Source organism: Hibiscus syriacus, unplaced genomic scaffold (assembly GCF_006381635.1).
Source record: "Hibiscus syriacus cultivar Baekdansim isolate YM2019G1 unplaced genomic scaffold, ASM638163v2 tig00112259_pilon, whole genome shotgun sequence".
In the NCBI taxonomy this organism is placed as follows: Eukaryota; Viridiplantae; Streptophyta; class Magnoliopsida; order Malvales; family Malvaceae; genus Hibiscus; species Hibiscus syriacus.
In genome coordinates, this window is record NW_024063287.1 from 67648 (window position 1) to 139736 (window position 72089).

A 72089-nucleotide genomic window follows, 5' to 3' on the forward strand; every position below is an offset into this window, starting at 1 on the left:
TAAAACATATAATATACCCCATCCGTCACGAACAAAATGTGTAGGTTCCCCAGAACCATACAACCCCGTCACTAACAGTAAGGCCCTGAGCACACAGCCGAGGAACCGGTAAGTAAGGCCCTGAGCACACAGCCGAGGAACCTCCAAGTAATCTTCCTCCAACAATACCCCCCAATAAAACATGTTCCGTCCGTAAACGGATATATCAAAAATCAAAACATAATTCAAGTCAAGCATCATATCAGAATCCAGGTCATGTATCAGATCAGAATCCATGTCAATATCAGATCATAATCCAGGTCAGGTATCATAACAGAATTCAAGTCGGAAATCAGATAAATATTTATATGATTAGGGAACACACCAGAGTTTACAGATATTATTCATAGGTATGGATAATCTTAACAGGTAGAGAAACATGAATATTCAGTATTCCGATAGGATATCGGAATTTAGAATCACTATTGGAAGAGTTCATTAACTGACAAAATCATCAGTTATTCAGAATGTGAATTATCAGGATATTATCTTATTCTGACAATTTTCAGAAGCTGTACGTAATCAGAAGAGTATTCAGAATCCTTTACATCCATGTCGATTGATCAGATATCGAACAACTCGAGAACGAAGATTCAGAACCTTAACAATCTATGTCGACTGGTCAATTCATTTCCTTCTAGGGTATTTACTCTTTAATACCACAAATTCTTGTCCGTAGACCATTTTCGGAATTATCGCTGAATAAATCTTCCAATGTCTTATTTCATTTCCACGCTTCCACAATATCATGAAATGCTGACGTACTTGATTAATTTGTTCATAACCCATTTTAATTGTACACTACGTAAACTCATCAGAGTTTCCAAACTTATCCAAATCACTTATTAAATCCTCAGTCATTGAGGTTACCTAGTTCATTTAGCAGTCATGTCCATTCCAGCTACTTCAGGATTTTCCAGAGTAATTCAAACGTTCCTGAATTTCAGATACATGTTGTACTTCCATTCCATTCAATTTGGTCTTCATGGTTGATTTGTCGAACAAACGTCCAATTCTTAGTACTGAATACGATCTAGAGCTGAGCTGAATACTTCCAAAATTTATCATCGAGCCAAACTTGAGAAGATGAACCATGTTCCAGTAATATCTATGTTATTCAGGTATTGACATAGCTTTAGGGTTGATCTATTCACTTAAATTGTTTTCCATTACCTTTAAAGGTAGTCCAATACTTATCTTACTTGGATTCCTTAATTAATCCAAGACATTTACTTAATTTAGGCCATAAGAGTATTTTGGTAATTTTGATGTTCAGTTTTATTCCATTCATTTCAGAGCTCGAGGATATCCAATCATTCCTGAGCTTGGTGACATTCTTGAGTCATTTCCATTACAGGGGTATTTTTGTCATTTTACAGATCCACGGTATTTCAATATTTTTCCTCCATTCGGTCTTATTATTTAATTCCAATTTATATCTTTTTCCTCCATCCGATCTTATTATTTAATTCAATATCATTATTTGTTTCAGTCCTTTCGAATAATTCTGACAGCAGAATACCCCCGATAAATTATTCTTCAGGTATTTACTCATTTCTCGGATATTTTCGGGTCAAGTACCTTCTCAGATTTTACAAACGGAATATCATGAATTTTCCTGCACTAAGTCGGGATCTTAACAATTAAATCCGTACTTAATCGAGTTAAGTATGAATCCTCTAAGTATTTTCTCATTCAGAGTCATCTCAGACTATTCTACCTCTTAAGGCATTTCCGTAATTTCTTAACCAGATAAGTTCGATATTAGCTCTTAACGAAAATAATATAATTTAGAGATCCTATGATTAATTGCTTTCTTGAACAATCTCTGATCTTGAAATAATTCCCTTAACACACTTCTAGTATCTTGCATAAACCTTCTTGGGGTTAAAAACCGGTTCTCCATAATTTCCAAGTAAAACTAACATTTCTTATGCACATCAATAGTTTTAGCAGATCAATAATTCTTCTCAGATTTATTAATCCACTTCCAGAGACAATTCTTATCATTTTCCAACATAAGGGTAATTTCGTAATTTCCCCTAATCGAAATATTATCTTAATTTATCATCTAAGTACCTTTAATGAGATAAATTATAATCTACAATCCATGGTTAATTCTTTTATTACTTAATTCCGGAACTTGTAATTTAATCCAAACCATCCTCCAATTTCTTATAATAGTCATCTGAGCCATATTCAGTTATCTACTTTCTACCGTATTCGTACCTAGTGTAGATCTTCATTAATTACACATATGAGACAAAACATTTCCATTCATGCATTTATCAATACCAACATGTTCCATAAAGCATAAAGAGGTAGTAAAGTATTACCTCGATTTCCGTGCAATACTGATCGACCATAAAAATTCCATTCGAACGCCTTTGATCTTCAATTCAACTTCCAATAATTCCTCAGATACATATCAACATAAATTATATCAGAAACGAAGCTTAATTACGATAAACGGATCGAATCGGGTGATAAATCAGTGAAAGACAGCTTACCGGGTACGAATTTGGCGAAACGGACTTCGGATTCAGATTCAGGACGTCGAAAGCATAAAATATGACTTTTCGAAAATTCAGAATTTTCGATCAAAATCAAAGTCAACGGGTTTGACCGGCAATTTCGAGACCTTCGGGTTCGAATTTCGAAAAACGGACAGCGGAATCGGATTTGGAACGTCGAAAAATGTCAGGATAGGTATACTCGGTCGAAGTCAAAGGTCGTTTAATGCCCGATCAAAGCCGGTCAAAGTTTTGGTCAACAGTGGTCAACTCCGGTCAACGGTCAACGGGTCAACGGTCAACGGGTCGGGTCAACGGGTCGGGTCGGGTCAACTGGTCGGGTAAACGGGTCGGGTAAACGGGTCAGGTCGGGTCGGGTTATGACCGGTCAAACCGGTCAACTATCCACTAAAACCGGTCAAACCGGTCACTTTTGTCTTCCCCACGCGCAGTGGCGGCGCGTGGGGGCGCGTGAACAGTGATAAAATCCTGGAAAAATTTCTAAAAATTATTTTGAGCGATTTCAAGATACTTACAAAGCTCGGTTCACAATTTTGAACGGCGGAGAGCTCGATTTCAACAAATCGGGAAGTTTGACCGGTTCACCTCCCAACGCGCCGCCGCCGCCGGAGAAAAGGGAGAACATCGGCGGACTCGGAACGGCACAAGGAACACGATGGTGCGGGAGGTGTCGTAAACGGATGACCCGATCGTTGTGAATCGATGAAAAACTAACTAAAACCGAGTTATTACCGACGATACTTCCGACTGAAATTAATGATGAACGGAGATGATTCACGACAAAAGGTTTGAGGGGTTTTGTTCCTCGATTGACAACGAACACGATGGTGGTTTCGGCTCGTCGTTTGGAGGTCGGACGGCGAGTAGATCGGAGTTCGAAGTAGGGAGAACGGGAGAGGAAAACTGGAAAATTTTCTGCTTAACCTGCGCACGGGGGAACTTATAATTCAACATATATAAAAATTGGTTAAATCATGACTTTAGCCACTAAACTTCATGCATTTCTTAAAACGGTCTGCCATCTTTGAAATCTGACAATTTAATCCCCAAATTTCTTCCAAATACCAATTAAATCCACCACTTTATAATTTCTTAATTTTAGCCCCTAAATTGGGGTGTTACAATTCTCCCCTCCTTAAAAGAATTTCGTCCTCGAAATTCATTAATGTCACATAATTGCAGAAATGAAACTTCCATCAGTTCTTTCATATCTTTCATGTAGCTTTTATAGAAACACAGATCCTTCACTAATCCTTAATCAGTTGAGTATACATTCTTATCAGAACTTTTCCTCATTTCAATAAAAGAATCTGAACGAAAATTTTCTCGAGTAATCAATCTCTTCAGAATTCTCCCTCAGTCCAAGTAAATAATTAAAACAACTTTATCCTTGTGAAATCAATTCAACCTTGGTTACGTGAATAGGCTCGTAGAGCAGCAACATATCTAAATTTTATTTCTGGAGTCGAGTCAGAATTTCTCAGATGAATAACTCTCACATAGCTAAGGTACTTTACTGCGTTAAGACAGATGTTACTGGAATTCCTTTTTGTACAAGTATAGCCTTAACAGATAGAAACTTCAGTTTGTTCATTACAGATAGGGGCTCAGCCCTGGAGTTCCAGCTCAGAGAGGTACGATTGCAGTCTAGGGGCATGTATTGATCAGACATATTTTGACATTTGACCGGCCGGTCTAACTTGAAAATTTTGACTCAAACCATAGCTCTGATACCACTAAATGTAACCCCCACAGACCGATAAGGGTAGCCCGATCCGATCCGGGAAGTCACATTAGGGCCACCGGAGCGACCCATTGTAAAAATAGCGGAAAATTTAAATCTTTTTATCAGAACATGTAAACTTATAAAATCATTTGTCACTATTTAAAAATAAAACATATTTCCAGACTCGTATATAAATCAAAATATAATTACATGCTCCCTAATCACATGTACCATACTCTGCAACAACGCCGGAAGAACTCCCTTACTGAAGTCGATAGATGCACTGGTACAATTCTTTTAACCTGAAAAGGTGAGTAATAGAGTGAGTTTTGGAAAGCTCAGTAATACAGAACTACCAGATGATGCTGATGAACGTGCAGATACAGGTAAATATTTATTTCCTTATTGCTTCTGAGCATTTACATATTTTTATGCTGAGCAGAGATTCTACTGATATTTCGGGTGGTAACGGACAATGAGCTTTCAGTTCAGAGAAATATTTCGGATGACTGAGTTGAGGAGATCAGAATAGGTTTTCTAATGTGTTCCCAAAAAACCATGTAACTTTTTAGATCTTTTTAAAACATATATATATATACCCCCATCCGTCACGAACAAAATGTGTAGGTTCCCCAGAACCATACAACCCCGTCACTAACAGTAAGGCCCTGAGCACACAGCCGAGGAACCGGTAAGTAAGGCCCTGAGCACACAGCCGAGGAACCTCCAAGTAATCTTCCTCCAACAATACCCCCCAATAAAACATGTTCCGTCCGTAAACGGATATATCAAAAATCAAAACATAATTCAAGTCAAGCATCATATCAGAATCCAGGTCATGTATCAGATCAGAATCCATGTCAATATCAGATCATAATCCAGGTCAGGTATCATAACAGAATTCAAGTCGGAAATCAGATAAAATATTTATATGATTAGGGAACACACCAGAGTTTACAGATATTATTCATAGGTATTGGATAATCTTAACAGGTAGAGAAACATGAATATTCAGTATTCCGATAGGATATCGGAATTTAGAATCACTATTGGAAGAGTTCATTAACTGACAAAATCATCAGTTATTCAGAATGTGAATTATCAGGATATTATCTTATTCTGACAGTTTTCAGAAGCTGTACATAATCAGAAGAGTATTCAGAATCCTTTACATCCATGTCGATTGATCAGATAATCGAACAACTCGAGAACGAAGATTCAGAACCTTAACAATCTATGTCGACTGGTCAATTCATTTTCCTTCTAGGGTATTTACTCTTTAATACCACAAATTCTTGTCCGTAGACCATTTTCGGAATTATCGCTGAATAAATCTTCCAATGTCTTTATTTCATTTCCACGCTTCCACAATATCATGAAATGCTGACGTACTTGATTAATTTGTTCATAACCCATTTTAATTGTACACTACGTAAACTCATCAGAGTTTCCAAACTTATCCAAATCACTTATTAAATCCTCAGTCATTGAGGTTACCTAGTTCATTTAGCAGTCATGTCCATTCCAGCTACTTCAGGATTTTCCAGAGTAATTCAAACGTTCCTGAATTTCAGATACATGTTGTACTTCCATTCCATTCAATTTGGTCTTCATGGTTGATTTGTCGAACAAACGTCCAATTCTTAGTACTGAATACGATCTAGAGCTGAGTTGAATACTTCCAAAATTTATCATCGAGCCAAACTTGAGAAGATGAACACATGTTCCAGTAATATCTATGTTATTCAGGTATTGACATAGCTTTAGGGTTGATCTATTCACTTAAATTGTTTTCCATTACCTTTAAAGGTAGTCCAATACTTATCTTACTTGGATTCCTTAATTAATCCAAGACATTTACTTAATTTAGGCCATAAGAGTATTTTGGTAATTTGATGTTCAGTTTTATTCCATTCATTTCAGAGCTCGAGGATATCCAATCATTCCTGAGCTTGGTGACATTCTTGAGTCATTTCCATTACAGGGGTATTTTTGTCATTTTACAGATCCACGGTATTTCAATATTTTTCCTCCATTCGGTCTTATTATTTAATTCCAATTTATATCTTTTTCCTCCATCCGATCTTATTATTTAATTCAATATCATTATTTGTTTCAGTCCTTTCGAATAATTCTGACAGCAGAATACCCCCGATAAATTATTCTTCAGGTATTTACTCATTTCTCGGATATTTTCGGGTCAACTACCTTCTCAGATTTTACAAACGGAATATCATGAATTTTCCTGCACTAAGTCGGGATCTTAACAATTAAATCCGTACTTAATCGAGTTAAGTATGAATCCTCTAAGTATTTTCTCATTCAGAGTCATCTCAGACTATTCTACCTCTTAAGGCATTTCCGTAATTTCTTAACCAGATAAGTTCGATATTAGCTCTTAACGAAAATAATATAATTTAGAGATCCTATGATTAATTGCTTTCTTGAACAATCTCTGATCTTGAAATAATTCCCTTAACACACTTCTAGTATCTTGCATAAACCTTCTTGGGGTTAAAAACCGGTTCTCCATAATTTCCAAGTAAAACTAACATTTCTTATGCACATCAATAGTTTTAGCAGATCAATAATTCTTCTCAGATTTATTAATCCACTTCCAGAGACAATTCTTATCATTTTCCAACATAAGGGTAATTTCGTAATTTCCCCTAATCGAAATATTATCTTAATTTATCATCTAAGTACCTTTAATGAGATAAATTATAATCTACAATCCATGGTTAATTCTTTTATTACTTAATTCCGGAACTTGTAATTTAATCCAAACCGTCCTCCAATTTCTTATAATAGTCATCTGAGCCATATTCAGTTATCTACTTTCTACCGTATTCGTACCTAGTGTAGATCTTCATTAATTACACATATGAGACCAAACATTTCCATTCATGCATTTATCAATACCAACATGTTCCATAAAGCATAAAGAGGTAGTAAAGTATTACCTCGATTTCCGTGCAATACTGATCGACCATAAAAATTCCATTCGAACGCCTTTGATCTTCAATTCAACTTCCAATAATTCCTCAGATACATATCAACATAAATTATATCAGAAACGAAGCTTAATTACGATAAACGGATCGAATCGGGTGATAAATCAGTGAAAGACAGCTTACCGGGTTCGAATTTGGCGAAACGGACTTCGGATTCAGATTCAGGACGTCGAAAGCATAAAATATGACTTTTCGAAAATTCAGAATTTTCGATCAAAATCAAAGTCAACGGGTTTGACCGGCAATTTCGAGACCTTCGGGTTCGAATTTCGAAAAACGGACAGCGGAATCGGATTTGGAACGTCGAAAAATGTCAGGATAGGTATACTCGGTCGAAGTCAAAGGTCGTTTAATGCCCGATCAAAGCCGGTCAAAGTTTTGGTCAACAGTGGTCAACTCCGGTCAACGGTCAACGGGTCAACGGTCAACGGGTCAACGGGTCGGGTCAACGGGTCGGGTCCGGTCAACTGGTCGGGTAAATGGGTCGGGTAAACGGGTCGGGTCGGGTCGGGTTATGACCGGTCAAACCGGTCAACTATCCACTAAAACCGGTCAAACCGGTCACTTTTGTCTTCCCCACGCGCAGTGGCGGCGCGTGGGGGCGCGTGAACAGTGATAAAATCCTGGAAAAATTTCTAAAAATTATTTTGAGCGATTTCAAGATACTTACAAAGCTCGGTTCACAATTTTGAACGGCGGAGAGCTCGATTTCAACAAATCGGGAAGTTTGACCGGTTCACCTCCCAACGCGCCGCCGCCGCCGGAGAAAAGGGAGAACACCGGTGGACTCGGAACGGCACAAGGAACACGATGGTGCGGGAGGTGTCGTAAACAGATGACCCGATCGTTGTGAATCGATGAAAAACTAACTAAAACCGAGTTATTACCGACGATACTTCCGACTGAAATTAACGACGAACGGAGATGATTCACGACAAAAGGTTTGAGGGGTTTTGTTCCTCGATTGACAACGAACACGATGGTGGTTTCGGCTCGTCGTTTGGAGGTCGGACGGCGAGTAGATCGGAGTTCGAAGTAGGGAGAACGGGAGAGGAAAACTGGAAAATTTTCCGCTGAACCTGCGCACGGGGGAACTTATAATTCAAACATATATAAAAATTGGTTAAATCATGACTTTAGCCACTAAACTTCATGCATTTCTTAAAACGGTCTGCCATCTTTGAAATCTGACAATTTAATCCCCAAATTTCTTCCAAATACCAATTAAATCCACCACTTTATAATTTCTTAATTTTAGCCCCTAAATTGGGGTGTTACAGAAATGGGAACAAGTAACCATGGATTTTTTAACAGATTTACCTTTGACACCCAATAAGAAAGATTAAATATGGGTGATAGTGGATAGATTGACAAAGACATCACACTTTATCCCAGTTCGATAAGATTATTCTATGAACAAGTATGATGAGTTATATATCAGAGAAATAGTACGACTTCATGGAGTACCCATTTCGATAGTTTCATACAGAGATCCGAGATTCACTTTGAGATTTTGGAAGTCTTTGTATGAGGCATTGGGAACTCGATTAAGTTTTAGCACAACTTATCATCCTCAGACAGATGGTCAGTCTGAGCGAACTATTCAGATACTTGAAGACATGCTAAGGGTGTGTTATTGATTTTCAAAGGATCATGGGAAAAGTATTTTCCTTTAGCAGAATTCTCTTATAACAACAGTTATCAATCAAGTATCAAAATGGCTCCTTTTGAAGCATTATATGGAAGAAAATGTCGAACGCCACTAAATTGGTATGAATTAAAAGATCGAGATGTAATTGGTTCAGATCTAATTAAGGAGGTAGAAGAAAAAGTAAAGGTAATCCAAGATAATCTCAAGATAGCAGCCGATATACATAAATCTTATGCTGATTTAAAAAGAAAAGAGATTGAATATCAAGTAGGTGATAAGGTATTTCTTAAAGTGTCACATTGGAAAAAGGTTCTGAGATTTGGAAGAAAATGAAAATTGAGTCCAAGATTTATTGGACCATATGAGATTGTAAAGAGAGTTGGACCAGTAGCTTATCAGTTGGCGTTACATCCATAGATGGATAAGATTCATAATGTATTTCATGTATCGATGCTTCGAAAGTATCGATCATATCCTTCACATGTAATTACACCGGAGGAAATTGAGATTCATTCGGATTTATCATATGAAGAGGAGCCAGTAAAGATTCTAGCACATGGAGTCAAAGAACTAAGAAATAAGACGATACCACTGATAAAAGTTCTTTAGCAGAACCATAAAGTTGAGGAAGCAACTTGAGAACGAGAAGAAGATATGAAGGAAAAAAAATTTCCTCATCTATTTAAAGCATATATATATATACGTATAGAAAATTCGAGGATGGATTTTCTTTAAGGGGGAGGAATTGTAATACCCCAAATTTTAACCAGTGACTAAAATGTAAGTTTTGAAAGTTTAGTGGTTAAAGTATAAACTTTAAAAAGTTTAAGACCTAAAATTTTAATTTTTAAAATTTATATTTTTTTAGCCTGTAAATTAACAGTTTGGATTAAAATAGAGATTTTAGTGGGAATCAGATTTTTGGTACGAGATTTGTGTTAAAAGCTATAAAGAGGTAAAGTTCAGTATTGAAATCAGATAATCAGATCGAACCGAAATTTTACGAAAAAATTGAAGGATGTTAGAAAATGGTTGAAATATTATTTTTCATATTTCATATCTTAGAAAATTGGCTCAGAACAGTGCAATTTTTCATATTTGACCAAACAATGGAATTTTAGTGACTAAAATGCAATTTTTGAAAATTTCATGGCCAAATTCGAAAGTCAAAGGCCAAGTGATTAATCTTTGACCAATGAATATTTTAATGGAAGATAATACAATAGAATTTGGTAATTTTCAAGATTTATTAAGGGTAATTTTGGTATTTGACACAAAAGGAATAAAAAAATATCAATGCATAGTTTTTAAAGCTAATAATTGGAGATATGTTTGGAGAATTCTTGTGAAACTCTCTTCTTTTCTCCAGCAAACTACTGAAACCCATAGCCAAGGTGAAAAGCTTTGTTTTTAATTTTTGGTCCATTTTTACTAAAATTTTAAGTTAGGTTGTTAAGGATAAAATAACCTACATGAAATTCTCTTTCATTTAGTATAAAAATCTTCATGTTTCATGCTCATGTTGGTAAGATATTTATGAAAGGGAAGTTTGATTTTTATGATTAAAGATTGATTCTTGATATTAGAAGTGTTGTAAGAATTGATGAAGAACCTAAGGATGAAAATTAATGAAAACATTTTTGATTTTCGAATCTGACAGTGAGTTTGAAAATTCACCAGAAATTCTATAAAAATTATTTGGTGGTGATTTTTATATATTGTGTTTTTATATCAATATAGTTTTGTTTAAAACAAATTGGGATTAAATTTAAGGTGTATACAAAAATATATGAATTTTTAACCGAGGAAAGGTCAGAAAAACGGACAACAGATTCTGCACAAAATAGATTCTGTCAGTCAACTTTGAAAATTCACCGTAAATTGTACATAATGAATTAGATGGATTTATTTATATGGATAGATTTTTATCCGATTCTAGTTTTCAACGGAACAAACAGAATTAAATTTCAGTGTGTATATCAATACAAAATACTGATTCTTTAAAGGTAGTGCAAGTTGTCTTAATATGGAAATTTTAGAATTTAAGTTGAAATGGATTAGAAGATGAAGAGTAATTTTTAAATGTTGAGTATATTTTTGGATTCTTTTAATTGAAGTTAAATGGCAAGATACCATTTTGATTAAATTGGAAATGTTGAGAAGAATTCTAAAAGATTTCATTTTAATGGTTAGATGGTGGAATTTGAAACGTTCCAAAACTTTGGGGACTTGTTTGCAAGTTCTTAAATGAAGAAGTATTATTTGAGTAAATTATCGAATGCTGGAAAATTTATTAGTATGCTAAATTTTGAATTAAATATTGAGTTGAGGTTGAATTACAAATTTATAAAGTTAAGTGTTGAAAATCAAAAGTTTAGGAAAGTTTGAGTTGAAATTTATAATGTTTTGAATATTGAAGAATTGATTTGGGTATTTTATTCAAGTGCTGGAATTTTAGTAATTAATGTACAATTATCATAATGGTGAAGGACCATTATGAAATAAAGGAAAAAATGGAGTTGAATTCTAGAAAGAATTTAAAATATGTGGTTTGATTTTTATAATTGGTAAAAGTTGAAGAATCATGTTGGGAATAATTATTTATGGAATTGCATAAGTGTTTTGATAAGTTTGAAGTTATAATGGAGTTATGAGTTTGGTTGATATCGATTTAGTTAACGATTTTATTTTATAGATTTTCAAATGTTAAAATTAGCTTATATTAGTACGATACTAATATGTTGTTCGAACAATTTTTGTGTTATAATTTGGTATTATCATACTACATTAAATCTAGTAATCCAAACGATTCGAAAGGAAATGACAAAGCTCGTGACTAGGATTATTATATACAAGTTCTGTAGTGAGACAAAGGTGAGTGCAGTTATTTATTTAATTATTTTGATCGAGGATGACTTGCGATAAGTCAACCTCATTCCAATTTACATCATGATTTGTAAAGTTTATAAAAGAATATTTTTATAATATTCTATATCAGTTTTATGAATGATTTAGGGTATAAACTACCCAAGCATGATATTTTTATGATGGATTTATTATGATACATCAGCCCATTCTGTGTTATAGTGAGAACTGTTGGAACACTTGACATGCCATTAGTTGAGTATTATCAGCTTTGATACATTCGTGTATCAATGTTATCATATCAGCTTTGGTACATTCGTGTATCAATGTCCAGCACCGTTGGTGCTTATTCAGGTTATGATGGCACTGAAGTGCATCATATCTCAATATCAATTACGATTTGCACCGTGTTGTGCATAGTGCGCACCTTACTCACGTATCTTATGTTCTCATAAATATGCATTGGGCTATGAAAATGAATATGCAAGTTGTGAATGAATTCCAGTTGATAGAAAGCATGATATGCTTATTTTATCAGATATGATTTATCATAATTTTCATGAGTTCATGATTTAAAATAAAATTTCAGGTCTCAGTGAAGAAATCGACTTGGATAAGTTGGTTTGTTAGTTTAATGTTTTAAGTTGAATTATTTTATTTATGTTTATGATATTTTCAGATTTTTCTCACCTTAGATTATTACTGCCTCACTAAGTTATACTTAGCGCGTGATGATTTTCATGCGTAGGGTCTGATTGAGATACAAATGTTTTATGAGGAGCCTTCTGCTTTGAATCTTCGAGACTTTGTTCTTCTAATAGGTTTGAGTAGAAACATTAGTCCAAAGAAGCATGTATTATGGAATCTGGTGCATGTATCATTCCCCCACTCCTCAAAAGGATTCGTCCTCGAATCTGAAAATCCAAGAGAAAGAGACTTAGATGTGTTGAAAGGAAAACTTGTGAAACATTTACCAGGATCAATGTGATGTGTCTTTATGCGTTTCAGTCGAGGTTTCTTCTTTGTAGGAACTGATTTCTTGTAGTCTTGAAATCCTCTTTTGCATACAAGTCTTGTAATATGATGTTTAGGTTGAAATTCAACATGGTGTCGACCACTATTTTCTTTCTGTATGATTTCTTCAGATAATTTCTCCATGGTTTTATTCGTGTGTGGTGAGAATGAGTGTTTAAAAACCATGTCAACTGGTTTGTAAAAGTAATCCCTTAAGTCTCCTAAGTGTGGTTCATGAATTAATAATTCTCGGCATGAGATTTATGGATTGTAGAACTTGTTTAGTTGGCAAGGAAACTCATATACAAGATAAAACTCATTAAAAGTATGGGTAGAAATATCAGAAATATCCGAGTTATCGTGATATACATCTTTTATATGTTCAATTCTTGGAATAGTAGCATGCTTAAGAGTATACCTTCGTGGTAGTGCATCGTCTAATGTGTTTTGCTTACCTCGGTTAGCTACGCACTTAAAGGAGTTGTGTTTAGTATGGATGACAACTTCACGAGCCTTACCTTGTAAGAAGGAGAAGAAGTATGTTACAATGTCATTAAAATGAGTAATAAAATACTTACCTTTGGACTCCCGTAAATCGTGACTCTTCATTGATATGGCATAGTGATTAGGGCTTTCAGGTGGTAACCCGTCAGGAGGGTCACCTAATATTATTCGACAACTCTTGGCTATGGAAGATGGTGTGGGCCAGTCTCGTGTTGCTTTTACTATTTCATCATTTACATGGATTTTCTATGCACGAACTATAAAGCATGTAGTGTTGTTCAAATCATGTTTCGTCATTAAGATGGTGTCACGAGTAAGGCTTTCTTGGATGTAGCCTTTTTGTAACAAATCCAACTCTTTAGTTTCTTCGAGATTGTATGTTTGACGAGGTATGATAGAACCTTGAATTAGATTGGTTTGGCATTGTTTTCCTCTTTTCAGTGGTAGTTCATTAGGTAGATCACCTAACACTTCTCGAAAATCCTGTAAAAGAGATGAAAACACACTAGGCAAATCCTTGTTAATGTTAGAAATCGAAACAATTGATTCCCTAAAGCGAACAAGGATGAAAGGTTGTTTGTAAAGAAGGTTCTCTCTCAATTCTTTTGTTCTCACACATAGATTTTGAGTCACTCTTTTCTTCTCACATTTAGGTTCACTCACCTCCCATGGGTCATTATTCTTTTGGCTTTTATAACTAGTGACCTCTTTTGCTTTTGCCTCTTTCTCAACTTTTTCTTTTTTTGCTTTCCCTACCTCCTCACAAATTATCATTTGATCTTTAGGGACTGGAAGTGTGTCATTCTTTGCTTGTCGTTCTTTCTTCTTGTCAGGTTTGTCATCTCTTAGCTTTTTCAGAGAAGATGGAGTAGAAGATGAGGAAGGATTTGAAGGATTACCTTGGTAAGAGGTTGAAATACCTTGGTAATGTTCATTGAATCGAGATCTCCTTTGGATTTATGCTTCGATTGTCATTGCTTTCTTTAGTGTATCTTCAAGGTTTTCTTACCCTTGTAGATCAAGAAGATCAGTGATGTTTGAGTTTAAGCCGACGACGAATCTTGACACGGTGACTTCTTCTTTTTCGGTTATGTTAGCCCTATTGAGTAAGGACTGCATCTCCTTGTAGTAATCTTCAACTGAACTTCTACCTTGTTGAAGTCGGTGTAGTCGTAGTTTAACTTCTCGTGTATAATGTGTCGGTAGGAATCGCTTCCTCGTGGTTTGTTTGAGGTCGGTCCAAGAAGTGATTGTTGGAATTTGGAAATTCTGGATCTTTTTCCTTGTTTGCATCCACCAAGTTCGAGCATATCCTTCGAATTGCATGGTGATGAGGGGAACTTGTTTAGCTTGGGGGTAGTCATGGTATGTGAATATAAGATCAACTTTTCCTTCCCAATCGATGTACCTGTCCGGATCGTTGTCTCCTTTGAAAGACGGGATCATGAACTTTGGTTTTGCAAAGAGTTCGAGGTGCTTGGAAACGTGGTTGTTCTCACTTGGGTACCAAAAGTTCAGCATTGTTTAGTCTTGGATTCTGGTTTGGTAGATCCAGTTATGGTTCTTGTCATTCTCTCACGGTATTGGTAAGTTCATTAAATCTTTCAACTTGAGTCATGAGTTGTGCAAGTGCGGCTAAGATAGCCGTAAGTGTCTTGTTGTTATTGTCACACATCCTGAAATCATAACACTCGAAAGAAAATTTTAAAGTAAAATAAAAATAAAAGAAAGAAAATTCAACAAAGCAAGAAACCTCACAAGTCACTCCAAGAAAGTAACACAACGAGAGGCAAGTAAGCCGATCTTGTACTCTTTAAAACTCACTTTACCAAGTAGTCTTCCACAGTTCGTATTGGAGTTTGATTACTAGCAAAGGCGATAAGAAAAAACCTAAAAGCTCTAAGAGGTCAAACAAAGGTTAGACTCCAAGAGAACGAGAATGAAAAGAATGAAGAAGTATACAAACTCTTTAGTCCTACTAACACAAGGAAGATAATGTGTTAGATAATGCAAAAGAACAATTATAGGGAAAAACAAAAGAACCTAAAGCACTAAGAGTCAAAGAAAAAGGGACCAAACCAGAAAACCTAGAAAACGCTGGATCAACTTGAGAAACGTTTTTGAGAGGGTTATCGGTGTCCAAAAATTCTGGAAAAATTCTTGAATGTCTTTAAATTCGTCAAGAAACTATCTGTTAAATTTCAGAATCAAATACCTTCAGTAGTATCCAGTAGACTCTGTTGAACGGTGAGTCCTCAAACAATCTGTTTTTCTTGATCACTTTGTTTGAAGTTGTTCTTGATCTCCAAAAATTCTGATTTTTTGTGTGAATTATCTTCAATATATGAAGTTGCAATATGGAAATTTTCACCACGAAATCCCTCCTGTATAATTTTCAAGAAATTCGACAAGATCCTAGACCAAATTTGCCGATGAAACTTGAATAATGTATTTGAAGGCTCTAATGAACTCCGATTTGGATGAATTTCGGACTGGAGATTTATATTAGGATTAATATGACATCTGGATAAAATCAGCCCTAAATACCTTTGTTTACAATTTTTTTGAAATTTTGGCTTTTTTGTTTTTTTGCCTTTTTTTTGTTTTTTTTAAATAGCAAACTAACAAGAAGGATTTGAATCTAAATTAAAATTAAATAAAAAGAACCTGAAACGATGAATCTTTTTTGGACTAGCTCCGTTGGGATACCTTGACGGTTTTTTGTGCAAGAACAAGCAAGATTGCTTGCTTCTTTCCAAGAATCGACCCTAATCTGATACCAATTGATAGGGAAGCGATGGCGGGTTGATGAACGTTGCTCTTGTTGAAGAATCAAACCTAGAAAGCTCTAGACTCGATGAAGAACAAAGGGGATGAAAATGGGAAGGTGGTGGCAGCAACTAGGGTCTTTTAGAGTTTCTTTTAAGTGCTGGAAAGAAGGTAAGAAACAAGATTAGAACAAGATAAACAAAGATAAAGAAATTAAAAATAATATAAGATAATAAAGAAATCAAAAGATCTCCCTTATGAAGGTGAACGGTAAAGATGATGATGGTGAGGATGGATTTGTGGAAAATAGATGGATAAGTGTCCTATCGAGCCCTCCTAGTCGCAATGAAAAGGCAAACACGATAATATGGCTCTAATCAACCCTCCTAGTCGCAATGAAAAGGCAAATTGGAGTGTGAAGATTAATCTCCCTCACAAGAACTTGAAAGAACTCAAGGAGAAGAAGCTTCGAAGGCACAAGGCAATCAGCACTTGCAAAAACGAACTCTCGTTGTATTATTAATCAAAGAAATCTTGAATCACAAAGTTTAATGAAGCCTCCTTTATATAGGGGATGAGTTCTAAAGGTCCTAAATAACTAATGAATAAAATAATAATAAACTAAACATATCTTAACTCTAATTCCTAATAAAATAATAATAACTAAAGATAATATTTTTAACCCAACCTTAATTCCTAATAAAATAATAAATCTAATCCTAAAAGATAATGCATCATCCTATATTAAGTTATATTACAAATAATCAATAAAAATATTGAAAATTCGTAATATTTACAAAATCCCGTATTAATCCCGTATAGGATTTTCTGCATGCATTGTCTTCAGAAGAATAGCCATATCTTGAGTTCTCGATATCGGATTGATGCGATTCAAGAACCGTTGGAAACATAAGAGACAGATGGTTGTAACTCCAGAAGACATATTGACTAAATAAGATCAGGATACCATTCAAAAAGTCGTCGTAAGTCTGCTTCTGTTCTGATCTTCTTTTCCAATACTTGGACGAGTGGATCATTTGGAAGAGTTATTACTTCTTCCTTTGATGTGAGCCTTGTGATGCATGTATCATCCTCCCTTTCTTCAAAAAAATTCGACCTCGAATCTGAAACATTAAAGGGGGCAACATTAGAATCGTTTAATGATTCATTCACATTATACTTACCGAATAGATATGCTTTGAATCTTCGAGACTTTGTTCTTCTAATAGGTTTGAGTAGAAACATTAGTCCAAAGAAGCATGTATTATGGAATCTGGTGTATGTATCACCTTCCAAGTATCATGTGCAGATCATCTATAATACCAGTATCAGTAAGATATATATGATGTTTCTTTTGACTAGTAGTGACATGTATAATTATGTCAGTGATTTCTATTTATCGTATTTATTTTTAATAATCTGTAATAGTAAACTAGAACTATTTTAGTTTATTTTACTTAGTTTAGTTTTATCAGTATCTATGCATGACAAGAATTTATTACATTATTATGTTTTTAAAAGATTTTACGTAAAACATGATTTAGTAAAATTACTGATTAACAAATGATTTTATTTTCTTGTAACAAAGAAATAACTTATAAGTTGAGATATGCTTTAAAATAGATTTTTAAAGTTAGAATAGGAGTGTTTTCAAATGAAACAAATTTTTAGGCAATTTAAATTCAGTAAATGTTTTTAAGTTGATGTGACATCTTTGACTCATATATCAAGACATATACGGGTTAAGGGTGTTACAGAGTTGATCCGAACTGTAAAATTGATTGAAACCGACTTGAGTCAAAGTTGTTTGTGACATGAGCGGTGGTGATCCGAAACCGATTGAGTCTGAACTATTGTTGACCTAAACTCGAGTTGGACTTGAAAATTGTGGATCTGAACCCGACCTGCACCCGATCTGAGAATAACTTGATCTCGAATTCAACCGAAAATATGACAATTGAATCCGACTAATATGAACCCAAACATAAGATTAACCTTGTAAATAACTGGTATTACCCGACTTGTTTTCAACCTGACTTGAAATTTACTCAACATGTAAATGATCCGACTTATTATTGAACTGATTTGATATTTATCTGGCTTGATATTTACCTGACTTATAAATTATCATTGATGAAATTGTGAAATTTTGATGACGTTGTGAGATTTTGAGTTTATAATAAATCATGCTAAATAATTTGATTATTTAAATGTTAAAATAAATTAATAATTATGATATATAAATTAGTAAATTTATTTACTATATTAATTATGATTATTATATTATAAATTTTAATTATAATCTTGAAAATAATTTTATTAAATATTTTTTTATTGAACATGATTGATTAAATTAATTAAAATCATTAAAAGTTAAAAAAAATATTTATTGAACACTATTAACAAATAATTAATTTAGATATTTATAAGTTTAATTTATTTTTTATGTAATAATTAATTAATAATGTAAATATAATTTATCTGCAAATTTTAACATATATATAAAAGATGAATTTCCTTGGGATTGAAATTTTGAATAACATAAAATTTATTACAATTTAATACAATAAAATGAACAAAAACAAATTTGTGTTAAAATTTAAGCTCTCAGATCTTATAAAAAAAGTTTTATAAGGCTAAAAGTCTTATTTTGCTACCAGAAATTTCTTCTTTGAGATTTTATCTCAAAAGGTCTAAATGTTGTCAACATTAATAAATTTGCGGGCAACTTTTTGGCTTTAAAAGCAAATTTTTCACTAACGTAACTTAACATGAGTAACTATTTAGAAAAGAATTTACAAGTTACAATAATTTATTTCAATCAGACCAACAATAATTTACAAGGGAGCAATAGGCAATAACAAGCAGCAACAAACAACATTGCATCAATTCAACAAACATTATTGCATCAATTCAGCATTCAACATTCAACATTCAACATTCATCATTTCTGCATTCAACAAGCATCCAGTCTGTGGTAAAGTCAAAGGGAATATGATGGCCAACGATGCCAAACATTTCTGACTTTACCAAATCCTTATAGAATCAAGCATTCAACAAACATTTATAAATCAAGAAATATCAAGCATAATCATAACATAATCATTCAAGAAGCATTCAACGTTATGCTTGGTGTAACTTGTAAGGCACCCTAATTAACAAAAATCATTAATAAACAATTTGAAAATTTAATTAAATAAATATAAAAAATATAAAAAAAAATGAAGTTACTTTTAAAGAGAAGAAACAAGACATAATCATTCACAAACCAATTTCAATGTTTTGACTTATTGTAAAACACCCTACAAAATTAAAAATAAAATCATTAATAAACAATTCGAAATATTAATGAAATTAAAATAAATAATATTTACCTTTATAGAACAAAATCATTAACTACAGGACGATTCATTAACAAAATCATTAACAAAACAAATAATAAATTAATGAAATCAAAACCATACAACCAATTACGAGTTATTACAAAACTCTCAACATTTTTAGGTAAGAGTTTAGCTCTCAACTTGTTCAAAATTTGACCCCCATACTGAAGGACGATTCAGATGCAACTGAAGTAATTGGAATAACCAATATCTCTCTCGCCATGCAAGAAAGTATTGAATAAGAAATACTTTGATTTTTCCAATACTCCAAAACATAAAAGTCATATTCTCCAGTACTAGGGATAAGGGGCAAACTGATGCAGGAGTCAACATTTGATCGTCCACTTCTTAAAGCAACTAAATTGACATCAAAATTATGGGAAAAAATAAAGAAAACAAAATAATTAAATTGTAAAAACATAATAAAATAAATTAATATAAATAAAATTGAATATCAAATTTTAAAAAATAACTTGAAATATATCAATTTTTTAAATGATCAAGGTCGATTGGAACTTGATCCATTTCTCTTTAAGGATGTGTTGCTTTGGATAGAAGAATAAGAAGAACTACAATGTGCATTTTTTGAATAATATATATATAACTCAAGAAACTCATTATAAATAAGACTTGCCCTCCGTTGAAGCTTGTCCTTTTCATAAAGAACATTGTACAACTCCTTCAAAAGTTATGATTTATATCAAGGATCAAGTACAACAGCAAAAGAGAGAATCATTGAGTGATCATACCAATATTTCTCATATAATTGAAGCATGGGTCCTTCAATTGTAGAAATATTTTTACAATGATCACTATGAGCATCACACAACAACGTTTCAATTGCAACAATGTTAGCCAAGTGCAAGTTAGAAGTGAGATACTTAGATCTAGAGAACAAAGTAGTAATTTCATAAAACAACTCAAAAAATTACAAATTATTTGAACAGTTTCTCACTCATAATTAGTTATCATATCCAACTCATTTTACCTATTAACAAATAAGTTTATGACTAATCTAACCTCAAGTGCCCTATAAATCATTGAGTAAGTAGAATTCTATCGAGTAGGAAATTCCAATAACAATTTACCACAAAAACAAGAATTACAATCTTTAAAGGCTAATTTAAAGGCATAAAGTCGGAGCCTTCTTCGCTCTTATCGTCTTTCTTCTTCTTCTTCATCGCTTCTCTTCTGCCTGTAAGATCAGTAGAACAATCGATGTCCTCGATCACTATGATAGACTTGTTTGATGTCTCGATCAAAAGCCGTCTTAATTCCACGTTGTTTTTAACAGTCGTAAGCTCGAGATCGTACACATCGTAGTTCAAAAAGGTAGCCATGGCTGCAACCATGGTGGATTTGCCTGTTCCCGGTGGACCATAAAGAAGATAACCACGTTTCCAAGCTTTTCCGATCTTAGCATAATAATCTTTCCCATTACTGAACTTCAAAATATCTTTCTTGATTACGTTTTTCTTCTTTTCATCCATCGCCAAAGTATCAAACGTCGCGGTATGCTCAAACGCTACATGTGTCCATGTAGTGCTACTTCGTGGACCATGAAAACCTTGGCCCCCGCCGTTCGAGTAAAGCTGCCGTTGCGGCGATAGCCTTCCCCTGTTTCATCACAAGTTTGAGATAAGTTCCGGTGACGAATTCCCGGTCGCGATTATGAAACTTGAGGACGTAATACCGTTTCTCATCGGCGGCCGGATAAAAGGAAAATTTATGTGTTTTCGGAGTGGATCGATTCGCCGACCACCAAAGCTTGACTCCATCGAACTCATCGGTGATTTCTTCGTTGTAGTCCATGGTGAGAACTAAATACTGGCTGTCTTTCACAACGTCGGCGTTGAGTCGCTTTACCGAAGATTTGTCGCTGAGGTAGTTCTGAATTGCAAGAAGGCTTCGCTTTTCTTCATCCTTTCGCCGGTGTATTCATCGAAGGTTACATGAATGTAAGGATAGAATAAATTAGAAAGCTTTTTACTATATCGGAACATATAGTCCTGGAGTTATGGGGGGAGATATTGTCGTAATATGGCGTAGGTGAACATGATGGCCGCCATTGTTGAGCCTAGATTAGACCAAAATTCTCCCTTCATCATCATTTTGCTTCTCTCCCTTTTCCACCCCCTCGAAATATTGAATTTTTGTGATATAGAAACTTGCCAAGCTGTTGAAGATATAGAGGAGATGATCGGATTTAACTTTCTGAACAATTTTTATTGTTATTCGTACAAGAAGAAATGACACTGAAGTCTAGGGTCTCTGTTTTTTCGTTTTATAAAAATATTGATAACTTTTTTGTTGTTGTTAAAATATTGGGAAATTAACTTCTTCTTCTTTTATCAATTTGTACTTTTTAATGCATTCAACCGTGTTTTTTTAGCCCAATAATCTAGGCATGTGGATTATTTGGTCCAATAGGATAGTAAGAAATTTATTTTGGAATCTACGGAAAATGCTATATTGTCCATGGAACTCGTCATATCGGTATGACGAGTTTTATGGATATTTTTTTTAATGGGTCTCACAACCCGAATATATTTAATATATCCTAAGGGACTTGTCATGCCCACATAAAGAGTCCTAATAAAAATAATTTTTTTGAAAATTTTAAAAGCATTGAAAAAATATTATTTGATGCAGAAAGAACTCGTCACGCCGGCGTGACGAGTTCCAATAATATAATTTTGAATTTGTTGATTGTTGGATTGACCTTTGTTGAATGGTCAATTTTTTTAAAAAAATTCAATGGGCTATTTTCAATTTGAAAAAACTAGCAGTTTATAGCCGTTGGGTAGAATAATATAAATAGAGGTTTGGGTTGTATTGATTTTTTATTTGGAATCAAATATTCTATTGAGAGTAAAAACTTTAGTGTTGAAGATTTTGTGTTGAAATGACCTCAAGAGAAGAAATGTTACGTCTTGATGATGTTCATATTTTTTCGACCGAGTTAACTACGGTAAATTTAATTTGTTTTATTTCATTTTAGTTTTGAAGAAAGTATAGTATTTAATGGTAATTATTTATGTAATTGTATTAAATAATTTATTTTCAAATTGTAGTGAGAAGAACGAGCCATTCGTCATCGAGGATTGACGAATGAAGAGCCACATGAGTGGATAGTGATATATCTTTCACAATCTGGATTATATGGAGCGACGTTTCTTCGTGGATTTAATGTCGGCACTGAAATCGGTGTTGTTTGAGCGTTGAAGGCTCGAAACGCATACGTTTCATTTTCTTTGTGGTGAAGTGACAAAAACATTGGAAGATTTCGCGTATCAACTTGGCGTTTCGATTAACGGTATGACATTGGTGCTTCACAACACTTATTCGCTAAATGCTGTTATTTCAAATTTATTGGGAAATGAGGCTCCAACCGATGTCATTGATGGGTTGTGGATACGAATGACGTGGTTGGAAAGAGAATCAATGTGGTTATGCCTACACTAGATCCATAAGTGATGCCACAAGGTCACATCACTCGATCCAGAGCCAAATAATTCAGGGAAATACTCTTAACTAATTATCTTGAAACTTTCAATTCATTTGACAATTTAATACCTCTAGTGGGTCCAAGTCCCTTCTACCACCCCTTAAATCGACTTATAAGGTTGAGTCTTTGCTCTCCTATAGCACTAGTTCTTCTTTAGTTTATTTAAGATACTATCCTACCCTTTCCTTTATTTTATAAGACCAAACCATTATCATATCAACCAAACTTCCGCAACCAATTCTCATAACAAAAAATAACATTCCATATTCACCTACATCAACTACCAAGCCACTCTGTTCGAGCCATTCACTTACTTGCAGGTTGTTTTGCTTCCTTCCTAGATCCACAATCAATTGAAGGTATAAACACCGTACATCAAGAATTTAGAGTAGATGAACAATCAATGGAACAAGAGGTAATATATGCAGCTCGAGCATATCTTATGACGTTGATTGGAGAGATCTTTCTATTGGATAAATCAGGCAATTTAGTGCACACCCAACATCTTTCGGTAATGGAGGATTTCACTGTATATCGCCAATATAGTTGGGGTTATACAATTTTAGCTTTTTTGTATCATGAACTCTGCAAGGCGACCATAGTCGTTAGAGGAAAAAAGTAGATGTAGCAGGTTGTTTATTTTTGCTCCAATCATGGGCGTGCTATCGTCTCCAGTTTATGACACCTATTATATCCGCTCCTATGAAGTTTCCTCTCTCCGTAAGGTAAATTCAAATATTTAAAGTTTTGATATTTTATAATATTTATTTAAATATTTTGAAAATGATAATAAATAATGTATTTTTTTAGATGGCTTCACTGAATAACCGATACAAAGTTGTCAGGTGCAACCAAAGTAAATATTCGAATGAGGGTTGATATTATCGGTAGACATGCAGTAAATTTTAATATTTTTTGCATTAACTTTGAAATTGTAATATTAGTTGTTTAATTATATTAACATAATACTTTTGACAGTTTAATTGGATGCATTATTATGAGTCAGATATCCAACAGTGTCTACCGCCAATGTTCTTTGAAGGAGCGGAGACATGGTGTACTGTAACACCATTGCTCCATTTTGCAATTTTTGAGATCCATGACGCCGATAGAGTTTTGCGATAATTTGGGTTTCACCAACATATAGAAATGTTCATATTTAACATGGACGATTCGCATAAAATAGATGCATGTGGGAAGCATATCGAAGATTGGCTGAGAAAGCATGCTATATTCATACAGTAATGGCAAAATAGTCATTTACGATTGCCTAATCGTTCCAAGGTACAACCCGAAGATTTTGATTTTAATGTTTCTTCCTACCTCCAAAATTATGAAGCAAATGAGAAACCATACTTGACAATGTCGGAGGAGCGGTCCGAGTGGGAAATAATGAAGGCAAAATATGGAAAAAAATCATCATCTTCATCAACATCTTCATCTTTTGCTTCCGCCAATTATTATCAATCGCAAGAAAGTTATGGTGGATATGGTGCATATCAACCATCGATGGAGAGTCGAGCGGTGTGGGAAGGAAGTGGTTAGGATCAAGTGCCACCTTAACAATAATTTTCCTTAGAACCGGAAGAAAGAGGTCTATGGGATCATCTTCTTCAATACGGATAATCTCAATTTAAGGCGATGACGTCAATGATGGCGTGAAATACCTTGAATGCTCCATCGTTTTCACCCGAAGATGTAAATCAAAGTGGTAGAGTAATGTTCAGTACACCGGAACCGGAAGAAGACGAAAATGATGAAGGTAGACGACCACGACGAAATCGACAAGCACCACATCATTACTATTCTACCACTCCTTTACATCGACAAGAATTATGAAAATATAAGTAATAAATTTGTTTATTTAAGTTTTTCTACTCAATATTTAATTGTATAAAAATCATTGATAAATAATAAATTTGTTTATTCGTTTTCACTCTTAAAAATGTTTACAATTTTTCAATAATTTTAGTTTTAATTAAAAGAACTTTGAAAAATATGTAAACAAATAAAATCTGTAAACAAAAATGAAAAATATTTAATTAAAAAATAACTTTTAATTACAATAAAATTTAATTCATATTTAGTGTAGTTTATAAAAGTACAGAGAGTATTTGTACTCCTTTTATGGGTATCAATACTTCCTTTATTATTTTTAAATAAAACTAGCAGTCACTAGCCGTTGGGCTGACGATATCGCTACTGTGACCATGATATCGATATTACTATGTAAAGTAGTATCGGTACCCTTTTGGGTATCGGTACCTATTTTGCATTTTGGAATTTGAGCAAGCTGGTAGTATCGATACTACCTAGATAGTGTCGATACTTCTCTTATTTAAGGTATCGGTACCACATGACCAATATCGATAATGTTCATATAGTATCGATATTTTGAAGAACAATATTGGTACTTCATACGTGAAAATAAGTTTGTTCTCAAATTCACTTAAAATGAACTTTGAATTATTTTTGAAAACTTTGAACAAATTCAATTATATCCAAAAACATTTTTTTGAATTTGTTATATCAAAATATTACAAAACATGGTTCAACATAATACAAGTTAAAAAAAACATAGTTACAACACAAAAAAAATACATAGTTACAGTACATAATATTTTGTAACGCCTATTTTAGTGTCACTACAACAAATTTATCAATTTATGACAAAATTTCTATATGACATTTTGTATAATGTCACAAAATATACTTTAAAGGTGACAATTTTTAATTTTCATCGCATTTAATGATTAATGATATATCTTTTATGACAATTTTAAAAAAGTCATTGATTTCCGTCACTATATGTTTGGAGCCAAAATTTACCTCCAAAAAAATTTGGTGGGAAATATTTCAATGACCTTTAGGTAAAATGGTGATGTTGTAAAATCGTCTCCAATGGAATAAAAATATTAGTGACGATTTATTATTATGATAGTTGTGTTACAAATTTGTCACCAATAAACTTTATCTGTGACAATTTATTTTTCATCTTTTATAAGATATAAAAGGTGACATTTTATTTTTGTCATAAAATAAGTTTACAATGATGAAAACAATTATTTGTCACTCATTGTATATCTTTTGTGTTTTATATCACGATTAAAAATATATAAAATATTAAAACTTTATTAAAAAATTACTCTAATGAGGTGAATTGTTGTGTTATGATGTCATAGATTCTTCTCGAAAGAACTGTTTTATAGTGGCATAGATCTCTATGGAGAAGAAGCGTTGTACATATATCTCCCGTTCGAAAACCTATGCTACATAGTTTTATATATTTTTAAATATTTGAATAATTTTAAAAATAAAAATGTAACTTCATAATTTTTATTATGTTTTATAATTTATAACAATAATTAAAATTTCTTTCTATTTTTAAATTTTTTTAAATATTATAATAATTTTTTATTTTTTATTTTTTTAAATAAATTTCAAATTTTGGAAAAAATAGCTTAATTGGGCTTAAAATAATAATAATTCAATCAAAATTGGGGTTAGATGAACGATCATAATAATTTAGGACTTAATTGAATTTTATAATAAAATATTAAGGTTGTGATAAATATGAAATTCAAAGACTAAAAAATAAAAAGTTAAAATTCTAAAAAGTTAAACCTAAATTGTTTAATGGCATACGTTGCAGTTTACTCACATTTATTTAGGATTAATTTTCTCTATAATTGTTCAGTTTCTCCGAAATTGCTAAAGGTAAAATCATACTTTATTATTGGAAAATAAAATAAATTAAATATATCTAACCCTAACCCACCCTTTATGTAGAAAAGGAATAAACCAAACTCCAAACTTCATCATCCTTTCGTTCGTCGCCGTTCGCGTCATCACCGGTGAACCATGCCTCCATTCACGAGTCAAGCACTCCTTGTACAATCGCGAACACCATAACACTGTGATCAGTGCCCATCCTCGTGTCATTCAATCATCTTATTTGAAGTCCCCGCCGGTGACCTCTGATATTTCGTCCGTATGGTTTCTTATTGTAAGTTTTTGTCTTGTATTCTGGTATTACTTAATTGATATGAAATTTTTTTCTTATGGAAAAACTGTTTACAATGGTTCATCAATGGACAAATCGTTGTGGAATCTAGATAACTACGCCTTCATTTATCCAAATGAGAAACCTGGGGATCAAGATGGTCAAAAAGACATTGCGGGGATATCAACAATGTTGTGGACAATTGTGTCTAGAATTATTGCAATGCTTTGTTTTTTCTTTTACACTTATGATACTGATTTTATCATTTGGTGTATCTATTTTGAACAAGTAATGTATCGTCATAAAAAACATTAGCATTAGGGAAAATCTAAGTGATCATGTCTGAACAAGCTTCTTGTCTGATGTTGGTTTCTTTGAATGGGTAATACTTAATGGGTATTGTTTAATACTGTTTAATATTGTATTGTTTAAGTGATCATAACATGGAATTGAATCATCACGTTATTGGGGGACATATGTCTTTTAAGGACATATGTTCATATATATATATAATCATACAATTAACTGGTTTTTTATTTTTTTTCTAGAAAAGGTTTACTAATTGTTGCACAGTATCTTACAGTTGTTAATGTTGCTCTAGGATGGAGTCGTAATTGATATCCAAGAAACCAAAGATTTCCTGGTAAAAGCATCGGATGTCCTGCGGTAGACCCTCATTGTTGGAGTTAGAGGAGAAGAATTCAAAGAAAAGGAGGTATTTACTATTGAAAGCCTTTTATATCCATTTAAGGGAGAATGGTTACTTCATAAGTTATCTTTTTGTTGGCGGGTACTTGAGTCAATTGATTTATCAAGTTAATCTTTTTTACATATTTTAGATGCTGACAAGGGGGAAAGACTTGAAAGCTCAACCAGACAAGTTACTTTAGATTGTTCAATTGTTCCATTTAGATATATACAAGGTAAGCCATATACTCGTTTCAATTGTACCATGTGAACATGGATTAAAATGCTTTGTAGTTAGGATATAACAATCGTTTTTCATTGCATGTGATGAAAACGTGATTATTCCATTCAATGTAGTAAATGGCATCACATAATTTACAATTAAAAAAAGAACTTTAGTTTTATATTGATATAAGTGGGGGGTTTATTGTAACATGGCATTATTGGGGTTAAGGGCCAAGGAAATGGCAATACCTTTCTACATTGACCCATACTTTGCTATTGATATGTGCACAGGAAGTTTGATCTTATTTTTCTGGGAAAAGTTAAACAAGGAAAAAACAGATGCATTTGACCTAGAAGTCTCCTCATATCTTATCTGCTGGGACGGTATATGCTAGTTTTCGAGTTCAATACTTGCTCTTGTCGAGTATTTCTTCAAGTAAACTTGTTATTGGTGGTACGAATGAAGTAAATTCATCTTCCATGGTTCCAATATTTGCAAATACATTCTGGAAGGAAATTGTGGTATTGTCAAACCGATCCATCTTGAATTTGAGATGATGTTGGAATTGTTTGATATTCGTTTGGAAGCAGTTCTAGTGATAGAGTTTATTCGAGAAATTCCTCTCAAGTCATTATTGTAATTTATTAGAAGTTTTTTCTTTGATTGTAATTTATAAAAACAATTGGAATTTGTTGTAATTTATAAAAACAATTGGAATTTTGTTGTAATTTTTAATTTTTTTGGCATTTGTTGCAATTTATAAAAAGTTTTGGTATTTTTTTGTAATTTATAAAAAGTTTGGCATTTGTTTGTAGTTTATAAAAGTGTTGGTCTTTATTGTAATTTATCAAAATGTTATTTTTATTTTTATTTATATAAAATTTTAGACTTTTATTGTAATTTTAAATTTTTATTTTTTAAATTTATTTTTTAAATTTAAACAAAGAATTACGACAATCTTTTCTTCGTCGTTTATACAGTAAAAATTTAATATTATTAGTGACAATATGAATGATTAATGACAAAATTTTATTTCATTTAGTGACACAATTAGTCGTCACTGAATACAAATTATAAGGTGACGTTATACATAAACGTCATTATATGTTTAACAATAAGTGACGATAAAAAGATACATCGTCACGCTAGACATTTAGTGACACACCTAGGGTGACGAACGCCGTGACGTCGAATTTTATGTCACAAAATACAAATAGTGATGTAAATATAGGTTTCAATAACAATATTTTCTACGTCAAAAAATTAACAATTTTTTGTAGTGTGTCCATCTCGATATTTTGGAAGATGTGAACAATGTTTTCTGTTATGACCTTCACCTTTGCAGTGGCCACAAAGTTTGGGTAGACCTGGCTCTTTTTACGGATCATCCATATCGGTATGAGTTCGGCTAGATTCATGTAGATTCTATAACTTTCTATGCAATTGAGGATTTGACAACCATTCCTCAGAAATTGTGCATGTAAGCCAGTATGCTTCATTTGGAAGGTACTTGAACTCACAATTGTAAATGTTGCGCATAGTGTGCAAGCTATAACAGTCATCAACATATAAGTATTGATCAACATTGATGTGCATATATACAACAACAGCATGAGCGCATGAGAACCTAAAAGCTTGAAATCGACCACAGTCACACCATCTTCTATTCAGATTACCACTGTATGTTGTAGAATTACCTCCCTCATATGGTCGAACTACTGCTTAGACAATGAAACTAGAATCAAGTCTGGAAAAATTATGGACAAACATTGATGTCACATATGTTTGATTCTTTTACATTTCATTCTCTAAATCTGGAGCCCAATTTCTCCTATCGTTGATCATGTTATCATTTTGTGCACTTTTGTTTGCCCATACTTTACTTAACTTAAAGTAAGTCTCCCTAACAATACTTGCTATCGGGAGATGTCGAGTCCCTTTCAGCACTGAGTTGATACATTCAGCAAGATTGGTAGTCATATGGTCGTAACGTCGACCCTCAACATCATATGCTTGTGACCATCTCTCCCTAGGGATTTCAGCTGTGAATTCATACACATTATCTCTGTATCTTCTCAAATTTTCAAGCCGTGCACAGAAGTTTGGTTGGATAAAGCAGTAAATTAAATGTTATTGAGAAATAAAAAAACATAAATGAAGCAGAAATAATTAATCAGAAATGATATAATACTTACTCATGTTGATAATCTTCTTTTTGTCTTTTTCTGCTTAAACCTCTTCATTGCATTCGATGCAATATAATGTATACAATAGGCAGAATATGCGTGCGGAGGCGTTCATCTATTTTTGGGTCTAGAAATTGTGCTTAATAACCCAGACAATCGATATGAGATCATGCAAACCCTATCCTGAGTGACAACATGGGAACGCAAGTTGGAGATAAAGAAATTCCAAGTTTCCTCCGATTTATTTTTAATAATGGCGAAGGCAATAGGGAAAATATTTCTGTCTCAATCTTTTGTAACGGCTATTATCAAGACATGTTTGTAGAGCCCATACAGAAAAGTGCAATCGACTTGAATCATTTGTTTGCAAAATCTAAACCCTTCAATAGTTGACTTAAATACCCAGAACAAGCCACTAAAAATTCTCTTCCCAGGGATTACATCTTTCTCAAGCGTGAATGCAGGATGAGTATAGTACCTAACAATGGTTCCAGGGATGAAAAATTTCATTGCTTGTAGCAGACGTGGTAGCTCATTATATGATTGATCCCAATCACCATACAACAAGGTTATTGCTGTCTGTTTAGCCATCCATACTAACACATAAACGGGCACTCTTGGATTTTTTCCACCAACAGTTTTACATAAGATCATATGACACCTGAATCTAAATGTATGTGGTCTTGTTTCAAAGAGGTCATTGTACACGTGTGTTGTGCATTGAACCTTGTGACTTCCCATAACATCTTCTGTTGTAGGTATGATACTCATATCCTCAATTTACAACCAACATCATGGTGTATACACCGTACGAAATAAGTCTTTTGATCCGACTCAGCCACATAGAATTGAAGATGAGCTTTGATGCAGTACTCCTTAATTACTAGTTGTGCCTCTTTTGTTTGTTTCACACTGAGACCCAATGGCCAACTCTGATTACTGCTCGTATGAAGAACCCCAGTGGGCAGTACATAACTCTAGCATATCATATATTTAAGGATTTCAGGTTGAGGGTATGTTTTTGCCCAAACATTTGAGCATTCAACAATCCTTGACATCTTGAAAGAGCTGTCTACCATACATCAGCCTCAACATCCACACCTTGTCCCTCTAAAGCAGCCTAAAAACATCAAACTCGTCAACTAATGGTGTGTCGTCATCGTCTACCAACGGAATAATATCTTCATCATCTTCGCTAAATTCATCAAGACTTTCACCGAACCGACCAACAAGGTTATCATCACCATCACTTGTATGTGGTTCAGCGGGCATGCTTCTTTTATTCTTCGAGTTAGTATTGATGATGTCAGAATATCAGTTGTATTCGTGGTTTCGACTTACATCTCCACCATATTATTATTTGATGATTGATGAAGTCCAACCATAACAACATCGTCATCATCATCAAGCTAGACTTTTCCATATGTCATTGGATTTGAGGATATCAGGTGCTGATAACTTAAACATGAAACATAAGCCCCAAGTTTTATCTTAATTTTTTGCTTCATTTGGTGATTAGATACATCTACAGGGAATATCATATTGATGAGCCTGTGTAACTTAAACACAACACCAACATCAGTTTGTAGAATTTCTCCATTATAATGGACAATTGTGAACAATTTGTTGCTCATTGTTTGAAATGTATTTGGTTAGAAGAAAGAAGTTTGTTGTGTAATAGATTGAAGATGAAATGAGTGTGTTGTGTGTGTAAAAGATGAAAGGAGTGTGTTATGTATGTTAAATTTTTAGCTGTTGGAACTAATCACACTGGCGTGACTAATTCATTTGAATTTAAAAAAATTCCCGTTCAACAACGGTCAATCCAACGGTCAACAAATTCAAAATTATACCCGTTGGAACTCGTCACACCGGCGTGATGAGTTCATCTTGCATTAAATAATATATTTTTCAATGCTTTTAAATTTTTTTTAAAAAAATATTTTTTATTGAGACTTGTCACGCGGGCATAACAAGTTTCTTAGGATATATTAAATATATTCAGGTTGTGGGACCCATGTGACATAACCCATTAAAACAGTATATCCCATGGAACTCGTCATGCCAACATGAGGAGTTCCATGGGCACTGTAGTATTTGTCGTAGATCCCAAATTAAATTTCTTGTTGCCTATTGGGCCAAATAATCCATCAGCCTGGATTATTCGCCCAATTCCGCCGCATTCAACCTATTAAACCCTAGAAGTTTATAAACAATAAATGATTACAAGGATAATAAGCTTAAGATCACCTTTATTCATATAGTAAACTCACTTTATTATTTTCATCTTTATTATATTTTTGTATAAAAGTAACCCTCAAAATTGTTTAATTATATCATTTTATACCTTATCCCTATCTTAAAATCTTAAATTATAAAGCTTAAGTTAGGGTTTAAAAAATTTAAAGTTTAGGGTTTAAGGTTTTAAATTTAAGATTTTAAGTTAGGAGTAGGGTATAGAATAATGCAATTGAGCAACTTCGAGGGCTAAATTGATGCGAAAATACAATAGGAGAAAAAACGATAAATTTAATCTATTACGGGAGAAAAAATTACCCTTTCCTGATTTTAATAAATACAACTTATAGTGAGTATAATATATTTCGAGCACTAATCACGTAAATTTTGTTATTAAAAAATTATTATTTTTAAAGTTTTGAATTCATATATTATATATTTAAATATTTGATATTAAATAACTAAAAAATCCTAAATTATAAAGCTTAAGTTAGGGTTAAAAATGATTTAAAGTTTAGGGTTTAGGGTTTTAAATTTAAGATTTTAAGTTAGGGGTATGGTATAAAATAATGCAATTGAGCAACTTCGAGGGCTAACTTGATGCGAAAATACGATAGGAGCAAAAACAATAAATTTAATCTATTACGAAGAAAAAAATACCCTTTTGTGATTTTAATAAATACAACTTATAGTGAGTATAATATATTTCAAGCACTAATCACGTAAATTTTGTTATTAAAAAATTATTATTTTTAAAGTTCTGAATTCACATATTATATATTTAAATAGTTGATATTAAATAACTAAAAAATTATAAATATATATTATTTTATATTTAATTCAAGTAATAAAAAAGAACATATTTTGAAATATTTACCGCATTTATTTTATATATGACTTTTTATTGATCTTTCATAAAAAAATTGTTTTTATCTTGTTTTTCTTTGATATTTGGCTTTAAAAGATGGAAGAGTAGTTGCACATAGGACTGTAAATGAGACGAGACAGATCGCGAGCTACTCGAGATCGACTCGATTAAGGCTCGATAAATACTCAGATCAAATGAACTCGAGCTCGAGCTTGACTCGAGTTTTTAAAGAGCTGATACGAGCAACTTGATATTCGACTCGAAAAGCTCGTAAGTGATCGCTTGTAAATGTATATGCTAAGGCAAGCAATTCTGTGCAAGTATACACAATCGATTCAAGTAATATAGTAGTGAGTGAGTATCATCTCCACAGGGATTGGTTTAGAAATTTAATTTCATCACAACTAGAACTAGTGTCACAAACTAATTCCTACTAGATTGTCAACTTAAGAACTAATATTAATAAAACAAAGAATTGATATAATGATTGCACAAAAGTTTGGTCGAGGCAAAATAACTATGCAGAATGTTGGAATAAAATAAAACAAGGCAAGTGTTGATGCAAACAACCTCACATATTCAAACTTATCACATATCACTTATGGAAAACTTTTGTATTGAAAACAATTATTCTAAGTCTAGAATGAATTATTATGACTTGCTAAATATGCCCGACAGGATCACTAGGTATTCTTAGACGGTTGCTATGGCAATACTCCTCAGCGTTAACTACAACCTTTGGTTTGTCAAACTGTTGTTGTAGCAATATGTAACACCCCCAACCCGTATCAGAGCCGGATCCGAATCCGAGGTGTCACATTGACTTTTCAAAACTCTTTTCGTTACAAATCCACCAAAATCTTAAATTCATCATTTGAAAAAGTGAGTACTTTTTGAATTAAATATAATTAAATCGTTTTACAACCGATCAGAGCATATTCAATCCAAATCTTGTAACTACATGCCAACTAAATTTTATAACACAAAATATATCGACTCCATATGTTTCTGATCTGATATTCGTAAAGAAGGTGCTAACATGTCTTGCTCCTCTTGACTTCTCTTCTCGTTTCTGTAACCTACGTGTGAAACAATCACACGCTAAGTCTATGACTTAGTGACGCATTAAATTATAAAAGAACTCTAACTATTTACACATGCATGAACATATCATCTTATAATGCCACATCAACACAATATAACATTATATATATAACGTACTATACACATATACATGTCACACATTATTTTCATCTCTAACCTTATTCCACTATCAATATTCTTATCATTTATATCTTATAATTATATCCTCTTATATCTATTCTTTTACTCAACTTATTATTCAATTAACCAAGCAATACATACATCATCATATAAATCATATCAGATTATCTAATAAGAAATACATGCATACATATAAATCATCATTAGTCACTTTTCATTTAATCACATAGCACATATACTTAACCTTCTTAATCATATACTATACCTATACATCATCATGTCCTTGCTATAAAATTTATCATATCACAACATATATTTGTTATTATCTCTTGATTAGCCCATGTACGTATGTGAGAACTATTGATATGTGAGTCTCTAGAGGTTGTGCACTAATGCTGTCACCACAGCTCGTATAAATGCACCGAAGTGCCATATAAAATGTCCCTAAGGACCACGTAGAAAATTTCTTAAGAATCATATACATATACAAAGGATCAAGTATTTGTCTCAAAAGACATCACACATGTTCCAAGGAATACATATATGTCCCGAATGACCGCGTAGACCCTCGACTCTTGGCATGCTAACTATACCTCTAGCTCTCAAGACACATAACATGGGCATTAATATTTATGTTTGTCACATATTCACACATTCGTATCAAATAGGCATATAATCTCATAGCTTCTTGTCACGTAGATCGTGTAATATTCTCGTAGAGTCTCATATCTCATTATCATATATATCATATCACATATATTTGTATTCACATAGACAAATAGTCATATAGATCCCTTTCACATAGCTTATATCATACCTTCATGTAATCACACATCTCTTGTCACATGTCTTATTATTACCTTTTTATAAGATCACACGTAGTCAAGTAGTTCATTTCCATATAAATCACGCATACACGTAGATCAGTTGCTCGTAGAACATCTTCATAATAGTCACATATCACATAGCTTATACTTGTTCTTATATCTTCTCATAACATATTCTCTTATAACTTTCTGTCATATCATTCTCACAATTTAATTTCACCTAATTGACAGTCATGTGGCTTATCTTATATACCTATATTCACATTCCTTATAATTACCTAGTGTACTCCATTTCACACATAGTCACACAATTATGTAATTTACTTACACATAGATCATTATTATACCTAAATCATATAACACCCAATTCTTCCTCATAAAGTTATATTATATATTCATATAATCTCATATTATCCTATAAGTAAATACTTGTCTTATGGTTTGGTATCATCATTTATACTCAATTCCCTTCACTAATATATTATTCTCATTTTACTCTATAGTCTAATCTTATTTAACTCATCACCTTTCTCATGTAGTCATATGAATCTATTATATTGATTCTTATAATTGATCACGTATACTATGTAACATGTATGATCACCTATTACATAACCGATTCACATTTCCATGTAATCATATAGATCATTCATATTAATTCCTATAACTTATCACAATACATGTATTCACACAAATCATTTAATACATAATGTAATATATATCACATATACCCAAATCAAACATATGCATATGATCATAAATTCATGCATTCTAATATAGGAAATAGACTCGTCGCAAGTCTTATTTCCATTAAACATCATAAACTAACTTGTATGCACTCACCTTGGCCTCACTAAGTTCCAATCCCCTTTTATGATTTCCTTTCTTCCGATCGAATCTTAACTTGATGGTCATCCCGAAAATTTTTCGTGCTCGATATCTACATGTTTATACATTGATACATATCAGTATCTAATTGATGTATTCTAATTTATCATTCTTAGGCCAAAAGAAAGTCCTAATTCTATTTTCCCTTGAAGTGCATCGGTACATTCTACAGTGTATCGATGCATCCCTTAGCATGTACATCTATGCACTACCCCATGCATCGATACACAAATTACATTTGATGCTTCCATTTTAAGGGGTGTATCAATGCACTACCTATGCATCGATGCACTCATTGCATTCGATATTTCTTCTTTAAAGAGTGCATTGGTACACATTGAATGTGCATCGATACACTTTGCCCAGAATTTGTATTTTACGCCCGAAAATCATCAACTCTTCATTCAATTCTTCTATTTTAAGCCCCTATCATGTCATTAAACTCAACTACCATTACTTAAACCAACTTGTATTTATATAAACCATCTATATCTTCCATATCTCATCATGATTCTTAAAATTAAGAATCTTACTAAACTTTCAACTTTGTTATTAATCATTTCTAACTTCATAAATCTCTTATTCTTAGTGATGACAAGTCAAATTCCTTCTCAAATTTCACTTATTAACTCTTTTCCAGAAATTCATCTAAAAACTCATTTTCTTTAATCTCTTCTATATCTTTCATCTTGTTGTTTTAGAACAAATTAAGCTTTCCTTAAGCTTAATTATCATCTAATGATCATAACCCAACCTTAAAATCAACAATTAATCAACAAACAAAGAAACTCACCTTTGAGCTTGGAGATACGAGAGGAGGAAGAATAATAAAGAAAACTCTGGAGAATTCTCTCCTTTCCCACGTGGCTCCCTTTTCTTATAAAAGGAATATAAAAACTTTCCTTGTCAAATGACCATTTTGCCCTTTAATTCTTTTAATAATTACTAATATCTTTTAGGAAATATTTCTAGATAAATCATTGAACTATTCAATTATTCTACTTTAATCACCAAATTTTGAAATATTTCAATTTGCTCACTAACTTGGTATTGAGGATGTTACACAATACCTCTCAGCATAAACTATAAGCGTTGTCTATCCTACTCTAGCGTCTATCCCTTTTATTCGATTTAAAATCACTCTTTATCTCTAAGGTAAACAAGTTAGAACTTAACCATCCCAGATTCATTCCATTGCTCACGTGGATCTATCTTAATTCTCTCGAATATAAGAATCACTATCTAGACTAAAGGTTATCTCTCGATGCTTTTACATTGCCAAGAAATGTTTTACCAAAACCCCAGGTGATCTCTCGATGTTCTTACAACGTTAAGGTAAAATATTTAAACAATGAACAAAACAGTTATGAGCAAAACATAATTCATCATTCATAAAACATAAAATAATTATTCAGGCAAACAAAGTTTAACACCAAGTAAGACAGTCATGGTGCTATAAAAAAGTATCCAAGATTTAACGTTTAATACAACCCCAAATATATAAAGAGTTTAAGAACAAAGGAAGAACGACTCCCAAAATCGGGGGCTCTGTTGCAACAATTCTGATCAGCACCGCGACTACCTTGGTGATCAGCCTCTCTCGAGACCTGATCACTGCTCTGCTACAGCCTGGATATGGAGGACACCAAGGAAGCTTGGTTGGTAAATGGTGAGAAAGCACTGTAGTTGCTCGCTCACGCCTTGGGTAAAGCTCATATCTCTTCTTCTTTGTCTCCTTTCTTTGGTGGCTACGGCTGATTATTTATAAGAAAAATATCTCCTAGGGCTTCACATGCTTTTGGAGTTTCCTTAAATAGCTGTTGTTAAATGCCCATACTTAAAAAATAAATACAGTTAGCGGTTTTCAGAATAATTAAGGCTTGCTTACACATGAAGTAGGTTATCCAGCTGGCATGTGACATAGGCGGTTTCATCACACCTGCTTCAGACTTTTTCAGATAAACCTTGCATCAGCGAGATAAATCTGCTCCTCACGTTCTTATCTATCATGTTGGTCTTTGCAAATTTACGTTGTCACGACTGAAATCTTCTTCCTCTGTAAGTTTCCTGAACAAACACAATCCAAACAACCATTTCTCCTCAACAGCATCAGTTAAACCAAATAAATCTTGCCGAAGTAAAACTTATCCACCACAAGCTAACATAACATATATGCAACTAAAATGTTGTGTATACTTTGTTTAGACGAGTAATAACTTAAGTGAAAAGACTGGAAATTAAGTCTTTTTATGGAGTTATCACACCCCCAAACTTAAGATATTACTTGTCCTCAAGCAATGTTTAATAACTAGAAGAAAATCAAAATTGTCATAGCCAAGAAGTGTTAAGAAAATTCATATGGTTTGAGATTTCAGCCCTCAGCAAAAATATTTGGCCTCAACATGTTCGACAGTCTTATCAGTCAAGTCCCTTCCCTAGTCAGGATTTCTTGTTATTATGTGTGTGTGATTGTAATCAGTCTATGCATAAAGGAAATTAGAAAATTTAAAGTAAGCACTTTTAGATTATCAAGACATCAAATTATTTGTCAGGCTTAGTTTATACTCCTAGTTATTTATCAACTTTTATTATTATTATTATTTTATTTATAGGGGAGCTAGCTCATCACACCTACCTTCCCATACTCTAGGTGAAAGGGAGCATACTTCATTCACTCATATGCCTCGGCAACTCTCAATTTCTTATGGAGTTTTTCTGCTTATGCCTTTGCATAGAGGAGTGTCCCTTTTTATTTTTCAAGTTTTTAAACACTAGAGAGTTTCACCTTACCCTTAAAATATTTTTTGAAGTCTCGGCAAATAAAAAGTTATTTCCTAAAAATTTTACAGATTACCTTAAGCAGTGACAACCTACAATCGTGTTTGTAAATTTCAAAGAATCGGGCCCAGGGTTGGTTCTCTTCCTTAGACGGTCTTATAATAATTCTAGCATAGGCAATCAAATTATGCATTCATCATTGGGCATCCCTAATTCATTCCTAACAATAATCTTAACCTTCTTATTTCATGACAACCAAAATTTTCAACCAATTATCATCAATTGCTATTTAACAAAGTATGGAAGAATATGACATAATACCTCCCCCAAACATGAGGGATGCATTGTCCTCAATGCATGATAACTAAAACTACATGATACTATATGCATATGCGAAAAAGAAAAAGAAAAAGAAACTAGAATGGAAACTTACTGTGGTGGGGTGGCTTGACTGGATGCCCTCGTTCGGCATCGTTTGGCAGGAGAGGGACTCTCGGATCCCGAGTCTACTACTGTTATCATCTAGGAAGATGGCTGAAGTATACGACCTTCCATTCTCTTATAGCGCTTCTTTCTAGTCGAGGCTCGTGATAGAGTTGGTTGCTCAGCAGTAGGAGTTGGTTGTGCAGGAATCGATGCTGGACTTTGAGCTGCTTCCTTGACTGGCGGTGTTTGAATGATAGGGGACTGAACAGGATCATGCTCAGGTTGCTTCGGGGCTGGTGTAAAAGCTTCATCGGAGAAGAAGTTGGGTGGGTTATCTTGGCTGCTCTCGGAGATCGAGAAAGATGAGGAGTTGAGGAACTCTTCTGTGTCATCTTGGCCTTTTTCTGGCAGGCGATACATGTGTTGCTAGTGGTGGCACGTCTGTGGGAACTTCTGGTGGAACCTCTGGAGGGACATTTGATGTTGAGGCATGGAATTTGTTGCCACCAGTGTTGTATTTGAGGATAACGCTGGGGAAGGGCGCAAGATTGGCGGTTGTGTTTGGGAGTAACTCCTTGAAGAAGGCATTGAGCTGCGCGTCCCTTGCCTTGACATACTCAAAATAGATCTCCATGTGATCCTCTAGGCGCCTGATCTTTTCATGTATTTCTCGTATGTGCGTAACCACATCAGCCATCCTAACCGCGACAACCGATTTTGCTCCTCGCTTCAAACCTTCATACGGGGCATTATCATCGAAACTCATCAGCTCGGGTACCTTTTTCTTGGTGAAACCCTACTTGGATTTAATGAAATCCTCAAAGGGTTTCTCATGGACTTTCTTTTTCTTGCACAGTGCGATTATTAAGTTGGGAAACAATATTTTGCTCCGGTTCCTTTTGGCACACTCATGGATTTTCTCAAAGATGATTTCTCCAACGTCGATCTTTCTCCCGTATATGATCGAGTGCAAGAGCATCAATCTTTTTACGTGCACAATAGTTTTGTGAGATGTTGGCGTAAGGTTGCCCTTGAGAAAATGGTTCCATAACTTCACGATTGGTTTTAGGGCTCGACGATCGACTCTCTTTCTCGTTGGGCCATTCCCTTCGAACCGAAGCATAAATCTTCCAGCAATCTACTGTACATTTCTTGATCTCCCTCAGGCACGAATCGCTTGTGCTACTCCTCCACTTTCCCCAACTTGAAGAATCTATTGAGCGCTGAAGGGGAAAATCGAATGAGCTTCCCTCGGATGTATACTGTGTGGTTTGATGGGTCCTCGAGGTGGGCGTAGAACTCCCTCACCATCGCTGGTGCTATATCTTTGGGGTGACAGGCAAACTTCTCCAGTTGTGTTTCTTTATCACGTCCATTACCTCCGGTCCAAACGACTCTTCATTCTTGGTTGGAAAGACGAATCCATCTTCCAAACATATTTGTCTTTTTTGGAGGATTTTGAAGTATGCTTCAGCCTCGGCTGTTTGGAAATGCTCAAAGTTTGGTGTTGGGGCTGGGGTTTTCCTTGATCTGGCCATGGTACTTGGTTGGTGTGTTGAAATTAGTGGTGCCGATGGGGAGGATTTTGTTGAGAAAAAGATAAAGTTTCTTGCTTGGTAGAGAGAGTGAGGCACGATGAAGAAGAATAAGTTGGGCAGTTTTTTCTTTAGAAAGTATTGGGTGGTTTCGGGGTAGTTTTATTCTTGCACAAGGGGAAAATATTTTGCATTTAATGTAGGATATGTGATTGGACATAAAGTTGGGGAAAAGATCTCTTTACCTCTTTAATTTTGCCACTTAAACTATACACCCTAGGGTTTCCTTTCTTTCCATGCATGTTCCAACTCCCCATGCTGCCATGTGTGCTTTGTATGCCTACAATAAATAAAGAAATAAAATAAAATGGATGCAGAAAATAACTTAATTTATTTATGTACAGAATTCAAATTTTCGTTGCCTAGGCAACGAATTTTTAAGTAAGGCAAACTCTTGGGCATCATGTGCAATGATGCCAATTTGTCGCGTATGACTGTGGCTCATTTGTACTCCTTGAGCCTCTGTACGTTCACTTTGAAGATGGAACCATCATTTTGGTTATGTATTTCGATTGCTCCATTGTCATAGACTTGATATACGATGAACAGTCCTGACCATCGTGATTTTAGCTTGCCTGGGAATAACTTAAGATGTGAATTGTAGAGCAATAATTATTGTCCATAATAAAATTGCCTCAACAATATTTTTCTGTCATGCCATCGTTTTGTTTTCTCCTTGTATAAACGGGCATTCTCGTATGCGTGTGCTCTGAATTCATCCATCTCGTTTAGTTTCAAGAGTCTTCTTTCTCCAGCAAGCTGAGCATCCATGTGTAACTTTTTGATGGCCCAGTAGGCTATGTTCTAGTTTAACAGGTAGATGAAATGTTACATTCCCAATGGTGTCTTGAATGTTGTGCGATAAGCCCATAGTGCTTCATCTAGCTTCGGCGACCAGTCCTTTCGACTTGGGTTGACTACCTTCTCAAGGATCTGTTTAATTTCACGGTTAGACACTTATGGTTATCCATTCGTTTGAGGGTGATATGCCATAGCGATCATATGTCATACTCCATATCGTTTCAGTGCCTTGGCAATCAGTTTGTTGTCAAAATGTGTGCCTTCATCGGTAATGATAGCTCATGGTGTTCCAAATTAGGTGAATATATTTTTGTGCAAAAATTTTAACACCTTCCTGGAATCATTTTTAGGTGTTGCGATGGCTTCAACCCATTTGGATACATAATCCACTGCCAAGAGAATGTACATATCTCCAAATGATGTGGGAAATGGTCCCATGAAGTCTATTCCACTTACGTCAAAGAGTTCAATCTCCAAAATATTTTCCCATGGCATCTCATGCCGTTTTGATATGTTTCCTGTTCGTTTGCATCTGTCACATGACTTATAGAATTAATGCGCATCTTTGAACAAGGTTGGCCAATAGAATCCAGACTGAAACACTTTCGCCGCTGTTCTCATTCCACCAAAGTGCCCTACATATGGTGACGAGTGGCATTGGTGTAGAATATCTTTCTGTTCTTCTTATGGAATGCATCTTTGGATTATTTGGTCTCCACATTGCTTGAATAGAAATGGTTCGTCCCAGTAGTAATGTCGCACATCATATCGAAACTTCTTTCAATTTTGGCTAGATAAATCAGGAGGAACAATACCACTAACAAGAAAGTTAACTATATCAGCATACTACGGTGCAGCCGCGACAAACAATATTTTCTCATCAGGGAAATTCTCTTTAATTTCTGTTATGTCAGGACAATCAGTTTTGTTATCGAGCCTAGACAAATGGTCTGCCACTTGATTTTCTATACCTTTTCTATCCTTGATCTCTAAATCGAACTCATGTAGTTATAATATCCACCAATTAGTCTAGGCTTTGCATCTTTTTTATTAATCAGATATTTAATGGCAGATTGATCTGTATACACAATTACCTTAGTGCCTACTAGATATGGCCTAAACTTATCGAATGTAAATACTACAGTTAAGAGTTCTTTTTCAGTAGTGGTATAGTTTACTTGTGCATCATTAAGAGTATGGCTTGCATAGTATATAACATGAAAGATTTTACTTTTTCTTTGCCCTAGCGCTGCTCCGACTGCATAGTCACTAGTGTCGCACATGAGCTCAAAAGGTTTATTCCAGTCAGGTGGGATAACGATTGGTGCTGCCGAAAGCTTTTTCTTCAAATATGTGAAGTCATTCAAACAATTGTTAATAAATTCAAATGGATGATTTTGTTGAAGCAAAAGACACAACGGTTTAGAGATTTGAGAAAAATCTTTTATGAACCGCTTGTAGAAGCCTGCATGTCCAAGGAAACTGCGTACACCTCGCATGTTGGTGGGTGGGGGAAGGTTTGCAATCACGTTCACCTTGGCTTTGTCGACTTCAATGCCTCGGCATAAAATTTTATGACCCAACACTATTCCTTCGGTCACCATAAAATGGCATTTCTCCCAATTAAATACTAGGTTGGCTTCTTCACATCGTTTCAGTACCTTGGATACCGAGACATCGGTCAAAATCATCACCCCAGACGAAGAAATCATCCATAAATATTTCCATACATTCTTCCACTATATATGAAATTATTGCCATCATGCATCTTTGGAATGTAGTTGGAGCGTTACACAGTACGAATGGCATTCGTCTAAATGCATAGGTACCATATGGGCATGTGAAAGTGGTTTTTTCTTGATCATCCGGTGCTATGGCTATTTGGTTATACCCTAAGTATCCGTCAAGGAAGCAATAAAATGATTTTCCCGCTAACCTATCAATCATTTGGTCGATAAAAGGGAGGGGAAAATGGTATTTCTTTGTGGCTTTGTTGAGCTTCTTATAATCCATGCATATGCGCCCGCCTGTGACTGTTCTCGTGGTGAGAAGTTCGTCATGTTCGCTTTTAATCACGGTCACACCACCCTTATTTTGTACACATTGCACCGGGCTGACCCATGAACTATCAGATATTGGATAAATCACTCTTGCATCCAACTATTTTATAATTTCATTCATGACTACCTACGTCATGATTGGGTTGACATTTCTTGGGGTTCCACCGAAGTGTTATGTCTATCTTCTAGATTGATTTTGTGCATGTATATGGTCGGACTAATTCCCTTCAAGTCTATCATTGTCTATCCGAGAACTTTTCTGTGTTGTGACAAAATATTCAACAAGATATTCTCCTGTTCGGAGGTTAGGTTGGCAGATATTATTACTGGTAAAGTTTCATCATCTCCTAGATATGCATATTTCAAATATGATGGCAAAGTTTTAAGTTCCAGTTTCAGTGCATATTGTAAGGATGACTCTTGAGCCTTAATTTCATTATAATCTAAGGGTTCGAATTTCATACATGATTTATTATGAAGAAACCTCGATTAATCCTTTGTATTTCTTTCGTATCCTACATTGGTGTCATTTTTAGCGCACTCATTGTTCAGATTTATGTTGTCAAGGCTATAATTTTCAGAATCGTCTTCTGAACATAATTCTCCTGGGCCATTAATGTCTTGTCCTTGCATCTCGGTTGTAGGGTCATGATACAAAGCGTTGTATTCGTCAAGCCTTAGAGATTATCCTCGTCCAATGATTATTTTTTCCTCTACTTATATAATGCATTGACACTCCTCTGAATCGTCCACATATTTCAAGGAGTTGAATACATTGATAGTGACGTTTTGCTCTCCTACTCGCATTGTGAACTCTCCCTTTTCACAATCTATTAGGATTCTTCTAGTAGCTAAGAAGGGTTTTCCCAGAATGATCGGGGCATTTTCATCGGCTTCGCAATCCAAGATGAGAATATCCACTGGAAATACGAATTTATCCACCTTTACTATGACGTCTTCTATTATGCCATCGGGTCGCACATAAGATCGATCGGCCAACTGTAGGATGACTCATGTTGGACAGACATGATATCCTTCTAGTTTCATAAATATGGATTTTGGTATCAAGTTTACAATTGATCCCAAATCAATAAGAGCTCATCCTATGAAGTCATTACCAATTGAGCATGGAATTATAAAGCTGCCAGAGTCTTTTTGTTTTGGTGGGATTTTGCTTACTGCCGAACAGATTTTTGTTGCCGTGGCAACACGTTATACCTTTCATTTCTTTGTAACAATGTCCTTAAGAAACTTGGCATAGGCAGACATTTTCTCGATGGCTTCTAGTAAAGGCACATTAATACAAAACTGATCCAGAACATCAACGAATTTCTTGAACTGGATGTCATCATCATGCTTCTTCAACCTTTGAGGGAATGGTGGTGGGGGTCTAATATCATCTGCTATTGGTGTTGAGAGATCTTCGGCCTTGGCCATGAATTTCTCATTGTTTGAGCGATGTTTTTTCGAGCCTTCATTCATTTCCTTCTCTTCAGGTGCTTCATATTGTTCAACATTTTCAGCTCAATCCTCTGGTTGTTTTATGCCATGGCGAGGAAGGTGTTCTCCACCAAACTTATCATCTTGGTTGACCTATTTTCCACTCCTTAATGTAAGTGCATTGCATTTCTTCTTCTCATGATGTTTAGTGATCTTCATATCATTAGGGAGATTTCCTTGTGGGCGAGAATGTAATGTCGTAGCAATTTGTCTCACTTGATTCTCTAATGCTCTGAGATGAACTATGGCTTTGTAAAAGTGTTGCTTGTATTTGTAACAAATTTTCTTGATTTTTAATTGTCGCAGAATATTTATGTATTAAGGTCTTTGTGGAGGCCATGAAATCTTTTGTCGAGGCCATAAATTCTTGCAATGATAACTCCAAGGAATTATTATTGGAATTAGTATTAGAAGAATAAGCTATACTTTTATTGTTTTGCCAGTGTTGCTGATGATTATGACTCTGAAAGTGTTAATGGTCAGAGTTGTTTTGTTGTGGCCTAAAATTTGATGCTTGATTATTGTTGTTCCCTTGATTACTCCATGAAAATTTGGGTAATGTCTACAACCAGGATTGTACGTGTTTGAATAGGGGTTATTATTGCTCCGATTGTAGTTACCCATAAAATTGGTTGACTCATTGTTCACCTTGATTTATCTTACCTCATTAGGACGTTGCAAATTTTTCAACATATTGGTTATGGTAGAAAGTTGAGCGGCTACCGAATCCTTACCGTCTAATTCATATGCTCCAGATGTTTTTCTGCATGTTCCAATCTTGTTTTTAGAAATTGATAATCGTTATTTGCTATCATGTCGAGGATGTAAAGGCTTCCTCTGGGGATTTGTCCAGTAAGGTGCCATTTGCTGAGGCATCTAACATCATTCGAGTTGGTGCATTGACTCCGTTGTAAAACATCACCACTTGTGTCCAATCATGAAATCCATGGTTAACATATTTATGCAGTAGACTTTTTTACCTATCCCAACATTCGTACATTGATTCATCATCTCCTTGGCGAAAACTCACAATGTCATTGAGAAGTTGTATATTCATATTGGGCGGATCGTATCGGAGTAAGAAACTCTTGCATAAGTCTGCCCATGACTCCATTGAACCGGAAGGAACTCCGCTGAGCCAAGCTCTTGCTCTATCGCGTAGGAAGTAAGGGAAAAGTTTTAATTTAAACACATCTTCATGTACTTCTTGTTGTCGAAATGAGTCGCATACTTCAAGGAAAGCACGAACATGTTGCCTAACATCCTCATTGGCTGAACCACCAAATTAGCCAATAGAGTTTAGTATATTAAACATCACCAGTTTAAGTTCGAAATGAGTTGCTTATATCACAGGTGCCACTATGCCTGGATTGAGGTCATCGAGAATTAGGTTCAAATTATATCGTATCGCTCTTAGCCTTGCAACTTGAAGATTGATAGTTGCATCAGGTCCTAAATCTCTCATATTGTCTTGCATTTGAATATGGTTTAAATGTTATCTGGTCATTTGGGCAAGCAACCATTATCTGAACGATTTCTCAACTTTGGGATGTAATGGTTCCAAAGGCTTACCAGTGGATCTCAAGGTCATACAATACTAAAAACCTACAAAAGAAAATAATAAACTATGTTAGACTAAATATAAGGTGACAAGAAAAACTTGTTATGGCGAATAAAAATTTTGTCAGTTGACAATCCCCGGCAATGGCGCCAAAAACTTGATCGCTTGTAAATGTATATGCTAAGGCAAGCAATTATGTGCAAGTATACACAATCGATTCAAGTAATATAGTAGTGAGTGAGTATCGTCTCCACATGGATTGGTTTAGAAATTTAATTTTACCACAACTAGAACTAGTGTCACAAACTAATTCCTACTAGATTGTCAACTTAAGAACTAATATTAATAAAACAAAGAATTGATATAATGATTGCATAAAAGTTTGGTCGAGGGAAAATAAGTATGCAGAATGTTGTAATAAAATAAAACAAGCAAGTGTTGATGCAAACAACCTCACATATTCAAACTTATCACAGAGCACTTATGTTAAACTTTTATATTGACAACAATTATTCTAAGTCTAGAATGAATTATTATGACTTTCTAAAGCTGCCCGACAGGATCACTAGGTATTCTTAGACAATTGCTATGGTAATACTCCTCAGCGTTAACTATAACCCTTGGTTTGTTAAATTGTTGCTGTAGCAATACCTCTCAGCGTAAACTATAAGTGTTGTCTATCCTACCCTAGCGTCTATCCCTTTTAGTTGATTGAAACTCACTCCTTATCTCTAAGGTAAACAAGTTAGAACTTCACCATCCCGAATTTATTCCATTGCTCACGTGGATCTATCTTAATTGTCTCGAAGATAAGAATCACTATCTAGACAATAAGCTATCTCTCGATGCTATTACATTGCCAAGATATGTTTTACCAAAACCCTAGGCGATCTCTCGATGCTCTTACAGCGTTAAGGTAAAATATTTAAACAATGAACAAAACAGTTATGAGCAAAACATAATTCATCATTCATAAAACATAAAATAATTGTTCAGGCAAACAAGTTTAACACCAAGTAAGACAGTCATGGTGCTATAAAAAATCATCCAAGATTTAACATTTATACAACCCCAAATAGATAAAGAGTTTAAAAACAAAAGAAGAATGACTCCCAAAATCGGGGGCTCTGTCGCGACAATTCTGATCAGCACTGCGCTTGCCTTGGTGATCAGACTCTCTCGAGACCTGATCACCGCTCTGCTACAGCCTGGCTATGGAGGACACCAAGGAAGGTTGGTTGGTAAACGATGAGAAAGCACTGTAGTTGCTCGCTCACGCCTTGGGTAAAGCTCTTCTCTCTTCTTCCTTGCCTTTTTTCTTTGGTGGCTACGGCTGGTTATTTATAAGGAAAGATCTCCTAGGGCTTCGTATGCTTTTGGAGTTTCCTTAAATAGTCGTTGTTAAATGCCCAGACTTAAAAAGGAAATGCGACTGTCAGAATAATTAAGGTTTGCTTGCACGTGAAGTAGGTCATCTAGCTGGCATGTGACATAGGTGGTTTCGTCACACCTGCTTCAGACTTTTTCAGATAAACCTTGCCTCGGCGAGATAAATCTGCTCCTCATATTCTTATATGTCCCGTTGGCTTTTGCAAATTTACGTTGTCATGACTGAAATATTCTTCCTCTGTAAGTTTCCAGCACAAACACAATCCAAACAACCCTTTCTCCTCAGCAGCATTAGTTAAACCAAATAAATCTTGTCGAAGCAAAACTTATCCACCACAAGCTAACATAACCTATATGCAACTAAATGCAACTAAAATGTTGTGCATACTTTGTTTAGATGAGCAATAACTTAAGTGAAAAGACTGGAAATTGAGTCTTTTTACGGAGTTATCAGTAAGCAGCTCTAAAATATAATATATTAAGATTTTATTTTTTTGAAATAAATTATTACTAATATTAATATTTATGTATTGATTTTTTTTAAATAAAGTAAGATTTTTATGTATTTAAGATTCATGTTTGAGTTTGATGTTTCAATCTAGTTAGGTTAAAAAAAGTTCATTTTGAGTCTTTTCAAGCTGCTCACAAGCTTTAGATCAGGATTTCAAGTTTGAGTCGAGCTTGAAATTTTCAAGCTCACGAGTTTTCGAGTCGAGCTCTATTTCAGAGTTTTCAAGTCGAGCTTAGCAATAATCGAGCTGTACTCGGCTCGTTTACACCCCTAATTACACATCTTCTTACCATTAATTATTACTTAATAAAGCTAAGTTAGATCATTAACTGGAAAGATCCTTAGATAAGGGTCGGTCTAAATGATATAATGGACTTGATGTCATAATCTGTGAATGACGGCGAAAGACCTTTAGGTTTTGTTTCCTTGACATGTTGGAACTTGCACCGACTCAAGTATTTTATTATTATATTTTAGGATATATTATCTAAAATGTCACTAAATTTAGAATTTATATTAATTTTATTATTAAAATTTAAATTGATTTATTTTTATATTCAATTTTCATTTTAGATTCATTAAATTATTATTTTTGGTTGAAAAAGGTGAAAAGGCCTCCTAGCTTCCCGTTCTGTCCACTATCAGCAGCTCCTCAACATCTTTAGGGTAATCTTTCAGAAAATTGGTATCATCATGGTGCTTCCACATCTGCTTGGCGACAAAATCAGCAACTTGGCTTCTCTAGGTATGTGTTTCAGATCAACTTCCCATTTTCTCTTTAGTAATTTTTATTCTTGATTAGATTGATAACTTCTCTATTATCTGACTCTTGGATCACGTTTCTTTCTCCCCTCATCCAAGCAATTCTTAAGCCTTCATGGATGCCCCATAATTTTGCTTCCAAAATAAAAGAGATCCCTATTTTTTCCCAAAACCCCAATGCCAGTTACTATTACAATCTCTTACAACAACCCCAAACATAACTTCTCCAGTGATTTATCTTATATTTCCATCTGTGTTTATTTTACAGTAATTGATTGCTGGTTTTTTCTATTTGAAACGGGATTTATCTCTGGATTGCGTGCTGACAGGATTAGTATAACCCAAACTCTGTAATTCTTGGGTAAGTCTTTTAGCTTGTTGGATTATCGATTCCCTTTCAATCATCTCTGAGTCGAAAATCATTGGGTTTCTTCTCTTCCATATATACCAAATTACTGAGCTGAAGAAATTTGGCCAGTTCTCAACTCTTGTCGATGGGGACTAGGTTGCTTTTAGGTTCTCAATGATCCAAGTCTTTAAATTACAGTTTAGGAAGTTTTCCATCTTCTGGGGTCAATTAAGTCTGTCCATATTGACAAAGTCTTAGGGCAGTATCTCAGTATGTGATTGATGTCCTCTGTTTCATAATTGCACATAGAATAACTTGCATCCAAAGACATGTGTCTTCTCGCTCTTTTTGAGTTGGTCAGCAGTCTATTTCTTCTAATTAGCCATAGAAATGTTTTGACTCTGGGAATGTTGTTGTGATTGGCAATGATGTCTCAAATCTTCTCTTCCATATCATTATTAATGTTAGTTATCCACTTGTATGCAGATCTAACAGTGAAAATCCTTTTCTCTAATGGAATCCAGCCCGACGAATCTTCAAGGTCTTTCTCTACTGGAGGAGGTGTGGCTCTCATCATATTAATGGCTTGGGCTGGCTGAAGCGTTGTAAGTTTATTCCAATACCAGTTGTCATTCTGGTTGGTTATCTCCTTGACTTTAGTCTTGTTATTTTCTACATCCAATAGTTGATTGCAAAGTCTAGATAGAGGGCCTTTATTATCTAACCATATATCATGCCAGAATTTAACACGGTTGTCGTTTCCAACATTGCAACATATGTTCTGCTTGAATTTTGTTCATAAGGAGCATATGTGATTCCATAAAGGTGATCCTCCCCTTTTTTCAAGCTCTTCAGGTAGAATTTCTTTCATTTTGTACTTGTTTTTCATCACATGTACCCATAAAAGATCAGTTCAATTAGTAAGTTTATAGGCTAGTTTAAAAATGAAGTCCTCATTTTGGAATCTTAGGTTTTTTAAGCCTTGACACCCTTCTTTGATAGGTTTACACAGGTTCTCCCAGTTCACAAGGTGTACTCCCTTCTGATCATTTGTGTTTCCTCAAATGAAGTTACTTCTATGTCTTTCAAGCTCATTGCATGTTCCTTTGGAAATTAAAATTGATTGCATGGTGTATGCAGGGATCGTATTCAGGACAGATTTGATGAGGATAATTCTTCCAGCTAACGACAATGATTTAGCTTTCCACCATGTGAGTCTTTCCTTTACTCTTTGAGTCTGTCCTTTACTCTTTGAGTAATACTGTTGTATGTTCGTTTATTGATCATGTTGTGCAGTAGAGGAACTCCCAGGTACTTTCCAAGATTTTCAACCTCTTTGATGCTAGTTAATTTTGTTATACTATTTCTCTACACATTGACATTATTAGAATAATAGATATTGGCTTTTTGGAGGCCAACTTTCTGTCCTGAGCTATTGCAGAAATTGTTAATAGTGTTCTGGATTACTCCAATTTGAGTGATGTTTGCTTCCGTAAATAGGATGAGATCATCTGCAAAAATGAGGTGAGAGATGTCAAGACCATTTCTTGATAGTTTAATAGGTTTCCACATTCCTTGATTAACCAATAAGGCTATTTCTTGCGCCAATCTTTCCATGCAGATGACAAACAGATAAGGCAAAAGAGGATCCACTGTCTAATATCCCGAGAAGGTTGAAAAGGTTCAGTAAGTTCTCCATTCCAATTAAATTGAATAGACATGGAGGTTATACAGTTCATAATGGCCACAATGATTTTATTAGGCAACCCCATATTCTCAATGCTATCTTTAACAAAAGATCATTCTAGTCTGTTGTAGGCTTTTTCAAGTTCTAATTTTATGGCCAACCACCCTTTTTTCCTTTCTTCTTTTCCATCGAATGTATCACTTCTTGTGCTAGAATAATATTATCAGTAATGACTCTACCCGGAATGAAGCTCGTTTGACTATTAGAAATCACAATAGGGAGAATATGCTTAAGACGGTTGACAATGACTTTAGTAATAATTTTGTAGGTCACCTGGAAGAGGCTTATAGGTCTAAACTGGTTAATTCTCTCAGGGTTATCCACCTTAGGGAGAAGCACCAGACTCGTTCTATTTAGGGCTTCAAAATCTGTCCACCATTAAGACAATGTTTGACTAGCGAGCAAACTTTTTCTCCCACTATGTCCCAATTGTTCTGAAAGAAAATAGCATGAAATCCATCAACACCTGGCACTTTGAGAGGACCCATACTGAATAGGGCTTCTTTTATTTCATTATTCTCGAAAGGTCTGTCTAGCCAGTTCCATTGATCCCGGTTCAAATTAGGAAAAGGCTTACTGTTAACAAGAGATTGTCTGATCGAAGGGTCACTAGTGAAAAGTTTTTCATAGAAATCCTTTGCATGATTTTTAAGCATATCTTGATCTTTACACCATGCATCAGAGTTAGTTTTGATGGTTGTTATAAGCTTTCTTCTCCCTTTAGTGATTGCATAGGAATAGAAGTATTTGGTATTTTTGTCACCTTAGTTAATCCACTTGCATTTTTTCCTTTGAGCACAAAGTAGTTCTTCTTGTCTTAATATGGTGTCAAGTTCGGTTTTGAGTTCAGCCTCGAGAGCTGTCAGACAATTAGAGTTATATCTTCGTAAAGCTTTATCAATACCTTTCAATCTAGAAAGAATTCTTTTCTTCTTTTGATTGATGCTACCAAAGATTTCTCTGTTACAAAATTTAATGCTTTGCTTGATATGGTTAAGGATGTCCATAAGACTGTCATGTTTAGCCCATTCTTCTTTAAAGAACTGCCCAAATTCAGGGTGATCCAACCAAGCTGTCACAAATCTAAAAGGTTTATTTTTTATTATCATTAAGGTTATTCAAAGTATGGAGCAGAATAGGACAGTGATCAGATCCAATTCTGTCAATGTGATGAACTCTAGTGTCCGGGTATAGCTCTAGCCACTTCATATTCATAATGCACCTATCAAGATGTTGCCATAGGTTACCTCGCCTCCAAGTAAAATCATCCCCTTGGTAGTTCACTTATAATAATTCATTATTTGAAAATGAATTCTTGATAGTGTTTACTCCTTATAACGACTACTTCCACCCATTCTCTCTTTAGCTCTCAAGATGCAATTGAAATCCCCACCTAGGATCCAGGGTTTATCATCGTAAGGCTTTAGATTATCCAGAAGTTCCCATAATTTACCCCGAAAAATAGGGTTGGGGCTAGCATATACTACTGTAAAATAGTTCCAACTACTACTGTTAATGCATTTGAATCGAGCATGGACATACTGGTTGGAGATGCTTAAAATCTTGACCTCTACCGAGTTATCCCATAGAACCCAGATGCCTCCGCTGTGACCCTGTACTTCAATTCTGAAAGTGTTATTAAAACCCATGTTATTAAAAATTTTATCTGCTCTTTTGCCACTTGTGTGTGTTTCCATTAGAGCAATTATCTTAGGCTTGTGCTTAATCACACAATCTTTGAAATGTCTTCTAAGAGCGAGTTTTATAACCCATTGTGTGTTTCAGAACAGGAAATTCATTATCAATGAACTAGGGGCAGTTACTTTGTGGAAGCTCATTTTCCTTATGTTCTATTTCTTGCTTCTGGTTCTGATCGATATGATCTGTCATTTGGTCTAGGTTAGTAGTAGGAGTGGTGTTGTCAGGAGGGGCCAAATTCTTAGAGTTCATGGTGTTTTCTTGGATCTATTCCGAAAGTAAAGGAACGTTAGGATTGATAGAAATTTTGGATTTCCTGACTTTAAGACCTTTATTCGTAATACGAGCGATCAAGTTAGGCTTCCTGTTGAAATTTCATCTAGATGTGAGGTTTCGGTTGTTATTTTCCTCTTGAATGGTTATAGCTGTATGAGAGTTATTTCCCACAATTAAATTGTGTTCTTTGATTTGGGCGTCTTCTTTTGCCATGACTTGAATTCCTGCTATAATCTGTTCCTTAGTATGATCATTATCTGTTGACACTCCTCCATCAGCAATTGGAACATCAATTAAGCTGGTATTGTCAATTTTAGGGTTGATAGGAGTATATCTCTTTTAGGGTTGGTCAGTAACTTATTCCTCCTGAGTTAACATGTCTTTATTTCTCGTATTTCCTCTATTCCTCATTCTGTTATTCCTCTGGTTTACTGGTGTAGTTGATTTTGCAGTATGTTTTTGTATGTCAGCTTCCCTATATATATGTTGGTTTTCTTTATTTTTATCACTAGGGCCTTCCTTCAACGGATCTTCACAAAGAGGGGTAAAACTGGAGCCTTGGTTTGACCTTATTTCTGCTTATCTATTTTTAATTTGAGATCTTTGAGTTCTCTTGTTTCTTCCTCTTGGTTGAACCACCATCCAAGGGCCAAAAGGGCTATCTTTGCTGTTATCAGTATTTGACTGTTCTTCGATGCCATTGTCAGTATTGGTAATTTTCATCTGCTTATCTTCTTGATTGGTTTGGCAGGTTTCTCTTGCATGCTCATAGGTATCATATTTGAAGCAAATTTATTGCAGTCCTTCATATTCAATCTTTTGGATAAAATCATCTATTCCCACGCATGGAATAAGGGGCTTATTCAAATCGATTACAACTGCAATTCTGGCAAACTTACCTCTTTCTACAACTTTGGTATTGTAGTCAATTTTGATGACTCTTCCAATCGTATTCACAATTGTCCTAATTAGAATAGTATTGTAATACCTGTAGGGTAAGCTAGGAAGTATCAACCAAGCGATAACATGAGAAAGATACTTTTCAGAGGTGGTAAAGTCTCTTGACCATGGCTGAACTGTCAAGTAACTTCCATAAATCATCCAAGGACCATCAGTGAGAACTCTCGTGTAATCCTCAAGATTTTAAAATTTCAATAAGAAATAGTCATTTTCAAGATCAATCAAGTTGAAATTGCCTATCGATTTCCATAAAGCATGAATCCTGTTAATCAGTGCTTTATAGCCTATTTTCTTTCCCAACAGTCTAGTGATAATAACTTGCTTAATGTTTCTATCAATCAAATCATGAATACGGTTAGAGAAATTTATTTTAGGATAATCTCCCAATATATCCATAGTAATGTCTCCTTCTTACAAAACTATTTATTCTTCAGGCATCTTTACAGGGGGATTCATGTTCATAGTCGTTCCACTAGTAGCCATTGCAGCATATGAGATCATCACAGGACTCTTGGGACGTTCTTTAACAACATCATCATCATCTTGGGAATCATATTATGTTTGCATGTTATCCGTTGGTTAGGATTTTTCATTATCTTTCGTTCTTCTTTCTCGATTCTTTACTTTCTTTATGGTTCTATGTTCTTCTTGCTCGATATCTATGTTCATCTTGGAGAAAATTTAACTTTTAAAATATATGTAAATGCAGGATTTAACTGAAGTTGCAGATTAATACATTAAATTATTAATAGTTTGATAATATGAGAGTTTCATGTTGACGAGGAAACCAAAAGATTAATTTATTGTTTACCCTTGTCATATTCTTCATTAAAATTAGACTTTTTTCAATCATTTTTATTTACTACAAGAAAGTTTCATTCTCTGACTTCCTTTACAAATATTCTAGACAACAGTGATGTAACCCCCTCAGACTAATGCGGGTAACCCGATCCGATCTGTGGTGTCACATTAAGGCCACCGGAGCGACCCACTGTAAAAATCTCAGAAAATTTAAAACTTTTATTAAAACATGTAAACTCATAAAATGATTTATCAATATTCAGAAATAAAACTGGTTTTCAGACTCGTATATAAAACAAAATACAATCTACATGCCCCTAATCACATGTACCATACTCTGCAAGCAACACCAGAAGAATTCCTTTACTGATGTCGATAGATGTACTGGTTCAATCCTTTTAACCTGAAAAGATGAGTAACAGAGTGAGCTTTGGAAAGCTCAGTAATACATAACTAACAGATGATGCTAAAGAACGTGCAGATACATGTAAACATATATTTCTTTATCGGTCAGACATCTACATATCTTTATGTTGAGCGGAGATCCTACTGATATTTCAGCTAGTAATAGATAGTGATCTTTCAGTTCAGAGAAATATTTCAAATGATTGGGTTCAAGAGATCAAAATAGGTTATCTAGTGTGTTCCCGCAAAACCAGTGAAAAGATACAGCTCTTTTTAAAACATATTTTTAAAATTTAAAAACCATTATAATTTCCCCAACCAAACACGTCCAAAATGTGAAGGTTCCCTAGAACCATACACCCACTGTCACGTCCAGTAAGGCCATGAGCACAAAGCCGAGGAGCCTACATGTATGCTTCCTCCAATAATACCCCCCAAATAAAACATTTTTTCGTCAGTAAACAGAGATATCAAAAATCAAAACATAATTCATGTCAGATATCAGAACAGAATCTAAGCTAGGTATCAGAATATAATCCAGGTCAGGTATCATAGTAGAATTCAAATCGAAAATTAGATAAAACATTCATGTGATTAGGGAACATACTAGAGTTTTCAGATGTTATTCATAGATGCTGGATAATCTTATCAGGCAGAGAAACACGGATCTTCAGTTTACCGATAGAATGCCGGAAGTTAGAATCACTATTGGAAGAGTATATTAATTGATGAAATCATCAATTATTCAGAATGTGTTTTATCAAGATCATATCTTATTCGAACATTTTTCGGAAGTTCTACATAATTAGAAGGGTATTCAGAATCCTTTACATCTGAGTTACTTGTGTTTTCAGATATGACCAGAGTGATTTGAGCTGATAAGGAAGAACGAAGATTCAGGACCTTTACAATCTATGTCGATTGATCAGATTATCGAACAACTCTAGGTAAATAGTTCCTATAACTAATGCTTGTCGAGTGGTCAATTCATTGTCCTTCTGGGGTATTTACTCTTTAATACCACAAATTCTTACCCATAGATCATCTTCGAAATCATCACTGAATAAATCTTCCAATGGTCTTTATTTCATTTCCACGCTTCCATAATATCATGATGCTGACATGCTTGATTTGTAGTTCATGACCCATAAGGATAGTAAATCATATAAGTTCATTATCATTCCTAGACTCATCCAAATCACTTATTTAATCCTCAGTCATTGAGCTTACTTAGTTCACTTAGTAGTCAAGTCTATCCCGGTTACTTCAGAGTTTTCCAGAGTAATTCAGACGTTTCTGAATTTTGATACATATTGTACTTCCATTTAGTTCAATTTGGTATTCGTAGTTGATTTTTCTAACGAATATCCTCTTCTTAGTACCGAATGCGATCTAGAGTTGAGTTGAGTACTTCCAGAATTATCATCGATCCAAACTTGAGAAGACGAACAAGGATTCGAGTGGTATCTATGCTATTCAGGTACTGACATAGCATTAGCATTGGTCAACTCACTTAAGTTGAGTTTCATAACTTTTAAGGGCAATATAAAACCCATGTTTATTTGGATTCCTTAATTAATCCAAGATATTTACTTAGTCTAGGCCATAAGTGCATTTTGGTCATTTTGGTCTTTTTGGTGCTCAATGTTTTTCCATTCATTTCAATGCTTGAGGATATCTATTCATTCCTGGGATTTGTGATATTCTTAAGTCATTTTCATCACAGGGGTATTTTGGTCATTTTATAGATCTAGGGTATTTTAATCCTTTTCTTTCGTCCGGTCTTATTAGTTAATTCAAATTTATCATTTACTTCAGTTCTTTTGAATAATTCTGTCAAAAGAGCACCATCGATAAATTATTCTTCAGGTATTTACTCATAACTCAGAGATTTACGGATTATTAGGAATTTTCTGTATAAACGTGTGAACTTAAGGATGAAACTAGTAATTCATCGATTTAGGCATGACTTCTTGAGTATTTTTTTCATTCAGGGTCAATTTGGGCTACTTTTCCCTCTCAAGGGTAATTTCATAATTTTTTAACCATATAATTTCGATATTAAAACTCTTAAAAAGATTATTATAATTTAGAGATTCTAGGGTTAATCTATTTTCTGAATAATCTCTAAACTTTAAATTATTCCTTATCAAACTTCAAGTATCTTGTACAAGCCATCTTGGGTTTAGAAATCGGTTATCCATATTTCCTAAGCAAAACTAGTATTTTTTATACATATCAGTAGTTTCATCAGATCATTATGTTTTTACAAACTTCTTATACAACTTCCAGGGTCAATGCTTGTCTTTTTACAACATAAGGGTATTTTTGTAATTTTACCTAATCGAAGTATTCTCATAATTTATCACTTAAACCGTATTCGGTTCGAATCCATCCATAATCAAACAGGCATAATAGACCAATCATATATATTCATGCATTTATCCATTATCAACATGTTCCATAAAGCATAAAGAGGTAATAATGTATTACCTCGATTTCTATGCCATATTGATTGACCATTTAGACTCCATTCGAACACCCTCATTCTTGAAATCAACATCCAATAATTTCTCGAATACATAACAACAAAATTTCATCAGCAACGGAGCTTAATTGCAAAAAATAGATTGAATCGGTTGGTAAATCAGTGAAAAACAGCGTATCGGGTTCGAATTTGGCGAAACGGACTTTGGAATCAGACTCAGGACGTCGAAAAACATAAAATATGACTTTTCAAAAAATTTGACTTTTTGGTCAAAGTCAATGGTCAACGGTTGGTCAAAAGTCAACGGGTTGGGTCGGGCAATCGGGTCGGCTCGAGCCGGGTCAAATCGGGTCAAATGATGTCCACACGCGCCGGACATTCCCCACGCACAGGGGCGGCGCGTAGGGGCGTGTACGGTGGCCCGGGAGCCCCAAAAATTCCAGAGAAATTTCTAAAATTATTTAATGTGATTTTGAGACACTTACCAAGCTCGGTTCAAAATTTTGAACGGCGGAGAGCTCGATTCTGAAATGTCGGAAACTTAAACTTCCTTACCCCTTCACGCTCCGGCGATGATGGAGACAAGTAGAGCATCGGTGGACTCGGATCGATGCAAGAAACACGATGGTGCGGGAGGTGTCCAAAACGGGTGGTCGGATCAACCTGAACCGAAGGAAAACCAATAGCGATCGAGTTAAAACCGAAGATACTTTCGGTTTAGATTTATGGCGAACTACTTCGATTCATGACGAGAGGTTTTAGTGGTTTTGTTCATCGGTTGACAACGAACACGATTGTGGTTTCAGATCGACGAACGGTGGCCAGACAGTGGAGAAATCGAAGCTAAAAATAGTTAAGCGAGGGAGAGGAAATGGAAAATTTTTCTGGGAGAACATACAGGGGAGAGGGTTTATTATTCAACACTTAAGAAAAATGGGTAAATTCAGGTCTGGATCCCTGAATTTCATGCACTTCCTAAAATGGTCTACCAACTTTACGATTTTACAATTTAATCCTCACTTTTTTTCAAAATATTACTTAAATTCAATACTTTATAATTTCTAAAATTTAGCCCCTAAATTGGGGTGTGACATATGAATATATCTCATTATTCTCTATTCATTCTTTAAATTTTTCTCATATCTCTTTAAAACTTATGAAATTAAACAATTCATCATTTTTAGAGATTTAAAGAGTCAAATTTGAAGATTTTGGGATGTTTTTTTTTAAATTCAACTTGTGAGAAACATTCATTCGAGAAGACAAATAACATACCTCCAAATTAATTTTATTGGATGACCGTCAAAGGAGATCAAAGAATTAAAATGTTGAACCTTTAAATATATATTTTTTCAATTTTAAATGAATTTTGTAAAAAAAATCAATTCGATGAGAAGAAAGAAAAGTGAAATACGAATATTTTAATACTAATCTTGTTGTGAATCATGACCAATAACAGATGATAATTGACCAACAACAACGAATAAAAGAGTTGACTATTTTTCCAAAGGGACCAAATCGATACATAAACTAAAGTTTACAACTTAAAATTAACATATTTTTAAAGTTAGTGAGAAGAATGATACACAAGCTAAAATTTATGAAGAAAAATGATCACTTTATTATATTGTTAATGACTCAATGTCCTAATTGAACCGAAACGCTTAAAATAATTTAAAGTTTAGTAATGAAAATAATAAACAACCTAAAATTTAATTGTAAAATAGGCATCATAATCACATATAGGATGTAGAACATGAGTGCATTAGAAATTTTAGGGTTTAATAATCATTGTCAATGGTGATTATGTTGACCAACTTTGACAATGGTGAGTGACACTCAATAATGGGAGATTTATCAAATTTAAGGATTAAATTTATATTCTATCTAAAATTTAGTGATTAAATTGATATTTTAATGACTAAAATATCACGTCATTCAACTAATGGAAGATAATATTTTAAAGACTAAAGTATAAAAACTGATAATATAAATTATTAAAATTTAATTTTTTAAAATTTAATGAGAAATTTGTATAAATATAAAAAGGAAGTGATGAAATAGTTTACCGTTACATAAGGTTTAAAACTATCACAGTAGTTTTACAATTGGTAACTAGCAAACACTTAAAATCGATAATTTAATGAGTACTAAAATGAAACATAATAATCTAATCAATAATTCTTTTATTTGCTAATCAGTATAGAATCGATCATATAGTTTAATAATTATATAAATACTTTATTTTATTTTTATAGTATTAATACTACTTACACCTAAGAATATGATAATTTATGGGAAAAAATATTTTTAAAATAGATATATGCTTATCGAATATATATTCTTATTCAACCTCGTCCCATGTCTATAGACTTCTGCTGAGTTTCTGTCGAATTTCAATGCCGCAAAAGGAAAAAAAAAATAAGACTTAATATCATCATATGAGATTAGGGATCGCAACTAATTGAGTTGGATTGAGCTTTTGGTCAATCTAATTTAACCTATAAATTATATATATTCCATCCGATTTAATCTGACTTGAAAAATATATGTTCCATCTTATTTTGATCAAATTCGAATTTTTAGAGTATAAATTGGACTTGGCCTGATTCCATATAAAATAAAGACTTAATTAAAAATAATGATTTTTTAAGGAAATTATATTTTTACCCTAGGTCGGAATTTTTTTACCATTCACCTAAACTTGATTTAAAAAAATCTAATTCTATCAGATCGATCATGTTAAGTTGAGACCCGTCCTTTTCGATTTAAATTGTCATCTTGTATGAGATCGAGGATTTGTTTACCAAGTTTATGGTCTTGTCCGGAGTGGCTGATTTCCTATGCATGTGAAAGTTTCAAGAAGGTCCTAACTTATATATAGGGATGTAAAATCGGGTAATCATTTAGGTTTCAGTCATATTCTGTCAGGTTGAGTAAAATCGGATACATGTCAAGTCAGGTAAATTTGATACTTCGACTCGGATCAGGTCGAGTCCATGTCAAATCAGGTTGGGTAATTTTCAGGTTGATTTGACACCAGGTTCAGTTAGGGTTCAGTTCGGATCTATGCCAGTTCATGTCAAAACAGTTCAGGTCCGGAGCAGTTAAAAAGAAGGTTAATTCAGGTTCGGATGGAGTTCAGGCTGATCTCGTTCAAATCGGGTCACATCATTGGCAGATAAAATTCAGGTCGGATCTCTATCAGATACGGATTGAGTTCAAATCGGATTAATTTTTATTTTTAGATTAATTATTTTCGTCTTTCGCGAACGTTGAATTGCAATTTGTAATTGTATATGATTTAGAGTAAATTACTAAGAATATAAATAATTATGGTTCAATTTTATGAAAAATACAAATTTAATAATTAAATTGAACAAATATGAAATTACAAATTAAAATTTAAATAAATTAAACAACACGCATTGACGAGGGATCAAATCAAAATAATTTTAAATTGTGAGGTTAAAATTAATATAAAAAAGTATTAAATTTTACCCATTTAAAAAGTTACGGGCCAATTAAAAATATAAATAAGTAATAAGTATGGGTCAATTTCATATGCAAATATAATTTTGAGGACTAAATTGAACAAATATGAAATTACAAATAGAAAATTTAAAAAAATTAAATATTGATGAGGGATCAAATCAAAATAATTTTAAATTGTGAGGTTTAAATTAATACAAAAAAGTAATAATTATACTCATTTAAAAAGTTATGGGCCAATTAAAAAATACAAATAAGTAATAAGTATGGGTCAATTTCATATGCAAATATAGTTTTAAGGACTAAATTGAACAAATATGAAATTACACATTAAATTTTAAATAAATTAAACAACACACATTGATGAGGGATCAAATCGAAATAATTTTAAATTGTGAGGTTTAAATTAATACAAAAAAGTACTAAATAATACCCATTTAAAAAGTTATGGGCCAATTAAAAAATAAAAATAAGTATGGGTCAATTTCATATGCAAATATAATTTTAAGGACTAAATTGAACAAATATGAAATTACAAATTAAATTTTAAATAAATTAAACAACACAAAGGGGTCAAATCAAAATGATTGCAAAATGTGAAAATAATACTGTAAAATTGACTAAATTGCATTCATTTCAAAAGTTGAGAAAAAAATTGAAACAACTATAATATATATATATATATATATATATATAATATTAACTATATAGTTTATATATAAAGTATATGTAATATATATAAACTATATAGTTTATATTTATATTATTATATACTATATATAAACTATATATTATATATATATATTATGTATAAACTATATATACCATGTATAAACTATAATACTATATAGTTTATATATGAACTATTGAACTATATAGAAACTACATAGTTTATTAATATAAATTATATAGTTTATATATAAATTATATATGAATTATATATAACTATACAATTTATATTATATATTATGTATAATTATAAATAATATATTGTATAAATTATATAGTTTATTAATATAAACTATATAGTTTATATATATATATAATATATATGGTTTAGGGTTTATGATATATGGTTAATTTATGGAATTATATATAAATTATATAGTTTATATATAGTAGTATTTAAACTATGTATTTATGACTGCATATGAATACTGTTCAACTATGTATTTATGTATTTATTTATACATGCTTTGCATTTTATCTATATTTTTAATTTTCTGACTGCCGGAGGTCTTCCACGGAAGCTACTCTCAACCTGGCGTTGGGGGCAGCCTACTACCCTACCTCCCCCTTACCCCATTGCATATGGGAATTGGGTTTTGTTGTTGTTGTTGTTGTAAACTATATATATTATATAGTTTACATATGAACTATATGTATAAACTATATAAACTATATGTATAAACTATGTAAACTATATAGTTTACATATAACCTATATATATAGTTTATTAGTGAACTATATATACTATTTGTATAGTATATACTATATATATAAAATATAGTTTATATTTATATTTATATACTATATATTATATATATATAAACTATATATACTATATAGTATAATTTACACATGAACTATATATAAAAACCCTAAACTATACAGTATATAGTTTATATTTATATACTATATATATGAACTATAGTTTACATATAAACTATATAGTTTATATACTAACTATAGTTTACATATAAACTATAGTTGATATTTACATATGAACTATATATAAACTATATAGTTACATATGAACTATATATAGTTATTAGTGAACTATATACTATTTGTATAGTATATACTATATATAAAATATAGTTTATATTTATATTTATATACTATATATTATATATATAAACTATATATACTATATAGTATAATTTACACGTGAACTATATATAAAAACCCTAAACTATACAGTATATAGTTTATTAGTATATATAACTATATAATATATAAACTATATGGTATATAAAATACATTATATATATTTCATTAGTATATATAAACTATATATTATATAGTTCATTAGTATATATAAACTATATATTAATTTATTAATATAAACTTATATATTAATTGAAAGAATTGGAAAATATATAAAGATCAAATTGAAAAAAATTTAAATATGAAGCTTAAGTTAATAAATTGTAACATTAAATTTGGATTAAATTAAATAAAGTTGAAATATGAAACTTAAATTAATATATTACATCATTAAATTTGAACTAAATTGAATAAATTTAAAATTAAAAGACAATGCTACAATGTCAAATAAAATTAAAAAATACGCGGATTTTCTCCCTGACTTAAACCACAAGGTTATGCTAACTGTGGCGCCAAAATCAACATCATTTCCCGCCAAATAATGTTCCTTTTCTCCAACCAGCAGGCTGTTCGATGTTTACAATTACTGTTTTCCTACTTGTAACGAAGCGCAGTTCGATGTGGGCGGCCACCCCAACCCTCTCTTTCCCTTCTCCCATTTCGGGAAATTGTCGAACACGTAAAAGCTTCAACCTCGGCCTAAGAGCATCGCTCTTTGACTATCCTCTTGCTGGCAGAATCTTCGTTACGAGTAAAACCCCTCTCTTTGTTTACAATTACTGTTTTCCTACTTGTAACTTTCGCTTTCTTTTCCCAAAATTTGAGTAATTGTCTGTCAAATAGCTTTTCTTTTTAATCACATGCCATCAGGATATACCTCATCACTGTTATCATGACTATTGATTGTTTTTGTTCCTCTGATGATAAAAATCTAGGCAAAAAGGTTTAGGAATATGAATAGCACTATAGGCTGATTTTTCAATTTCGGAAATCAGATTTTGTGTAGAAACAAATACATCCTTATTAAGCAAGAGAATTGACTTCGGTGAGGAGTTAGGGTTGTAAATGAGATGACATACAGATTTTAATCTATTCGAGTTCGACGCGGTCAAAGTTCGGTCAACACTCAAATCAAATGACTTGATTTGAGTTTAACTCGAGTTCTAAACGAATCGAAACGAATTATTTGATACCCAACTTAATAAGTTCACGAGCAAATAGAAAAAAAGTAATATATTATATTTTATTTTTTTCAATTAAATTATTAATAATATTAATATATATGTGTTGTTTAAAAAAATATAGTACAAAATTTTTATGTACTTCATGTTCTAGTTTGAATTGAGTTTGAGTTCGAGCTTAGTCTGAAAATATTTTGAGTTCAAGTTTTTTTTAGCTTGATAATTTTAAGCTCGTGAGCTTTCGAGTCAAGCTCAACAATACTCAAAATTAACTCAACTCGTTTACATCCCTAGAAGAGATCCCTCTTTGTCTTTGCATCGAACTTTTCGTATTGTTTCTCATATAAGGGTATGCAAATTAAGAGAAATTTTCCAATAAATAATGCAGGTTTGGAAAGATTGTTGGCAATATTGCGATTTTACTAGTATTTCCACTATGTATATAACCAAAACAACTGGAAAGAGCTTAGTAGGATTTGTTTGTGATGGTGGAATCCAATATTGAGAGGAAAAATTGGAACAAAACCATCAATTCCTAGCTTCGTTTCAGTCGAATTAGATTCATTGATGCTATTACAAGAAGATAAAGAGATGGCAATAGTTCCATCAGATATTCTTTGCTCTTGTATTTTAGAGTTGCATTTTTCAGTCTTTCCCTAATTTATGTCCTGGCATCTTTTGGGTGTATTTGCTGCAGATTTTCCATATTCTACCAAAGAAAGGCGTTTGCAGAAGGAATTTTCCAATTTTGGCGAAATAGCTGAAGGTGATTGGGACATTTCTCATCGTTAAATGGAATTAATGGATGATATGTTTCATCTCCAATCTTGTGTGAGCTTCAAAGTCTATAACCATACTTCTATCTATAACAGTTAAGCTTGTCAAGGATGAATTCACAAAAAGATCAAAAGGATATGCTTTCATTCAATATACTTCTCTGGATGAGGCTATGGTCGCCGTAAAGAACATGGATCAACAGGTTTCATGTTGCCTTTCTTTCTTTATTGCCAACTTGCTCGTATTGTAAAAGTAGACATATAGAATACTATTTGTAGATCATTCGTAGATTACACCTACCTTCTGTCATCCCTTTGAGTGAAGCATAATTTCAGAGATTCTAGTTCTCTTTACAAGATGAATAGGTTCCTTTACTGTTAAGCTACTACTGTTTACAACTCTTAGTTCATCAAACTTACTTTTATGATCTGAATTTGAGAACCCAGATGAAATTCTGAGTTATATAACTTTGATCTGCACGCAATATTTCTACTTAGATTTTAATATGGGTTTTATGTTTGTCAGGTATTTGATGGCAGGAAGATATATGTTGAAATAGCTGAAGGTGTATAGTTTGTGGTTACCATTCTGATCCGGTTGTGGTTCAATAATTCTCAAGTTCCAAATGGGCTCGAACTTTTAGAAAATTTTAAGTTAAGTTTACTTAAATTATTAATCAATTTTCACATTAAAAGTAAATTAGATTTATGAATATTTTAACTTAATTAATATAAATTAATAAAATCAAGTTCAATAAGATAATATTTAAATTTAATTTAGTGATTATAAATAAAATTTATAATATAAGAAATATAAAGAATTGAAATTAACATAAAAACCAAATTTATAATATACAAATTATAATTAATATAAAAATTAAATTTAAAAAAATAATCATATTAATTTAATTATTATAAGTTTATTATAAATTTAAAATAACATAATTATATTAATTATAATTTTATTTATAAGTCAGGATAATATCATATCATTTTAACATGTTGGATCAATTACAGGTTGAGTCAATTACATGTCAGGTTCATAACAAATCAGATTGAAAACAGGTCGGGTAATATCAGTTATTTACTAAATCAATCTCGGGTTCGGGTTCATATCAGTCGGATGCAGTTCGGGTTCGGGTATCATATTTTCGGTTCAATTCGGGTTCAGGTCGTTCTCAGGTTGGGTTCAGATTTATAATTTCCAGGTCCAACTCGAGTTCAGGTCAACACCAGTTCTGATTAGAGCCGGTTTTGGATCGTCACAGCGCAGGTCAAAAACAGTTTTGACTCGAATCGATTTCAGTTAGTTTTACAGATCGGGTCAACTTTTTACACCCCTACTTATATATTATAAAATTTGGTCACCATCTATGATAATGGTGCTGATCTTAAACCTCTAGGTACCAAATTGTGTTATAATACAATTGTCACAGTCTATGACATCTTTTTGATACATACGTAATTTGTTTTTAGGCGTTATTTTACATCCATGAATGGCTTCTCCGGCTATTAAATTTTTTTTCTTCTTGTTTCACACAATCTATTAATGATTATCATATTTCCCTTTTACTTCTTTGGTTTTTATACACTGGAATACTCAACTACATTGTAGCTTCACTTGATATGAACATAAAAGGAGACCACTCTTTCTAACTAAAAACAACTCAACTCAAAAAATAAAAACAAAAACAAAAATTGCCTCTTAAGATGTACCTAAGCTAAACTCCAAACACGGATTTAAATTGCGATTATGATCGTGTTTATTATTATTGTAGATATAATAGATGTTATTACGGTTATTGCAAGTATCGCAGTCATATAATAATAATTTCGAATTATACCGCTATCGCTATATAACGATCGTTATTCTAATAACGGACTACTATTTAAATTACTGACTCCAAAAACTACAACTCGGTAATAGCTACGAAATACTAATGACAAAAACTAAGCTACCGGAAACCCCATCTTCATGAAATGGAATCTACTTTATGGGTCCAACTTGACATTGATGGAATGACACTTTTTGTATAACATAATGCAATAAAATAACTTTAACGTTTAATAATAGTATCAAATATATTCGTATTATTTTTTATATATTCGTCCACTCAACGTTTAATTTTGGGTAAAAAATCACCCTTGGTGGATGGAAACCGTCAGTCAACTGACGATCAACGCCTGATGCTGACCAAACATGCACATATGGACGTGGATGCTGAATTGGCTTGTCCATATCAAAGCTCATGATAATGTGATATCACCACGTCAGAATTTTTAAAAAATAAAATAAATAATTATTATGATTAATATTATTTATATTTAATTATTTATATCCAATCAGAGAGTAACACGTGTCACTCTTTAATTGATGTTTGTTTAAAAAAAACCCTTAAAAATGGCTTGGAAGGGGAATCAAACCTAAGCAATTGCTGTGAAATGACAGGAGTTTTGCCACTAAACCAAACTTATTACTTGATAAAATAATGTACTAAATGCTATTCAATAGATACTTAATTTGAATTTAATGAAAAAAAAAATTGTCAAAACATTCTTTTCAAAAGGGTCTCGTTTTCGAATAATTTGGTGATTTGTTAATAAAACGTAATTCGAGGATTCGCCACCAACCTTTAATTAGGGTATAATTGGGCAATCAAAAAGTATTTGTTATTTTAATAAAAATATTAATATTAATTAAAACAATAAATTTGTTATATGTGCTACCAAAATTTGAGTTTGGGAGTCGGTTACGTGTGGGGAAGGATTAATACCCCCACATCTTCGTAAATCGATACCTAGTCGATTAATTAGTTGTATTTGCAATGAAATTTAAAAATTCGAGTCTAATATAATTCAAGATCTTACACAAATAAGATTCTTTGAATTTTAGGACAAAACATAATAATATTTAATTATTTTCTATCGAGAATAATCGACCTCTTATACCTTAAAACAATTGTCCTATCGAGAATAATCGACCTCTTATACTTTAAGACAATCGATTCTTACTCCAATCGAAATAAAGAAATATTACAATTTCATTCTAAAGTTAATTATTAATTTAAAATAACAACACAAAAATAATTTTAAGAAAGAAAATGATAATATCAAATTATTTCCAATCGAGAATAAATAATCTCTCATGCCTTAAAGCAGTCATTTATTACTTCGACTGACATGAAGAGATATTACTATTTCGTCTTAAAATTCAATATTGATTCAAGAGAAAACGATAATATCTAATGATTTCCAATCGAGAATAAATGACCTCTCATGTTTTAAAACAGTCATTTATTACTCCAATAGAAATGAAGAGATATCCCTATTTTGTCTTATAAATCAATATTGATTCGAGAGGGAAAATAGTAATATCTAATTATTTCTAATCGAGAATAAATGACATCTCATGTCTTGAAGCAATCATTTATTATTCTAACCGAAATGAAAAGATATTATGATTTTCAATATCAATTCGAGTGTTACTATTTTGAAAAATCATTGAAAAACACATGCAAAAATAAAAACGAATTAGAAGCATACACCAAACAAGTACAATTAATTATTTATTTCACCAACATTTAATGAAAATAAGGATGTTCAATTATTTAAATACATCGAGCTTAAATTAGATTTAACACATTTGCATTTTGCCTCTCTTTCTCTTTCCATTTGGCCTAGAAGCTCCCTCTTCCTGCTTTGCAGCCTTCAGAGCTTCAATTAGTCTGTTCAAACGCTTTTCGACATTCTCGCCTTTGAACTTTGGGTTTAAATTATCTGCGACATCTGCAGGTGTCATGTTGGTTTTACCCAACAGTTCACCGATTTCATCAAAGAGTAAATGAGAACCGATTTTCAAGTAATTGTTTGCTAACACCTTGAATGCTTCGAAGCAACAATACGACATTTCTATGTGTTTGTCCATTCTTCCTCTCCTGATTAGAGCTTGGTCAAGCTTCTAAGGGTAATTTGTGGTGAAAACAATGATTCTTTCGCCCCCACATGATGACCAAAGTCCATCAATGCAATTCAAAACACCTGATAAAGTAACCTTACTCTCTGTTGTCTCATCCGTTTCTTTTTTCAGCTCCTTACTGATTGGATCCAGGTCATCGTCTTTCTTTATCTTCCTCTTCTTGCTCTCTCTTTCACCCGTAATATCAAGAGAACAATCGATGTCCTCGATTACTAGGATCGATTTGCTTGTCGTGTCGATCAAAAGCCTCCTCAACTCCGTGTTATCTTTGATTGCAGTAAGTTCGAGATCATAAAGATCGTACTTCAAATGATTAGCCATAGCAGCAATCATGGTTGATTTGCCGGTACCAGGTGGACCATAAAGCAGATAACCTCGCTTCCAAGGCTTGCCAATCCTTTCATAATCATCTCTCCCCTCTTTGAACGTATTGAGATCATTGATGATTTCCTCTTTCCTCTTTGCATCCATCGCCAAAGTGTCAAATGATGCAGGATGTTCAAAAGCAACATGGCTCCACTTTGGATTGGATCCATTCCAAAACTTGCTTGGATTGTTCGAGTAAAGCTTTCGCAGCCGGTTACCTTGCCCAATTGCTTTCCCATCCTCCAACACCTTAGGAATATAATACTGAATAATGTGTTCCTTGTCGCGGTTGCGGAATTTCAGCTGGTAGTACTTCTCGTCGACAGCTGGATACACCGAGAACTGAATCGATCTCGGGACATTCCTGTTTGATGTCCACCAAACTTTGATCCCTCCATCGGACACATCAAGAATTTCTTCATTATAATCCATGCTAAGCACCAAAGACCGACTATCTTTGAGGGCATCAGCCTTAAGCCTGTTAGCGGAGGCAGAGGATTTCTCACTGAGATAGTTCTGAATCGCAGTGAATGCCTCGTTACGCCGCATATATGCATTGGTGAATTCAGGGAAGGTAATTTGAGAATAAGGGAAAGCAAGATTCGCCAGCTTTCTGCCATATTTCTCAATACCATCAAGCAGGTATTGAGGGAGGTGTTCACGAGCCATGGTATAAAAGAACACCATAGTTGCTGTGGAATAAACAATAGCAAAAGTTGCCATTGTTGAGCCAAGGTCCAATGACATATCACTCATCCTCTTCTATTGTAGTAATTTGTGGTTATGACCTGCAAAACTGAATCAACTGGCAATATATAGAGAGAGAACAAGCAGATAGGTACTGAAATTTCCTCATGACTACAACTGAGTTTCCACCAAAGTTCCACACTATTACAACCGAGTTTCTACTTATGCAATTCAGGTTTTTCCTTGGGGCATAGTATCCTATACCTAAATATAGGCACACATCATATAGGGATGTCAAGCAGAGTATTTTAAGAAAAATGAAAAGTTCGATAAACTGGATGAGATGGTTAATAATTTTTTATGATAATAAAGAGAATTAGATAGGCAATCAAATTTCCTCCCTAAAATTGCACTATTTATTTTAAATATTAGTATTTAACATATATTCCGAGTAAAGTATGAAGGTATGATCTTTTAAATATATGAAATAATTCAGGAAAAAAAATGAACATGCCAATATCAAATAGATATTCATATCCAACACTTCAACTTAATTTCTACCAAATTTCAAAGCCCATAAAAAGTAAAGTAAAGAAGCAAACATAATTTCATGTATAAAATTGCAGTGAAGGTCTTTGTTTATTCAATGTTTGTCATATTTGGATGGGTTAATTTCCTATGCATAGGAAATGCTAAGGAAGCTCCAACTCCCAAGTTGGTATTTATAGAACATTTCAGTCACAATCCATGACAACTTCCCCACCTTCTAGAGATAAATAAATGACGGCAATTTACTTTAGAGATCGAGTTCAAGTCTTCATATCCGTAGAAATTTGATATTTAAAAACAGATTTTCTACATATATATTTATCTTTAAAATGGGAGGAAGTTGCCATGGATTGTGACTGACATGTTTTGAAAATACCAACTTGGGAGTTGGAGCTTTCTTAGCATTTCATAGATGACGGCAATTTGCTTTAGGCATCGAGTTCGAGTCTTCACATCCGTAGAAAATACCAATTTGGGAGTTGGAATTTCCTTGGCATTAATAAAGATAAATATATATGTAGAAAATCTGCTTTTAAATATTAATTTTTTACGGATGTGAAGACTCGAACTCGATGTCTAAAGCAAATTGCCGCCATTTATTTATCATTGAATAAAAAAACAAACCTGGTCGATCGATCAAACCAGCTAAATCAAGAATAGGGGACTTGTCCGGCCCGACCACTGTAACAAATTATCAAATAAACAATCTTGCATCTAAATGCGAAAGCCCAAATCAAATTATTCCTAAATTAAGGGACTGGGGTGAAATTAAATCTAAAATGGAGGCACTAATTATTAACTTAATTAATTATGTTAAAAGAATATCTAATTTATTTAAGGACTAAATTATGAAAAGACTAAAGTTAAGGTTCTAATTATTACCCTACTTAAAATTAACCAATTATGGAATCAAATAATCAAAATGGACCCTCAGACATTTTAATGCGAGGGCCAAAGTAAATTATTCCCTA

The 72089-nt window shown here is 33.5% G+C and overlaps 1 protein-coding gene and 2 pseudogenes across 1 annotated transcript; 1 reads left to right on the forward strand and 2 right to left on the reverse strand.

The window, feature by feature from the left end:
* Positions 1–20602: 20602 nt before the first annotated feature.
* Positions 20603–21641, reverse strand: LOC120176843 (annotated as a pseudogene).
* A 42545-nt stretch (positions 21642–64186) lies between these two features.
* On the forward strand, positions 64187–66159 carry LOC120176851 (organelle RRM domain-containing protein 1, chloroplastic-like). Its single transcript, XM_039183164.1, has 4 exons — positions 64187–64334; positions 65462–65530; positions 65637–65743; positions 66067–66159. The coding sequence occupies exons 1-4, from the start codon at positions 64202–64204 to the stop codon at positions 66112–66114; spliced, it is 357 nt and encodes a 118-aa protein (XP_039039095.1). The 5' UTR covers positions 64187–64201; the 3' UTR covers positions 66115–66159.
* Positions 66160–69168: 3009 nt separating this feature from the next.
* On the reverse strand, positions 69169–70772 carry LOC120176854 (annotated as a pseudogene).
* Between the last annotated feature and the right edge of the window lie 1317 nt (positions 70773–72089).

What these genes read in the sequence shown, in the direction of transcription:
- LOC120176851 (XM_039183164.1), top strand. Translation starts at nt 64,202, where the DNA reads ATGTGGGCGGCCACCCCAACCCTCTCTTTCCCTTCTCCCATTTCGGGA. An exon ending in TGGCAGAATCTTCGTTACGA is followed by an intron (nt 64,335 to 65,461) that starts GTAAAACCCCTC and finishes TATTTGCTGCAG; the next exon opens with ATTTTCCATATTCTACCAAA. An exon ending in TTTTGGCGAAATAGCTGAAG is followed by an intron (nt 65,531 to 65,636) that starts GTGATTGGGACA and finishes TATCTATAACAG; the next exon opens with TTAAGCTTGTCAAGGATGAA.